The 72,089-nt window shown below is 46.5% G+C and overlaps 1 protein-coding gene across 7 annotated transcripts; it reads right to left on the bottom strand.

Moving 5' to 3' along the window:
- Nucleotides 1-12,868: 12,868 nt before the first annotated feature.
- LOC135385288 (chymotrypsinogen B-like) lies at nt 12,869-60,881 on the bottom strand. Of its 7 annotated transcripts, none has more exons than XM_064614512.1 (8): nt 60,820-60,881; nt 48,548-48,611; nt 47,815-47,903; nt 35,246-35,336; nt 29,013-29,082; nt 17,534-17,723; nt 16,332-16,444; nt 12,869-13,131 (listed from the first exon to the last, which is right to left on the bottom strand). In XM_064614512.1, the coding sequence occupies exons 3-8, from the start codon at nt 47,888-47,890 to the stop codon at nt 12,904-12,906; spliced, it is 768 nt and encodes a 255-aa protein (XP_064470582.1). In that variant the 5' UTR covers nt 47,891-47,903; nt 48,548-48,611; nt 60,820-60,881; the 3' UTR covers nt 12,869-12,903. The 7 variants fall into 7 exon arrangements, with proteins under 7 accessions (XP_064470582.1, XP_064470581.1, XP_064470579.1 ...); XM_064614511.1 differs by lacking the exon at nt 60,820-60,881 and adding an exon at nt 56,474-56,559; XM_064614509.1 differs by lacking the exon at nt 60,820-60,881 and adding an exon at nt 56,285-56,372.
- Between the last annotated feature and the right edge of the window lie 11,208 nt (nt 60,882-72,089).

Raw genomic sequence — 72,089 nt, 5'->3', positions numbered from 1 at the left:
AGAGGTGACACAGTGAGGTCGCCTTCTGTCCACTCTTGGGTATAGTTCCATTTTAAATCGATAAGGGTGGGAAATTGACAATTTTTAATTTCCATGAAAAAAATATATGTTAGATAGCATCTCGATTGATGTCAAATGCAACAATATCAAGCTCCATCCGATGAACCGTTTCCGATATGGAGAGGCGGAAGGTTGCGGCGGCGAATGTTGGTTCGAATTTTTTCCCAACTTTGACCTCATAGCAACGCGCTTCTTGTTTTACCACATCCTTCAAAGTTGGCTGATAAAAACTATGAGTTCAAGACAGCACGCGGAAAAGTCCCGTGACTCCTACTTTAAAGGGGCGCTACGAAACGATTTCCGAACACAGCACTTCCGGCAAAAAATGTACGATTTCGAACGTTTATTGTTCATGAGCGGGTACACGCATTCTCTTGAAGGTAGGTTCATTAGAACCGCTAACTCATTCTCTATCGAATGATATAGATATCATTTATATAGCTCCTGTGGTAGAGCGAGCAGACGGCTGTAAGTAGAAGCAACTCGCCAAATTGCTCCCCCCAATTGCCTCCTCCCAAAACGTCAGTTTATACATTGAATTTCCCTCTCCCCCTCCCCCACTACGCGCTCTGACAAAGAAACCGCCCCCCCCCCGAACCGAGCGTCTAGATCCGCCCCTACCACAGACTGATACGTGGTGATTGATAGTCTGGTACACGCCGAGCAGGCGTAACCGAAAATGTCTTTCTAAACTAAAAATTTTTTCCTAAAATATGAATGAAATTTCGGCCAGCGGACTGATAGGTTGGCCCTTTATATCCTCGTCAATCAGACGAAATTTATTGCACTTTGTGCCACGTCACGCTGTTATTTAAGCGTTGTTTAGCGAATACGTGCAGTATTAGTAATTTTTAGACATGGTTATAGGTCTAGTAGTGTTACTGCACGAATTTTGGCTCCCGGATTTGTCAAAAGATTCGATTAATCCGGATTTAAAAGGATTTGATTTAACGTGTCAAAATTAAATCCGGACTTGATTTGGATTTGATTTACTACCTTCAGAAAAAAGTGCGGATTTGATTTAAACCCGATTTGAGCGGCCAAATCCGCAACGCTGCTCTGAACATTGCAAAGTGTCGCATTTTGTCGTTTTCTCGAAGATGGGTCTCCTGTCTTCCTCCTTTCCCCTACATTCTAAGTGATATCGCATTAACCCGAGCAGATTCTTACAAATATCTTGGAATCCACCTTTCCTCCAACCTAACTTGAAACGAGCACTTCAACCACATAATAACAGGCAGGTTGCAAAGCATCGCAGCTATGACCACCAGTTCCGGACATCCTGTGACGTCAGCTGTGACGTCATCATGGCATGTCTGGGCAAGTTAGGACAGCTCTGAACATGCAAGGAGAAAAACACTCGTAATACAGAGGCTGGGAAAGCAAGAGTAAATATGCAAACCATCAATAGCTAACAAGAAAATAGAACTAGTTAAACAACAAATGATCCCACCACAACAGGAGCGCAGAACGATGCGACTGCTCTATCCGACAGCCAGGCAGAGAACGGACTCGTAATGGTTTTTTTTTTCTCCTGTATCAAGCCCCACAGCTGCACCCCCTGGCGGTTACTTTCTCAACTAATCTCACAACAAAATTATTAAGAATCACGCCAGCGCTACTCCCGCTCCCAAGGCAGAAGAAGATAGAAAATGGCGGGGATGCCCGGACAACAGCAACCAGCACCCGACGTGCACTGGCACGAAAATCGCAAACAAAGCGGGAACAAAGTTAGCGAAAGCATTAGTTACACAACAAATCAGCTCACCACAGCAGGAGCGCAGACCGATGCGACTGCTCTCCGCGACAGCCGGCGAGAAACTGACTGGGACGCCACTCCACGGCCGCTACGCATGCGCGCTCGTAGCGCCCTCTGGGGCGACCACCTCCGAGAGGCTAAGAGAGAAGAGCATTCCTGCGCCCCCAGCTGGCCGTTCTCATTGGTTGTGACGTCATCCTATTGTCTCTGGGCTACACTGTTTTTTTTATTTTTTACTAATGCTCCTTTGGACAAGGTCAATCTACAATGAAGCCATGGCATGACGTCATCATGCACCTGCGTGGCTCAAGGACGCGTGCGCTCCAGACAGGGGACCTATTATTTATTGAATCACTATCCCAAGATTATTTCCTTTATTCTTCTATAACGATTGAATAGGAAACTATTGCAGAAGAGCACCATGCATGAAAACTGATCGTAGGAATTCCAAAGTCTTACTAAATGAGATTTACAAAAGAACAAAATATCCTAACACGTAACTCCATCAACGGCTAATAAGAGGACTAGGCACTCAACAAATCAACACAGAGTACGGGTAACAAGGAGCGCAGAATGATGCGTCTACTCCGTCCGACAGCCAGGCACGGAACTGAGTCGTAATGCTTTTTCTCCTCTATAAAGTCATGCATCTATCCCTCTTGCGGTTGATTTCTGAACTAATTTAATCGCGAAATTATTAAGAATAGCACTATTCCCATTCAGGGCAGCGCTATCGTCAAGACAACAATGTTCCTTGTCAAAAAAGAAAAAATACAAAGCGTCAACAAAGGAAAGCATGCATATCGGGGCATGTCAGAACACGTCAGGACAAATCACACGACTGCTGGGCAACAGAGGAAAACAAAGAGACACTTGAGCAGAGTGAAAAAGACACTCACCATCATTTTTCACGTTCACAGCATTCCCTCATTGTAAATCCGCTCGTCACAAAATCCACCTGCATGGTCGAACACCATTCACCAGTGACGAACCACACATCCGCACCCCATCAGGGGCAGAAGAACCCCAGCGAAACTAAGCTCTTCCACTGACGGCCAACGCAATTGCCAGGAGCAGAATTAGCGTGCCCACACCCGTCAGTGTCCGAGAGAGAAGTGAATCCTTGCGCCCCCTGCAGGCCGTTGTCATTGGTCGTGACGTCATTCTATTATCTCACGGCTAAACTGTTTTTTTTCACTAATGCTCCTCTAGACAAGGTCAACCTGAAACAATAGTGTTGCGGTATGACGTCATCATGCAGGTGCGTGGCTCAAGGACGCTTACGCTGTAGACAAGGGACCTGTTATTTATTGGATCACTATCCCTAGATTATTTCCTTTATTCTACTATAATGATTGCATAGGGAACTATTGCAGAAAAACACCATAGATAAGAGGAGATTGTAGCATTTCATTCCCAAAGTCTTACTCTACAGGAAGAAACAAAATAATGATTCAGCAAGACATGTCCATCCCAGCCAAGAGCCATGCACCTAACTGAATAATGACGCTGTGTTCCTCCTGAATAAAGTCACACACCTGTCCCTCTCGCGGTTACTCTCTGAACTAAATGCATCGCAAAATTGTTAAGAATAGCTCTACTCCCATCCAAGGCAGCTTTATCGTCATCATCAAGAATATTCCTTGTACAAAAAGAAACAAACTACATGTAGAACTTGCTGCGATTACGCGATTATATTCGTGGCGATAGCTGCGAGGGAGGCTTTCGCTCGATTCTCAAGACGATACCCTTACGTCTGTTCACCGTCAGTGGGAAGATTGCAAAGGAAATGAAGCGTTTCGTAGATTACAAGCTCGAGCTGTTGGAAAAGTATAGACGAGGAGAGACAGTCGACCCGTGTCTCATCAACGCGGGTTTCAACCGACCTATCGTCCGTCGCTACTGGCTTCTCCACACATCCCTTGACATCACGGTGCAGACCGGCGACGACGAGCGTCGGGTCAGCACGTTGGAAGATCGTCTCGCAAGTGTGTAGTGTATGTCGTGAAAAAAATAAATAGACTATTTTACGAAACGAGTTCGCTCACGAGGAGACGTTTTATTGTTTCGTCATTCTCTTCGAGGTTACAAAAAACATGGATACACAATTTTTCAAGCTGTAGCGTTTCGACATGCGCGTGGCTACGTAGATACAAAAAAGCCCGCAGTAAGGCGAAAAAGGTGATTGAATACACTTGTCGTTATACTCGTCCACTGCAGGTAAAGTCCTTCGAAGGTTTGCTTCGATGGGGGGAAGTCCGTAGCTGTCGAAAAACACGGCAGACCCGTCGTAGTTTTTCAGGTAGAGCACCCAGTGCTGCCCGCGCTTTCTTGGCTCTTCCGTATTGATGATTAAATAGGCGGGCTTGCGTAAAACGAAGGCTTCGTCGGAAGCGCAAATGCCTCTCAGCATGGAGGAAGCGAGTGGGTTCAGGGACACGAGTTCCAAGATGTCGCTCTCATGCATCTTTTCTATGGGAAGGTGATCGTGCGGTCCTTGTCGACGCCCATGAGCTTGGGACACTCGGAAATCAAGAGGACGGTCACCGCGTGTGGAAGGGCGTTAGCGAAGCGCAATTGCAGGCGAACGTTTCCTTTTCGCTACTCGTTCAAATGCGAAGGAGAAGAACACCTGTCCACGTCCAAGTTGAAGTAGAGAAGGAACCCGTTCGTTTTAAATCGCTCGTAGCTATATTTGAAATGTTTCTCTCCCAGTTCTTGCAAGAAGTTAAAGTAGGGAATTTTGACGAGGTCGTTCTGAAAGTCGTACTTTCGGGGTAAACGTTTTCAAAGTGAGCATCCAAGCTTCCGGCACTCGAGCTCCGCACCTTGGTTTCTAATCCGCGTAACACGTAGATGGCTGGCGTGGTCTGAAGCCGACGCTTGTATTCCAAAAATAGGGAAGGTGCCAGCGTCACCTTTTTCAAGTGTAACGTCATTTCTTTAATGTCCACCTCGTAATTGTACGTTTTCTTGTCGTTAGGGACCGATATGAGTTTAAATTCGTCGTTCTTTAACAGGAAAACACGCGAATTTCGACGGCAGGTACCATCAGGCGCGGCTGTTGAAACAGGTCGGTATTGATCTGACCGACCAGGGTAAAGCATTTCCCACCCTTCGTCGCTTCGTAACGTTGTTTCGGACCGCGAGACGAGACGTCGTAATCGTTCTTTAAATGTTCGTCGTCCTCGACATACAGTCCAGCCGCGTGCACTGTTTCTTGAGCCATGGGCGTGGAATGAAGCACGACGTCCAAAATACTCCTGTAGGCGTATAACTCGTTGGAACTGACAAGCTTGTTGTTCGCATAAACGGTGCCGGTCCTGCGTTTCAAACGAACATCCTATCAATTACCAGAAACCTCGCATGTGGGACTGTGGATGTTGGGATCTGCTTGGGATGTCCCTACAAAGTTTCGTGTTGTCTGGGTAGCTTCGAGTTCGGAAAACATAAGAGGGTTCAACATTGGTGATCTCCATTTCCGCGATACAGCGCAGTTTTTCAACCTTTCCTTGTCGAACCTGGTGAAAACTTTGCTCGCTAGCGGCGGCGAGAGCGCGTTTCATTGTACCCGTCAAATGTATTGTGACCGTTTCCGGCGCCTCCTCAGGAAGGGCATTTACCTGTACACCTTCGTCGACAGTTTTGAAGCGTACAAATTGCCCGCACTACCGCCAAAGGAAGCTTTCAAAAGTGACCTGAACGACCAAGAGATCACGAACGAGGGCTATCAGTACGCCCTCGAGATTTTCGAATTGTTCGTATGTAAGAACCTCGGCGATTACACGCGTCTCTCCGTCACGCTCGACGCCTGTCAGCTCTGCGACGTCGTACTGTATTTCAGGGAGATTGCGCTAGAGACGGATGGGATGAATATCCTACGTGCCATGTCCCTCGCCAGTTACGCGTGAAGCAGCGCTCTGAAGCTCACCAAAGTCAAACTCAAGCTCATGAGCGATCGCGAGATGTACGAAACGATCGAGAAGGGAATCAGGGCAGGCATTTGTAACAGCTTCCACAGATACTGTCGGGCTAATCACGAGGGGTGTGACGATTACCATCCCCAGCAAGAAAATAATTTTATCCAGTACATCGACGTGAACAGTTTGTACCCGTACGCGATGACTTTCCATCTCCCAACAGGTGGTTTTGAGTGGATCGATCCTTCGAGGTGGAGCGAGATCGATTTTCTCAACATTCCTCATGATTCGGAAGTGGGTCACATGTAAGTGATAAACTTGTCATATCCCGAAGAACTGGATGCGCTCACCAGGGATTTTCCCCTAGCACCCGAACACAGGTGCGTGGAACGAACTGACCCCCTAACAGCAGCACTTGAAACACGCGTTGGCGCTAAACGCCTCTCCCACAAAGAAACTCTTGCTGACGTGCTACGACAAAGAGCGTTACCTCGGTCATTATGCATTGCTCGCTCTGTACGTGAGATTGGGCATGAAAATAAAACATGTTCAGAGCATCGTCTCGTTCCGCCAAGACAACTTTTTTGCGAACCTTCGTGCAGAGAAACGTCGCGTTGAGGAATGCCGCGACCACGAAATTCGAGAGACTTCTGCACAAAACCATGTCGAACAGCACGTTCTGTAAGTCAATACAAAATGTGAGACGCATGAATAGGTACGCTATAATTAATAATAATTAATAATAATGTATGGATTATTATTATTATTATAACGTAGAAGAAGCGCTATAGTGTAGTAGCGAAGTACACTATAGCGTAGCGCAAAGAAAGCGCGCTCCGAAAAGCTAGCTCCGTCGACAGTCAGCATTTTCACTTTCTGAGTGACAAGTGCATCTTGTACGAGATGAAACAGCGTCGCATCAAATGCACGCACCCCCTTTACGTGGGCTTTGCCATTTTAGGGATATCCAAAGTCCTAATGTACAGCTTGATCTCTGAGTCGCTCTTTTCTCGCTTGACGTGCCCAGTGCAATTGATCCATAGTGATACAGACAGCATAACTTTTGCTCTCACGTGTGCAAGCCTGGAAGAGCAGCTGATGAAAATTGAGGACAACTTAGATCTGTCCTCCTATCCAGCGGATTATCCACTTTTCAACGACGAGCACGCGAATCAGATGGAGTACTTCAAAGACGAGACGGGAGGTGGTGTTATCCAGGAAGTTGTAGCCATCCGAGCCAAAATGTACAACATTCTCTTGGCTGGGACACACAAACAGATCGCGCGAGAGCAAAAGGAGTTAAGAAAGACGTGGTGAGGAAACATTTATTGCACGAAGTGTACCGAGATTCTCTCTTCAATGAAAAGACAGTCTCTCAGAAGCAGTGCACCATCCACAGTATAAAGCAAACAATGTACACCATTTCGAGACTCAAGAAGAGCATGGTTCCCTACGACGACAAACCCTATCTTGTGGATGCCGCACACTCCTTCCCTTACGGAAGCTGTGAATACAGTAAGCTTTCCTAGTGTTTTGACGCGTATAGGATTACGATAGTATTCTCTATTTGTGGAGCGTCGCAAAACTGGGAGGAGAGCCCGAGAGCGTCGTCAGGCATCGAGTGACCCTGGAACAAAGAGCAAGTCCTTCGTGCACGCGCATATAATCGAGAACAAAAGTTCTAGTCGAGATATGCCTCTCTCCTCTCTCTCTTGCTCTCGCAGAATTTCTCTCTTTCTCTCACACGGGTCGTCGTGGCAGTGTGGTAGCGGGATGGGTGTATGAAAAGAATGACCATTCCGCCATCGTGTTGGTGCAGTGACCTGCGCAATGACGACGCTACGATGAAGATTCCCCGTTCTTTTTCTGGCACGTCTGGTCATCTCGTAATGTTCTGTTCGTGACATCAGACAAGTCAGGGAGGGCAATGGCACGAGCGAGAAGGTCCACGATGTCTGCAGCGATGTAGTTGAATTCTGCGTTGGCCGAGCACACAAATTCGCTCATCAGTCCCAGGGGTCCGTCGGAAATCGTTATACAGACGTTCTTGTAACAGGCATAGATCCGACGCACCATCTCCTGCAGCGGCCCCGGCAAGATCTCTCCTATATCGCCAAAACCTACCATGTGTATCACGTTGCGAAAAGCAGTGATGAAGAACTTGTTGTGGGGACTTTCGTTGTTGAAACATTCATTCTCCACTTCTTCCCAAGAAGCGTGGGTGCGAGAACAATTTTGTTACGAGTGGTAGCTGAACATTTTCACGTATTGATGACTCGAGCGCAGCTGCCTTTATACAAATAAACACTGGGCAAAGAAATGAACGCGAAAGTGAAACGGAGAAGCAACCCGCTGGTGCTAGGAGCGCGAGCACGCAGTCGAAGGAGAGAGAGCGAAATTCAAAACCATCCGCGAGGAGATGACCCCCTCCATGAGAGCCGAGCGGACGGACGCAGAGGGCGCTAGGAGCACGCGCATGCGTAGCGGTCGCGGCGCCCCAGTCACTCGCTCGCTGGATCTCGTGGACTGCAGACGTGTGGTCGGTCGCTCCGCAGTCCCCGCGGCGGCTCAGTTTGTGCCTGGCTGCCGTCGGGAGCGGCCGCACTGTCGCCACGGGGGAAAACGTGAATGATTTGCCAAAGTTTGCGCGTTGTTTGACTGTGCTCGTGTTAAGCCTTTTCTCGCATGTTTGCCGTAACTGATATTCGTCGATGTTTGCACGTTGTTTGACCACGCTCGTGTTAAGCCTTTTCTCGGATGTTTGCCGTAATGAATATTCCCTGTATGCGCTTGTTTAGACTTGTTTAGCGGTGACCCGTAGCCACCTTTTGTTCGTGTTGTCACATGTTTAGCGTTGTGTGCCTAGCGTTTTACGGTTCCCGCCTTGTGTTAGCTGCGTAGTGTTGTGCGGTGATGCTGTGGTTGGGCCTAACCAGTCGCCCCTAACCCTTTTCCCCGATGTGTACTGTTTTCTCCATGCTGTTTAGCAGTAGTGGTTAGACCTTTTATCTGGCATGCCTAGACTTGTTGAGCAGTGTTGCCATTTTTACCTGCCGCTAGTATCTTGTTGTTGGTTCTCTGTCTTTCTCGCATAGAACTATGATGGTGGTGCCATCTGGTGTGATGCCTTGCAACTAAGTGGCCACCTGTCGTCGATCTCTGCAACTACCCGTCGCCTACAAGCAACGTGGCGGGCGCTGGTCACTCAGGCGTTCCGGAGCTGTTTCTTCGCCACAGCACCGCTGATTTTTTTTCATTTTTTATAGACACGAGTTGTGCACAACGCTCAGCTGGTCTGGACACGAGTTAGATGCTTCCCAGTTACTGTGGTAACTCCCTGAAGGGTGCTGATTACTGTGGGGGGGTCCCAATCAGCTCTAATTTCTAATTAAACGTGTTCAGGACAGTTCAGCGTTGTGCACAGCTCGGGTCCAGTCATTACTACTGACACTGCAATTGGCTGGAACCCATTGGAGAACCAACCTGTGCCCTACTTCGTAGACAAGGTTGTAGGCCATTAACACATCCATCACCAGCAATGCCAGAATTTTCAATTGCTTGCAGCGCAGATGAAGTGTCAGTAAACACGACCCATTCCCGTGGGGTAAAATCAATGATGTGCTGCAGAAAGAAAAGTATGGCATAGAGTTCCGCTGTATGACATAGAGTTGTGGATGGGGTTTGATGCGAAAGACGACGTCCTTCCACTACGCCTTCGGATGGGATGACGAATGCCGAGACGCACTTGTCATTTCGAGATGCGCCATCGGCGTAGGCTGCGACACAGATAGAAAACTTCGCGTCTACCAAAGCATAACAATGGGCTCGAAGAACTAGAGGGGTAACCTGATCTCTTCGTTCCTGGAGGTCCGGAAGGCGTACGAAGGTGCGTGGCACTGGCAGTGACCATGGGTCGTTCGGCGGTGTGACGTCCTTATATCACTCTTAATCGTGTGACGCGTAATAAGGGGCACTTTTTTGCATTATTTTGACACTTAGAATACGTGATGTTTTGTGCCGCGCAGAGAGTTGGTCGAAGGGTGCCGCTTAGTCTAGAGCTACACTGTGCCAGCAACAGCACGTGGCACGTTGAACCGATTACGCCAGTGGTACAGGCGGACTGGCTGCAGCTCCGGCACTTCGTAGCACGCAGAATATACGGTAGTGTGTGCCGCCTCGTGGGCCTGGTAGCGCGTGCCACATAACATCGTCGACGGTGGCTTTACCATGCAAAATCAGGCGCACGGCAAAGTTGCACAACACTGTAACAAGAAGATGCATGACAACTTTACTTCTCGAAATGTGCACCGTACGCAATAAATGTAAGACACGCTGAGACAATCAAATATTGCACACAGTAAAACAACATTGGAGAAAAATACCACCCGGAAGCTGTGCAAACGGTTAAACTAAAGTAAGCTGGTCTGTAATGACCGGGAGTTGATACTTGTCAACAGTAAAATAATAACATTAGAGAAAAATACGACCAAGCAGCCGTGTTGAAAGTTAAAACAAAAATGTGTTAAAACAAAAGTGAGGTGCTCCATAATGACCAGCAGTTGATACCTGCCAACGTTAAAACAATAACACTGGAGAAAAATACGACCATGGAGTTAGGCTGTTAAACGAAAGTTAGCGGCTCCATAATGACCAACAGTTGATACTTGTCACCGTTAAAACAATAACACTGGAGAAAAATACGACCAACGAGCGTTGCTAGCAGTTAAACGAAAGTGAGCGGCTCCATAATGACTAGCAGTTGATACTTCTCAACTGGGCCAGTGTACGAAACACAAGAAATCTCCATATCACAGCAATGTCGAAGACAGGTAGGTATCATGGAGTACAGCGAAAACAATAGGTGGCAAACCCTTTGCCACATCCTGTGATGTTACACGCTGTGCGCCAACCCTTGCCAAGAATGATAGCGTTATCGCTTCTCATTCGAAGAGACAGCGAGGCGTACGCTTTTTTGTGTCAATTATCATATATCCTAACTGACACAAAAAGGCGCACGCCCAACGCCCGCTTTCGAATCAGAAGCGATAACCCTATCATTCGTGGCAATGGTTGGTGCAGGGCGTGCTATGCGGTGAAGTTTTGTTTTTAGAGTGTAGATAAATGGCAAGCCGAAAGTGTAAGGGGCAGACGTGCAGCGGCAGGAGTAGCACACCATGGAGGAGGGGTGATGGGGTTGTGTAAATTAAGAAAAAGAAAAGAAAGGATTGGACTCTGCTCCTGGATTTGACAATGAAAAGATGGCTGTGAAGCAAGCGAGCTGGTGAAGTTGATGCACAATGTAAAACCCCGAGACTAGGGAACACGAAGGGACAGACACAACACCAAGTCTCAAAAGAGAAAGACTTCGTGTTGTGTCAGTCCCTTCGTGTTCCCTATACTCTCGGGACTTTGCATTATGCACCCTGGATTTATCTGTGTACACGAGATATTGACATCTACTCTTCCAGAGTATCTGTCTCTTAGTTAAAGAAACAGTGAAATGTAGCTCCACATTTTGTTGTTCTTGGCTTCGGTGTGCTGCGGTACAAGTTGCATGAGCTCCTGGAGAGGAACGACGAGCGAAGCTGGCCTGTAGCGCGCGTGAGAGGCCTCTAATCTGGCACATTCTCTAGAAACCTTCACTCCTTCCAGGAGTCCTTTCGTGAACAAGGGAAGTCTATGTAATTTCGTGACGTGCGTGGCAAATATCACAACATGTAACAAAGTAATGGAGAAGGTTGTCGACCATGCCAGTCAAACTGTGTTTTTATTGACTCTTCATGTGAGCCATGGGGACTTGTCAACCGAGTTCATGTCATTTATGGGGAGCTGCACCTGCACCCCTCGTTGGAACGTCCCCGAATGGGTCAGTCTAACCTGATACCCAAAACAAAGTCTTCCGAGAGGCGCATCTGGTCACTGTTTCTGGTGCCTCTGTGTCTCCCTTCTTTTTGTAAATAAAATAGTCCTCTCATTTCAACCCTACGAAGTGATCGTGTGTTTTCTGGTCTCCCCCCCCCCCCCGACGTTATTTTTACGGACTTCCACGTGTGGGGGACTCTGGAGTGGTGGCTGCTACGACGACAGCTGCAGCGGATATGTACGGAAAAGAGAATTACTAGCACCGGCTAGGACGGGCCAGTGTTTTCGGCAGGCTCAGCTCGCGGAAGGAGCATAGGGCTCGTGCAAGGTTCTCCTACTGGGAGCACGTCAGTTTGGGAAGAGATGCAGCTAAAGACCGCTACTTGCTACCTGAACAATGAGGATATGGTCACTGCTACAACGGACATCATCCATCACTTTGCCATCAGTACGCTGGGCCCCCGCTGACGCCACCAACTGGGACTATATATTGCCACTCCATTCTGAACAAGACGCCGTTTAGAATCAAAGGTGCGTTAGAAATGCTTACCCGTGGCTGTTCCTCCTGGCTTCCTACCGCGTCCTCTACACTACAGAGAAATGGACTTCACCACATAGCACGCTCCTAGCCAACCATAATCTCGAATGATATTGTTATCTGTCCCGATTTGTTGAAAATGGGAGGCGTACGCCTTTTTTGTGACAATTATGAACAGCATAAGTGCCACAAAATGGCGTACGCCCCCCATTTTCAACAAATCGGGGCAGATAACGATATTATCATTGGAAATGATGGTTGGCTAGGAGCGTGCTATGCGGTGAAGTTCATTTCTAAGAGTGTAGCCTACACACGGAAGGATACCAATCCATCTCATAACGGGGGGTTCGCAAACCAATACACAACAACGTTCGAAGCACTATGGGAAGGCCAATCCGATTACTCGTGAAACAGTCCAACGACCCCGAGGTGCCGTAGTAGTAGTAGAAGGAGCTGAAGGATCTTCAATGGCCAATGAGAGCTTACGACTGGTTGCAGGTCTGTTGACGCCACCCGATTAGATGCTGACGGCTGCTTTCCCTCGGCGTTTTTGTAAACGTGATTGCACAGTGACGACGCACCGCACAACGAAAATATTGTGCATGGTGGCCGCTGGTAGACTAGCCTAATGAATAAAGCAGGGTTTGGAGCCACGGTGAATGTCACATGATTGACCCGTTAAGTTGCCCACCTTATTGATGAGAATCGTCCTATTTCAAGGGAAACATGTTATATAATCGGAAGCGTTTTATTTACGGTTTCTTTCACCCCCAAATCGCTTTATCGATCACCGCCCAGACGGCTTCGGTGCTGGCTTTCGAAAACTGTCCTTGTCTCAGATTTTTCGTATGACGTAAAATCCAGTCAAGGTAGAACGTAACCTTCATGAATGTACTAGGAGTTTCTCCACATATTTCGCTGCCAAAAGCGACGATTCCAACAACAACTGCTTGCCCGTCTTCATACTGGACGACGGCGCTTCCAGAGTCGCCCTGAAACGGTGCAAAAATATACTACATGATCATACACTCTTAAAAATGAACTTCACCACATAGCACGCCCCCTAGCCAACCATCATCCCGAATGACAACGCACTCCCCTGATTTGTTGAAAACGGGAGGCGGAGCCTATTCTGTGCCGTGCATAATGAGCACAAAATAGGCCCCGCCTCCCGTTTTCAACAAATCCAGGGCGAGAACGTTGTCATTCGGGATGATGGTTGGCGAGGAGCGTGCTATGTGGTGAAGTTCATTTTTATTATGTAATGTTCATAATTATGTAATGTGTGAATGTTCATGTTTATAATGTAATGTATTATGTAATGTAATTATGTATTATGTTCATTTTTATTATGGTATGCAAGTATCAAAACGCACTTAACGCGGTTATGGCATTTTGATCATTATAGTTTATCACGTGACGCACGTATTGTACTTCGCCCCAAGGTACTAATGAAATTAGAATAATTATTTTACGTGTCCTGCTTGGTGAGGTTCAAGCCCTCGAACAAACTGCGGTGTCCAGCGTTCCTATTCGTACTCGATAGCTCGTGACCCCCCCTGCGCCCACCTCGCTTTCGGAGACGCCTACTGTGATATCTCGCAGTAGGATAGGTTTCGGTATTTTGCCATGCCGATTTTCTTTGCGTGTATTGCCTGTATTGTCTCTATACTTTGCTGCGAAACTTGAACTGCACCGTCTCTTGCACTTATCCGACATAACACGGGGAAAAGCATCGCTACTCCTTTAAATAAACGTGGAATTACATTTAGAGCCGTGAAACAAATTGGCAAAACAACAGATGACCACAGAACGCAACACATCACATGACACACAACACATGGGACAACACTTTTTTTTTACCGGCCTCAGTGGCTCAGTCGGTAGTGTGTGCGCCTTCTGCTTTACGTGATCACGGGTTCGAACTCTGCCGAGGACGCCAGCAGCTTGGTGGCAAGGTACAAGTTGCTTACACACGCCGTCTTCCGCGAGGGACGTTAAATACGGGGTGCCGTGTGATGAGCTTTCATCGCACGTTAAAGAACCCTCAGGTGGGCAAAAGCAATCCACAGACCGACCACTGTGGCGTCGCTCATGATCTCAGTTGTCTCGCGACATAAACACCCAATTATTAAAAAAAAATTAGTAACACATTTTTTGCTTGAGGGCGTCACAGTTTGTACCGCGTTTACTACATTCGGGAATCATACCGTTCTGTAAAACCAGTCATTGTCCATGTGAGTGGCTCACAAAAGCGAATAAAAAGAAGCAAGATAGCGGCGACGCCGCGCAGGGAGGAGAGGGAGGGGGCACCCATGCGCCGATCACACAAACAAACAAAACGCTTGGCGCGTGGTCCACTGGAGTCAGAGACGAACCCCGACTTGAGGCTACTCACGCAAGCCGCAACAATGAGGAAGTGTAGTGTAGTCTCGTAACGGGATTAAATTATAGGTTTCGGCTGTGACATCGTGTTCATGACTGGAGTAAAGTTAGTGAGTAAGACTTATTACATTCAAAATGGCTGAATAGCAGGAAGAACCGGAGACGCTTCCTTGGCCTATGTTTCGGGGAAACATTTGATCTGGTTGCTAGTGATGGTAGCAATATGAAAGTTCGATACAGGACATGCAATAGAACTTACTGTCCAAGCAAGACATCCACGTCGAACTTGAAGAAACACCTTCAGGTAACTGACTTTAATTCTTAAACTACGTTGGTCATGCAGTCAAAGTTAAGGGGCTGTCGCTGCACAATCATTCATGAAGCGCGTAGATACATCTGTTTCTTTTTTTTTTTTTTTGTTCACTATCATTTGGAATTTAAAACGTATTTGAGCAACAGGTAAGCAACATCTCTTTCCTTTTTTTGTCAACACCAACATCATGATGTCTTTTCCCTCTTGTTTTCTGTGACTATACTCGTTCATAATCTAGCTTGTGATGTCTGCAAGTAATACAGTATATATAAGTAATTTTCGTTCAACTTGAGTCTCCCTCCTTAGTGATTTGGAAAGTAACTGTGAAGTAACTGGGTTACTCGAACAGTAACTTAACTAGTTACTATTCCTGAAGGGTAACTGTAACTAAGTTACTTTTTTGTGCATTAACTACAGATGTAGCTTAGTTACATTTTTGAGTAACTATTCCCAAGACTACTTTCGACACTCTTCCCAGTTGGCGGGACTTCAACTCCAGTCGTTGCAATAGATAATAAGAGCTTCAGTAAAAAATTGATGCGGGCTCAATCGTTTCCAAGCCGTAGTTTTTTACATGAAAACGTCACGACCTCCCATTCCTTTGCTCCTTTGCGGGACTTTAGAAGGAATACAGGTCTCTATTGATTTGTTCATTCTATTCATTAGTAATTTATTTTTATAGGGTAAGGGCTCGTTGTGCGCACCGGCAGTCGAATTTTCCTCCGTCGCTAATCTTCGTCGACGCTGCCGTACTTCTCTCGATCGCTGGATGCTGGACTTTGGGGACTCTTTGGGTTCCTCTCGCGCCCTTTTTTCTGATTGCCGTTCCCTTTGATTCTGATGATATTTTAGTTTCATATATGCCGACAATCTAGCAAAGCTTTCATAGTTCAATTTTTCAAATTTATAAAAGTTCGGTTATTGTTGTTGAAGCCGATATCGCTTAAGGTCCAGGTAGAACCTCTCAAGTGCTTTCCAACGACATCTCGGTCGACGTCCTAGCTTCACGCGTTCGCCAGGTGCACTGCCCGCTAGGTACGCATACCCCTATATTTTCGTTGTCTCTCCCACGTACCCGCCGCGCCCAGAGATTGCGTCAGCCGCCGCAATGACCTTGCCAGCTATCTTACACCTGTAAGCTATCTCGATTTAGCCGGTTGGTTGATATCGGTTTATTACGAACCGAGTTATAGCGTCATCAAATTCGGCATAATTTCGTTGCATCGTAAATTTTGACCTGGATACCAATCCGAACTTAAAGGCGTTTTCATATCAACATCACATCTAACTAATATCGAAACACTGCACCGCGCTCAAAAAGCCTGAAATGGCACATCTGAGCCGCAAAAAGTCAAGCAACTCCGATGCTCGCAAAGGAAGTCAAATATACTGATATACCGAGCAGAACACAGCTGCCATCCTTCAGGACTGAAACACCCAAAGGATAAGCATTCATTAGATATATAGGATAAGCATGTGGTTTGAGCAACATACACTGCACGTTGTGAGCTCTACTTCGCCGGCACAGAATGCTCGTCTGTCTGGACATAAGTAGTAATCTAGCACAGGAAGCACCACGACTTGCAGCGCCTGAGCCTCGTCGTTCACTGTAACAAACGAAGAACGTTATGCATGTAGTATTGATCTCGGAAAGACAATAATAATAATAATAATAATAATAATAATAATAATAATAACAATAACAATAATTTCATAATAATTGCACAGTAATTTGTTCGATCGACACTTCCAGCCGCAACGACCTATCGCTTTGCCATCTGCCGACTGCCTGGTTGCATGCCTGGCTCACGAGGCCATTATATCCTAAACACGATTACAGCCAACGCATCCGCGCACATTTCTCCAAACACTTCGCACGGTCTGTATGTTGTACTCTTATCCTAAATCTGCCCTACAGTGCCCGGCGACTATGGGCACTTAAGGTGAGAGAACCAATATTTGTGTGGTGGCGTGCTGCATGTGACACAGGGTAGGACTGCGCAGTGGCGTAGCGTGAGGGGCCCTGTAGGGGCGGTCGCCCTGGGCGCAATATATTTTGGGGCACAAATTATAGACTGAGAGAGAGAGAAAAAAAGCTGGAAATAAAAACAGTGGAACTGTTATCACTTGGAAAAACTCAATTTGTAACACTGGGCGCTCCTGGAACGATCTTCTGGCCGCCTCAAAGACGGAGGCGATTGAAGCGAGGTTCAATATAGCACGCCGGTGTAAAATTGCATCCTGTGTGCTTCGGCGGTACACTGTGTGCGTTGAGACAGCAGCGTATACTCTCAAGCTGAAGCAACCGAAGCGCAAAGTCCATGAAGCGCTTCCTACTGGATGGGGGGGGGGGGGGGGGATTCTGATGCATTCCTGTTTTGTGTTTTGTTTGGGGCGCGAAGCAATAGTGGTTTCGCCCCGGCCGCTGGGGGGGGGGGTAATTTCGACCAGCTGGGGTTCTATAACGCGCACCGGAAATCACTGAGACACGGTGCTGGAAGCAATATTTGTCTTCCCCACACTGCGTCCACGATACTGATACATCCATTTCGATGCATAGCAAGGTGGGTGTGTTAATTCACGTCATGCTCCAGTTACTTATGAGACTTTCTTTGTGGTTTCGGGAGGGTAAAGCATTTAAATATACACAATTCTCCAACAGATAACTCAAGAAGATAACAAGTCGATTGGCTTACTTGGGGACACCACTCCCCATCCAGTCACCAAGACGAGGTCCTGTACTTCTGTGTTTATGGACGGCAGCGTGATCGTTCCTATTGTACCCCCGCTGCCTTTTATGTTGAAAGGTCTTCGTAATTTCACCAAGGCTACATCATTGTAGGGTTCTCCATCCAGGTACTCCTCGTGATATACTATCGCGGCGACCTACCAAAACAAAAAGCAAGAATGGCTGTCGATGTATTACAATATACAGGGTGTCTCAGTTAAATCCCCTGGCTAAATAATTCGTGAACGGGTGCTCCAGTTGAAGAACTTCGTTTTGATACAAGTATCTGTCCGATACCACCTACAGGCTACGCACCGTGTGAATGAGCGGGAGGCGCTCATTACTTAAATAAAAATTCAAATGAGTTTCTTGAAAAACATGACTTCTGAAGCAGGGCTCTGTCGGCATTAAAATGAGTACTACCCTTTTTGGGACCTTCAGTGGACACCATTTAGAGAAAAATCTGCCACCGAAGCGGGTCGTTTGTTACAGTAATTAATTGGTTTCGGTTTACATATTTTCGTCGCGGCTGGTCGCGGTGAAGCACAAAAGGGGGAGGGGGTCGAGGTAGCTTGCCGTTGTTGGCCGCACTCAAGTGGGCATCGTCATGACTATAGCCAACAAAAAGAGGGAGAGGGGAGTTGAAGATTTCAAAGTGAGGCATAGGCAGGATGACTGATGGGACGGAGGCACACTGTAGATGCGAGAGGTGCGCTAGAGTAGTCTTTCCGCGAGGCCGGTTTCTTGAAGAAAGCGCACGAGGCCACGAGTTTTTGAAAGTCGTTCTGCATAAGAACCTTCGGGGAAGAGGACGTCCGTCAGTATGCCAGGCCTGGCGTAGGGAAGATGAGTTTCCCGCATAGTTTGGTATACACGGCATTCTGTCAGGATATGTGCGATAGTCTCCGGATGATTACAGTGACCGCAACTGGAGTCCTCCATGGAGCCGATCTTGAACAGCTGCGATTGCGAGTTCGTGAACGCAGATCCCGTGCGTACCCGATGGAGCGTTGTCAGCATAACACGGGGAAGATCTTTCGTGGGAAGAGAGGGTCGATGATTCTTCATGATGTCCTGTATGCCAGGATGACGCACATAAAACTAGCTGTTTGACGACCATGTGCCTGTCCGTGTCGGCCCGAACTGGTAAGGATGGGTTGCAGACAAGAGTCAAATCGATGGCATTTAAGTAGCGCGGCTAACGCATATAAGTAGGAGAGCCGGTGTTGAGCACTACAAGGTCGCCGGAGGAGAAGTAATTAACAATGGAATTACCACGTCTGCAGTTTCGTCCACCACCCCAGAGACTGTGGCTCGCATTGAAATATCCGCACAATATTAGAGGACCTGGACAAGCAAGCCGCAATGCCTTGAGAGATTCGACGTTGGGCGGAGCATGACCCCACTCGTATACAGATATGACGGTGACTGACTTGGAGCCGGCCTTCAGTAGGCACCCTACATATTCCTGAGTTGAAGAGCAAAGGTGGGATAGGTCAATTTCAGCCTGAGCAATGGACCGTTTGACAAATAGCGATGCCCGCGGGAGGCCGTCCCCATGATGGCCCTTGGCGCTGTAGGAGACAAACGGTGATATCTTGAACGATGGTTGGGTAAGGCTCTCTTGTATCGCTAACACGTCAAAGTCCATCTTCCGTAAAAGGAGCTCGAGATCGGCTTGTTTATCAATCAAGCTTCTAGCATTCCATTGAAGGATGCGGGGAAGGAACGCTCTCTTGTTTCTATGTTCGGTCATAATTGTCCGCCGGTCGATGTACGAAAGCTGGTGCTGTTAACGCCTGCTGCCGGGGAGAAGCAAGGGTGCTATCACGGCTTCGAGTTTGAGGATCGATTGGGTTTCTGATAGAGCTGTACACTCAGGAACTGTCGAAACGATAGCCTTCAGTGCAGCAAAGATCGAGAAGCTGGGTGATGACCATGGACAGATCTGCGCTTGGCACAACACAACACGATCTAACGCACAAGTAGACCTAACACAACAAGATCTGCGGTCTAACACCTTACGGTAGGCTGGCTGGGATGGGAGTGGGGAAGAGGGGTCGCTCTTCTTTCCATGGGGTTGTGGCGGAGATGCATCCTTTTCCTCTGGACGGTCTACAGGGCCTAGAGCGGGAAACTCAGTTTCCGCCCAAACGATCTGTTGTTGCGGTACCTGGAGGCTCTTAGGAGCGGATTGTACACCCCTGTGTGAAAGTTCCTCCTGAGACTTTCGTGTACCCAGTGCCTTAGGTTGATTGCGACGCTTTGTTAGACGGACTTTAGCCTTTGCTTCTCGGTAGCTGCTATTGGAGCGAGAGCTTTCCCTGGCGATATGCCGTTGCAACTTTATGGATGGGCAGTCCCTTGAGGTGGCGACATGATGCCCTTTGCAGTTCATGCAAGTAGGTTCGGGTTCAGGGTACATCGGGCTCTCGTGGGGGGACCCGCACTTAGGGCATGTTTTCCGTCGGCTACAGCATGCAGCTACATGACCGTAGCGAAGGCAGTTGTTGCACTCAACTATGCGCAGTAGGTACTTGCGGACTTGCATGGTCAGGAGGTGAAAGCTGACACACTTGGGAGGTTTTGGCCCAAGGAACGTGATCCTCACCGCACCAGCGTCCCGTCTTATTCTTCTGGCTGCTAGGAGAGGAGGGTCGGACTTAATGGCCTCCATGATTTGGCTGTCGGAGATGGACGTGTCAACTCCCAAAAGGACACCATAGCGTGAGTTGCACGGGCGGGGCTCATACGCACGGACAGGTAATGAACATATACGATTCAGCTGCAGGAGGGCTAACCTCGCACAGGAGGGCTAATTTCGCAGCAGGGGCAACAGCATCCATCGCTATAATGTTCTTAGCGTATAGTTCGGCCGCATCTCCGTAATTCTCCCAGGGAGCTCAGAAGTGAGGAATTGCGAGAGCTTTAAGTGGAGCTTCGCTAGGTTCGATTCCCGCTCCAGTGGCGCAAAGATGACTGGTTCCCTCGAGCGAGGTGATGCGTTCGATGTTGCGCTTACTCGCCTTTCGAGCCCGTTTGACTACATCTTTGAAAGGTTGATCCTCATCGGACAACTCGGGAGCGGAGTGGTTGCTTGAAGAGGCGCCTCTCTTGGCATTGACCACAGTGTGGCTGCTCTCAGGAGAGCCAGGTTCGGAGCTGTTCGCCTCTTCAGTAGATGAACACATGACTTCAAGGCAAGGGGCCCGCCGGGGAGCGGATAGCTCGCACGAGTCCAATGCACAGCGTTGGCTTGCAATATAGAGGATACCCGAAATAATCCCCTGACAATAACTATTAATAATTCGCAGGAATCAGGAGCAACAAAATCGTACACTCTTAAAAATGAACTTCATCGTATAGCACGCTCCTAGCCAACCATTATCTCGAATGATATCGTTATCTGGCCTGATTTGTTGAAAACGGGGGGCGTACGCCTTTTCTGTGACAATTATGAACAGCATAAGTGTCACAGAAATGGCGTACGCCTCCCGTTTTCAACAAATCAGGGCAGATAGCGATATCATTCAAGATGATGGTTGGCTAGGAGCGTGCTATGCGGTGAAGTTCATTTTTAAGTGTGTACGTCCGGCTTCGTCGTCGTCTCTCCACAAAAGGACGCCCTTCCACTCCCTTATCAACCAGTGAACTGCATGTTCTTGAGCTCACTTCGCAATGGGGAGTGCTGAAGAAAAAATGGAAAGCATCTGATATCGAGATACTATGTGATTAACTGTGTTTCTTCCGTGCGATCATAACAGGGAAAGGGCGCATATCAGTCAGATAAGCAGGGTGGGAACTGGCGTAGCTCACGCTGTTACTTTTGCTCCAGCACTCCCCGTTGCGAAGTAAGCTCAGGAACACGTAATTCGTTGTTGGATAAAGGTGTGGTAGAGCGTCCTTTTGCGCTTCGCCACGACCAGCCGCGACAAAAATATGCAAACCGAAACCAATTAATTGCTGACAAAAAAAAAAAATGACGCGCTTCGGTGGCAGATTTTTCTCTGTAAGGTGTCCACTGAAGGTCCCAAAGGGGGTAGTACCCATTTTAATGCACCCTGCTTTAAAAGTTATGTTTTCCACGAAACTCATTTGAATTTGTATTTAAATAATGAGCGCTTCCCACTCATACACACGGTGCGCAGCCTCTAGGTGGCATCTGACAGATACTTGTAAAAAGAAAGTTCTTCTATTAGTGCACCCGTTCGAGAATTATTTAGCCCGGGGATTTAACTGAGACACCCGGTATATTTACACACAGGTATCATTAGCTTGTAGTGTTGTCTTCGGAACATCCTGCTGAAACGTGCCCCTATATACGGCCGTCGAATATTTGAAGACGTTAAGAAGACATGTTTTTAACTTCACAGTGAGCAGTATAGTCAAGTTTGGAGCATTCAAGTTGCCTAAGGTTGACAACACAACACTGCCAATTTCTAAGCCTTCACTGAGAAATTGAAACTGTTGGCAACATCTATAGTTTCAATGGCAAGCTTTCGGGTGGAATTTGCAGTTGAAGAGATGGAAAAAGAAAGAAAAATGGCCACCCATTGGAATATACAGGGTGTTCACTTTTATTCGTTACAGATTATTTTATTAACAAAACTATGAAAGCTGCACAGATGTCCATTTTGCAAGTTGGTTATGTGACCAGGTGGACCGGGTGGCCTTGTCAGAAAACGCATGTAACTACTGGACGACTAATAACTTTACTGGACAAATTTTCACAAGAATTATGTAATGAACAAAAATAACACCCTCTATAGAAAACAAGCACGAAAGAGCGAATGGAGGAACGAACAACAATATAATGTAAACGACACGTTGCAAACTATAAAAATAGGAAAAACGGCAATGCAGGGAGAATGGGGAGGAGAGATCCTATAGGTAATGAAATCGGGTTTCAATTGTTTAAATCTACTATAAAGCAGCAAGCAAGCTGTTAATATTGGCAGCGGCATTCGAAAGCTTATGCCGAAAGAAACCAACATTGCAAATTTCATGTGGGACAAAAAGCTATAAATATTTTTTTTTAATTACGACTAAAATTGCGGTGAAAAGACGCCGGGCGACGCCTGGTAGGAAGCAATCGCCTATTCGTCGAGCAGTGAGTGTCAGTGTGAGCAGAGAAAGTGTTGCATGACCCCAACCCTCTATCAGCTAAGTCATAGGCTAAGTAGCCGGCTTCATGAACTTCCTTTGAAAAATGTGTTCAAACCAGATAGTTACTGACACATATTCTCTCACAATGGAAGAACTTCGGTACATCGTGGAAGTGAGAAACAAACCGTCAGCAGAATCACCATGAGAATCATGTATGCAAAAATGTCCCACGTCCGGCAAGCCGTCGCGGTGATGGTAGCCCTCTACAGATGTCGCTGTACGCTCCCATTGTTATTGGCATGTTTATGTTCGCCGCCCTACATGGCAGGAACTGCGGAGCTCATGTCGGGTCTCGCTGGTTGCCGGTAATATTAAATCTGAATAATCTTCTTCCTTAAGATTATATAGAAAACTAGGAGGTGCACCTGAATGAAATTTCTGGTGTTTGTATACCGAGTACCCAGGCTGTCAAATCAACGAGCAGTATAAAATTGCATGCCTGCTTCTTTACAGTACCTTTAAATGCATAAACAGGAGCATGGAAAGCACTTGGAACATATATTTTTTACCGCTTGAGATGAACATACTACCTTCAAAAACTGCAACACAAAATACTTCCTTTGGGGAGTGCGGAGGAAATTCCCGGAAGAAACTAGTTTAGAAGATGCGCTCGGCGGCAGCCCAAGCCGCTTCTCGCATGTGTGTCAGGTAGCCGAGCACCTTTCATTGGCTGCCAGAAGCGTCCGCAGCCCGCCATCATCGTCTGCTAGCTTCGGAATCGTGGCGACTTCCCAACTGTTCTGCGTTAGACGCTGCTGCTATTTATTTGCGTTTGGCGTTGACTTGTGTCTTTATGATTTGTCGCATACGTTCCGCATGAAACAAGTCTGCGAGCAGTGTGAAAGGTGTGCCTTGGACTTTAGGTGTTGCCGAGACGGCTGTGAAGTTGGGGTGGAGCGTACGCGGTTGTGCTGCAAGTTCCGATTACGCTTAGGTGTCGTGACTTAGTGAACAGTACTGTACCTGTGCGTTCACTATGTGTAACTGGAATTTCAACGTAAGATCTATAACCACACACTGAATCGAACGGACGATGCCATGCGCGGTTCCGGGCTGCGTAAACCAAGGAAGTAGAGCCACAAACTGAAGGTGCCTCATGCACAGGACATTTAACAACGAACCAGCAAGAAGCACATGACTCAAACTAATTGACCGGCCAGATATTTCTCCTGGCGTTGGATCAAACTTTGTCACCTCCATCCACATAAGCCTTGCGGGCTCGTTAGGGGTGAAATTCGACGCTGTCTTGAAACGTGACGCTATAATCGCTGAATCTACTAGGCACAAGTTAGCCCAGCAAACAGCCGAGAAACAACAACGCTTCCTGCTCGGTCAGCTTGGTAGCGCCGCGACGCCGAACAAACCGGAAAAAAGAAAGAGAAATGACGACTAACGTAAGTAATGCGACGGAAATGCGTTAGCATTCAGCCGACCCACCCACTACCACTATCCACCCCTAACTATCACTAACTGTTCTTAACTACAGAGCCACAACAACGGCGTGAGCCTTCTTCCAGGCCGGCGGCGTATTTTGAAACGCTGCTTCCGCTCTTCCTCTGTGTTAATCGCCCGCTTTCGGCGCCGAGCAGCGACATCCTCGTTGATCCTCGGTTTCGACAGCTCGTCGCCTTCGCTCGGAATCGGTCTTGTTTTGGCGCGTACTTGACCCGGCACTCGTACTCGGTTCACACTCCTTTGCGTACTTAAATGCAGCCCATACTCGCCTTGCACGCCCGCAAATAGACCTTTTGAGAAAAGCCAGCGCCATTTGCGGCTTGCGAGGTATCATGGGAAGTTGGAGCGCCAGTTTCCTGTTTGCTGCTGCCGGCGCATGCGAAGACGCTATGGAGGACAGAACAAAGACGTCTAGATGCGACGAGATCAGCTACGGAACTGATCGTGATTTTAATTCGGCCGCGAGCCTTGGGCTCACTTCCTCTTTCTCTCCACAATAGCCCCCCCCCCCCCCCCCCCTTAGAAGGGACGGAGTCGCGCGTAGTCTTCAAATGTGAAACTGGAGGCTGAGACGTTGGCTGCGGTAAAGTCAGGTTTGAGTCGCTCGATAGATACGGTGTCTGGTCTCCCGTTGAAGTCGATGGTGAAGTGCTTGGGCCCGTGCTTCAGGACGGTGTAAGGGCCCGAATATGGAGGTTGGAGAGACTTGCGGACCGCATCCGTGCGAACGAAAACTTTCGAAGCAGAGCGCAGGTGCGGGGACACGAAAGTTGTTCTGGGTTGCTGAGCACGTGTTGGAGTCGGCCGCATCCTGGAGAACTGCTCACGGAGGCGGGACAAGTACACCGAAGGGTCGACTGGAGCCGGCGATGGGCTGTCGAAAAACTGGGCCGGAAGGCGATGAGTCGTACCGTAAGCGAGCTCAGCAGCTGCGCACCCGAGGTCTTCTTTCCAAGCGGACCGGATCCCGAGAAGGATGAGGGGAAGGGAGTCGTGCCACCGGGATGGGTCTTCTCGTGCCATGATCGCTGCTTTGAGGTGCCGATGGAAACGTTCTACAGGCCCGTTAGCTGCCGGGTGATACACGGTCGTACGGCAGCGGTTGGTACCCAGGAACTTCGTCAAGGCCGCTAAAAGGCGAGATTCGAACTGTTTTCCGCTGTCGGTTATTATTTGGGAAGGGGTACCAAAACGGGCGATCCATGTTGAGAGAAAAGTGCGGGCAACAGTTTCGGCGGTAATGTCCTGCATCGGGGCGGCCTCAGGCCAGCGCGTGTTACTGTCGATGCATGTCAAAAGGTAACGGTGGTTGTTCGAAGGAGCAAGCGACCCGACTATATCGATATGGACCTGGTCGAAACGCGTAGTTCGCAATGGGTATGTGGATAAGGGGGGGGGGGGGGGACAGTGTGTCTGCGCACCTTGGCTCACTGACAAGACGCGCAGGACCTTGTCCACACGCGAATGTCAGTGTTCATGGACGGCCAGACGTAACGGGCGCTCACGAGGCGCTGCGTAGCCTTGATACCCGGATGGGAAAGCCCGTGGAGGGCTGCGAAGATTGGGCGCCGGAGGCTCCTAGGAACGAATGGTCGCTCCAAACCCGTAGATGTATCACAGAAAATAAGCTCCGAAATTACGTGATAGCGTACTGGTTGTAGGGTGAGGGAAGAACGACCAGAGAGAAGGTGCTTCAGCTCCTGATCGTCGTGCTGACGTTGTGCGATCTCTACGAGCCTAATTGGGTTGTGGTGAATGGAGGATATGCGGCTAAGGGTATCGGCGGGGATGTTGTCAGCGCCCTTGACATGCTCGAACGTTGCGTTGAACTCTGCCAAGAAAGCGAGCTGACGGATTTCTCGAGGGGAGTAGCGGCTACTGCCGGATTGATAGGCCAGTGGCTTGTGATCTGTGTAAACGATGAATTGCTTGTCTTCCAAGAAATATCGGCCGCGAGCCTTGAGCTCACTTCCTCTTTCTCGACACAACGCTATGCAGATTGCAGACGCTCTGGTTGCATGTCTCTGTGAAAGTGACCGTTCGATTGCGTTTTGTTTTAGAATGTGCTGAATGTAACGACGCGAAAGAGGTAGTGATTGTCCTCAAGAGCAGGCCATGCGCTCTCTGTATGCGTTCAACACTCAAAGTAGGTCAACAGCACGCGACATTCATTGCTCACATAGCAAAAGCGTCGCTAAACGTCCCACGTGGTCTCGCAGGAAAAAGCAGACGACAGAGCAGTGTCTCTCAAACACCCCAAGACGCCTTCCGCCGCTCACTTGGAGACGCGGGCGCTTTTCTCGGAAGGTCTATTCAGACTCGCCCGCGTATCTGGCGCTCCGCCAAGGCCGCTTGCGGTCCGTGACCTACTTTCCTTTACTCTCAACTCTCAGTGCCCTCCTCCTTTCTGGCGCGGCGCACTACCCTCTCCATTTTCGAGTATTTTCGAGTATTTTACAAGCATGCCCATGCGATTGATGAGGGCGAGTTTTTGTCACAGGTGCTTGATGTGTTCCATGAGCACGGTGGTGGTCTTAGCTTTACATATGAGCTCCCAAAAGATAACGTCCTACAGTACCTTGAACTGAAGCTGGAAAGCACTATCCATCACGTTTGTTGGACCTGTTTCCCCAGATCAGTAAAGCAACTGCTTCCATATGATTCATCCCACTCGAAAGTGGTCAAAAGGGCTACCGGAACGGCCGCAATTAGATCAGCACTCCAGCGTTCATGTAACCACACAGTTAGAGCAGCCTTAGAGGGTCAGTACCTACGGTTAGTTGACGCGGGGTATCCTGATCATATCATCACGAGCATTGCTGAGAGACTGATGGCTTCGGTACTGTCAAAACGGGATACGGTGCGGCAAAGGCCACCTGGTAGACCGGTGATTTTGCCATATGTCCATCGACTATCCCACAATATCAAGAAGGTAGCCAATAGGTACCAGGTCCCTACGGTCCTTTCGGCTTCTCACAATGTAGGTGGCCTCTGTGGCATGGTCAAAAAAGTTGAACGGGGGGATATGTGTGATATTGCTCATTCCCAGCAATTCGTGCCCCTTTCTTCTGGTGTTACATACAAAATTCCTCTCTCGTGTAATAGAGTTTACATTGGCCAGACGGCCAGGTGCCTAAATACTAGACCACGTCAGCACTCCTGCAGCCTCAAAAGTGTGCCTTCGGGCAATCTGGCATACCATTGCGATAGATGTGGTTGTGTTCCGGATTTTCGGGGCACCACTGTCCTAGGGAGGGCCAAACCTCAAATTACCCGGGAGATAATAGAAGCGCATCACATACTTTCGGCGGGGGAAGGCAAGTATGTCAGTCAACCATCTCTAACACTTTCTGATAAAGAACTTTTGACCCTTATAACTCGGCACGTGTCGCCTACCGATTGTGTTTTAAAAGCATTCTTTTCCTGCAATACATATTAGTTGCGAGTGACGCTTGTGTTTGTGTGCTTCCTTCTGTCTGTGTCTTCCGCGTCCCAACAGACTTCGCGCGTTCCGCTATTGGGCAAGTCACATGACCTTAGAGACTGGCAGCCCAGACAAGCAACATTTTCGAAAGGCGAGATTCAAAGCTCTGTCGCGCACCAGGGTTGTGCCAGAGCTTTGAATCTCTGCTAGCTTTAAGGACACGTGTGCGTTGACGGTTGCTATGACGTGTCACCAGTACCAGAATGCATTGTCTTCGCCCAGCACGCTTGCGTATAAGGAGCAATGCATTGGAGGGCACCCCTGTGGTCCCCACAGCTCTTGCAGAATCTGTATCAAAATGTGTATCACTGCGCACGGAGAAATCTTGGGCTTTCCATTGCTCAGACACCCCAGACGTGTTCCGATTGGTCGTCGGAATTGAAAACAGCACTCCGTTTTCCTGTGGATGCCGGTGTAGTGAAAGCGCAGCGTCGTCTTGCCGTGGGAGCACGTTGAAAACTGTTTACCGGCAAAGCCAGAGAGAAAGAAAGCGCACGTGCTGTGTGCTTCCTCTGTGGTATTGCTTTCCTCCTTTCTGGCTTGTGCTGACTGCTAAAGCGCTGGGTGTGAGTGTGACTGGAAAGCGGTGTATATCCGCAGCGCCATTTGCCGTCGTTAGCCGGATGTTTTTTTCCGTACGCAAGCATGTGTGGCCTACACTCTGACAAATCCCTGAATTCTGGCTCGAGGAACATGTTCGAGCGCCGTCAGATTTGCAGTACGGTGACAAGAAAATAGGATTCATGAATAAAATACATGATTGGCCTAGTTTGTACGGAATCATAGCTGGTTTTTCTTCGTGAACTGTGCGGTCGTGTCTTCGGTTCTGAGCGGATGTATGACTAGCTTTTGTTGTAGGTTTTCGAAATAAAATTTCAGTTGGGAGTCAGCGCTCGTCCTCGTCGGTTCTGTGTCCTCGTGTTGTTTGTGCGCTGATTACAGTTAGGATTCGTGAAGCAGAACCATTCTCCGTTCAAAAGGAAAGGACATGCTCATCACGAGACCGTGCCCAAGCATGTTACACTTGTTCGTTATTGGCAATAAACTGTGTCTGTACGCGCACTTTGCAAGGTTTAAGCCACCACCGTAAGCTAAGCAGAAAGAAATAAAGTGGACAGGCGGGGGAGCTGCCGACGTCTGATTGAAAAATGATCGCAAAATTGGAAGTCCAGCGGTTCACTGAAGGCAGATGGAAGTAAAATACTCAAGGACGGGAGCAGTAGATATTTCGAACAGAGAGTGTCTTGCGCGGCATAGAAGAAGAGTCTCAGTTCGAAACATGGGCGACTCCCGCTCGGAGCATTTTGCTTGCGTCTGATGAGTAAGGTGAAAGGCGTAGTACATGTCTGACTTGAGTGACACTGGAAGGATTGACCATTCCGCCAAAGACTTTAGTGGCCTTCATACCGGACCTGCATAAATGAAAAAAGAATGGCAGATGTACATCAGTTACCCGTCAGACCTGGGGCCCTATTCCCGTCAAAGTAATCGACCTCGATTACTTTGTGTCTCTCCTGTCATTGCTCGTTACGTGATGAAGGCGCGAAGAACTGAGGTGAATACCACGCGCTCTCAACCAATATTCGAGCACTTGATCATGCACTCTTCATGTTCTATCAACTTTATCTCGAAGATTGCAGGATCAAGAGCTCGACTACCTGCTGAAGGCCCGTAACATAGGGCATTTCTGTTCTTCATTGGCGTTTCCTTCTTTGTGTCCCGTCAACCACCAATGCACTGGACCATATACAGTGACTCAAAAACCGCCCTCCAAGCTCTGCTGTGCACCATGGGCTCGAGCTCCCTCGCTCCACTGGTGGCTGACGTCCTCAGGGAGTATTCGTATCACACAAACACATAACATCACCTTGCAGTGGATCCCAGGTCATTGTGGTGTCCCTGGGAATGAAACCTCCGACCTACTTGCGAGACGGGCTCATGTGGCACGTGGCGTACCGACGCACCCTACGTATTTCACCCAAGCGGACGCGAAGCAAGCAATTGGTACCCTTACGAGACGTCTGTGCTGTGAACACTGGTGAAGACTTGTCCGTTCTACGTCGTTCCTGTGCAAGGTAGACACAGATCTCCGTTTTTATATGCCGTCAGCGCTTCCTCGACCCATCACGTCGCTCATCTACAGACTTCGCCTCAACGTGCCATACAATGGACGACTTTTGTTTAAGCTAGGCATGGTCCTGTCCCCCAACTGCGGTCTGCGTGATGTAGTTGAGGACGTGGATCATATACTCCAAGACTGTCCGAGGTACAGTTCACACCGTTATACCCTTGTGTCATCGCTGACCCGCCCAGATAATCGGCCACACTCCACCTCGGCCCGCAAATCAGCTCATACCTGCCATGTGCGTCCTTGTGCAATTTCTCGTCTCGACGGACCTCTTCGACATTTTGTGACGCTCTTTGTTTTTTGTGCATTGAGATTTCGCACGTGGGCTCTCCTATACACTGTTGCTTTTTGTGCTAAGTTTTGTGGTGATGTTTTCATTCATTCCGTTTCAAAGTGTATGCGCTATCCGCTACGCAGATTGCAGCGATTTGTGTGCAGGGATTTGTGTAGTTGCCCTTTCTTTTATGAATAACGCGTCCCAAGTGGCTCGAGACTAACATCTCCATTTTTCTGTTACAGATCAATCAATCAATCTGTTTTTCACACCTTCTTCGCGTAACGACCAATGACAGGCAACACACAAGAAAGATAATTAAGGTCGAATACTTTGACTAGAATAGGGCCCCTGAAGGTACTGGAGTTCACAGCCAACGATCCACACAGGACGAATCTAAGAAAGCTGTCCATAGGGGAGAAGGGGATCTATTTATTTTGACAGGTAAAGTTAGCTAGAAAGGACGGCCATAGGCCAATTCATAAGGAATGTTACGAAAGGCATGTTTGTGTTAAACCGTCGAAAACGACAGTTGAGCCGAAGCGATATCAATGCCTGTTTTAAGGTGAGGTATCAGAAAGGGAATTATGGTGATGATAGCCTCCACAACGCAAGGGGCCGGCTGCTGCAAACCTTGTTGTTTGCTAACCTTGCTTCAAACACAATTATTCAAATGGACGGTCATTGTACTGCTGTACAGTTGTAATGTTGTACTGCTGTGTATAGACCTTCGACTTCGATATAGGTGGCTTCGGTACAGAATGTGTCTGTATCTGGATTGCACTTGTTCGATTTTTTTGTTTTTTTTCTGAAGCGCATGTTGAAGCTGGAGGGCTGGGCTCTAACTCCCTTTCTTAATGCGATAGCATTCTTGCGGCAGCGCCTCAGGAATTTCTGTGGTCTGCGCCGAAAACTGAAATCAGACGATGTCGCCACGAGAACAGTGGGCAAAGAAGCGTTTACTCAACGTGACTCCGTCCCTCCAGCTGCGACCATTGGAATGCTACGTAGCACGCTATGTGCGCTCTACATAACATCTTGAGCACGAGACTGCATAGGTGGGAGAGCGACGTCTTGCTTCATCGTGGCGTCGGACTGCCTACATGAACACAAGGATATTCCCAGGATTTTCATCTTCGGGGAGGGGGGTGGGTTGACCTCTATATCTGCTGGGCGATTCCACGCGAAATGATCCAGCGGGCCTGCTTGGCCCTCACAAAACTATCGCGAATTTTTACGAAAATTTTTTAGCAGTCCCTAATAGTGCAAAACGACACACCACGAAACATTTCTTCCCAAATCTCAATGTGGCGGGTTCTACACATGAGCAAAGTTCGCAGCGCTGGCGAAAACCGTGCCTGCGTGATCGGCAACTGCGGCTCATAGAAAGCACCTAGAAGTGCGCGGTTTTCTTTTGTGTATAGAGGAAACCATGCTTTACACAGCGTTCAAATCCCGGTTGTTGTGCATTAATTGGTGCTTGTATACAAAGGCCGAAAGTTTCGCAATTTTCCTCCTACTTTGCGATTTTTTTATTTTTTTTTGCGGAAAATCAAATCATTAAATTTTAATGAATATTTTTCTCTGACAAGGCCTCGTGGAATACTTCAACAGGAAAAATCGCAAGACACGTAATTCTTGTAGTCATTGCAAGAAAAAAAGAGGAAGTGTGCGATTTTTCCAGAATTCGCTACAATGGAGCGTAAAACACGTGTGAGAATTAATTAGATGCAGACGCATCGCTATTGTCGACTGGTGCCCTGTAGCCCGCGGCGCGAGATTCGCTCGCTTTGGCTGATCAGCATCCCTGGCGATCTGACCTATCGAATAAAGCTCTCACACACGCAATGAAGAGGTCGGAAGAGACGCCTGAAACCAACGCAGTTTTACAGAACGAGCCTTCCTCTACCACATGTTAAAAAATCTCGAAGGTGTTTTTTAGTACACGCGAGAAAATAATTTTTTTGTAGTAGAGGGTATTACGGCCACACTGACCCACGTTGCATGTATCCGGCGGGGTGCTATATTTGTTTCTTGGGCTCCCGTTTTAATTCTTCGTATTTCCGATTCTTTTTTCTTTTTTTTTCTGGTTGGTTTTCAATATGACAGCCACCCGGACCAAAGGAACATGGCTCCAGTTGAGCGCTGTGGAGTTCCAATTCACCAGTATGAATATTATAGGCGCGTAGATGCAGGTTCAGTTGATGAAAGTTTCCTTTAACTGTCACATTTAAATGCTGAACAATTCAGCAAAAATATTAACCACGAAAAGTCTAACAAATTATAACGCTAGAGGAAAAGACGAACGTGCAAAAAAGTCATTTACATGGTAGTACTGGAAACGACGGAATCTCGTGGTGGTGGTTCATCGTCCATGCTATCCTAGGTGCCAGAGAGGCGCTCACAGCTATATAAAGCCTTGTACCACTCGCGTATGGAAGCAGATATCCGCAAGAAACATCTGGGTTCGTATGAAATATGGACGCTTGTTGTGATCTGCGGATCGGACGTGAATGGCATCGGATCAGGAGCGGGTCAGACTCGGATAAACCGCGAGATTGCGCCATCAGTTTGCTTCACACTAGGATAGAGTACAAGGCGTACGAAAGCCGCTCGCGCATCTGAGAGAGATCTCTGGCTTTGACGTCTCGAGTCGAGGTGCGCGTTCGGCGCCGATCTTGCGTTTCACTTGCAATAATCTCTACTTATCCCGTTTGGTGCAAAATGTCTTGCTGTGCTTGGTGCCGTATAAGCTATCGTGGAAGCTAAATCTGTACTTGCTGTCGTGTATCTTTTGGTAGCATCATGGACGCTCAGGTCCTGTCCTCGCTACAAAAGCTATGCCGCTCCGGGGTGTTCACTGTCGGAACGAGAGAGAGGAAGTCGCCCGTGTGGATGAAGTTTGGTGACAGCTTTTCTTGTTGGCATTTCTTTTATTTTTTTGCTGTTTTGGGCTGACGGCAAGTAACGTTTATTTCCTGGAAAATTGGCCTGATATATCGAGCATAGAAACTGAACTATTGCTGCGTGCCATGGGAGACGCGAATTTTTCGGATAGGATGCGGATGTGAAAAAGCTCATCCGCGCAGGGCTTTAGATCACACGACAAAAAGTATTACTTAGACCTGCCCATCACCGGTAATCCCCAATCTCAGTTGCCGGCACCGTGCACACCGGATTGCAATACGCGTGTTGTGCTACAGAAGCAAAGGCTATGATAACCTTGCAGAAGCCTGTGCCACAGCATATTGCTTGCTCATTAAAACCCAACCAGGCCACAGAAAAATTGAAAATAAGTGGAATTAAAACGTGAGCCCAAGAAACAAATACAGCACCCCACTGGCCACATGGAACGTGGGTCGCTGTGGTCGTAATACCCTCTACTACACACACACACAAAAAAAATCTCCTGTATACGAGAAAACACCCTCGAGATTTTTTTAATATGTAGTAGCGGAAGGCTCGTTCTATAAAACTGCGTTGGTTTCAGGCGCCTTTTCCGACTTCTTCATTGCGTTTTTTATGCTCGATTGTAGCGAATGTTTGAAAAATAGCGTACTTCCTCTTTTTTTTTCCTGCAACGACTATGAAAGACACGTGTCTGGCGATTCATTGAAGTATTCATTGGGGCCTTTGCAGGAAAAAATATTCATTAAAATTTAATGGTTTGATTTTAAATTTAATGGTTTGATTTTAAATTTAATGGTTTAATTTTCCACAAAAAAATCGCGAAGTAGGAGGAAAATTGCGAAACTTCCGACCTTTGTATACGTGCACCGATTATAGCACGACAACCACGATTTGGATGCTCTGTAGAGCATAGTTTCCTCTATACGCAAAAGAAAACCGCACAGTTCTAGGTGCTTTCTGTGAGCCGTAGTTGCCGTTCACGCCAGGCACGGTTTTCGCTAGCGCTGCGAACTTTGCTCGTGTATAGCACCCGCAAAATTGATATTTGGGAAGAAATGTTTCGTGGTGTGTCGTTTTGCACTATTAGGGACTGCTAAAAAAATTTTCGTAAAAATTCGCGATAATTTTGTGAGGAACGAGCAGGTCCGCTGGAGACATTTCGCGTGGAATCGCCCTGCTGCTTTTGTGGCGTTTTTCGCCTTTCTCGCCCGTATTCTAGAGGCGTTGCAAGATTTTTGTGAGGGCAATAAGGGGTGCGCTTGGTGCTGGGAAAAATTCCTGCATGGTTGTTCTCGGGCTTCCCATATTGGTGGCAGTTGTCTACGCGTTGCAGTGAATCCAGTTAGACTAGTCGACATCCCCACAGGTCACATGAGAATTCTTCAGATCGTGAGAATCGATGGCTCTCAAATATACTTCGACGGCAAAAAGAAAAGAAAAGTGTGATTTGCGCGTCACTCACTTGCCTACCACGAGCAACGGCACGAAAAAAAAAGATATCCTCTAATGCGGGTCAGAGAATCTTAAATTTCTTCACGCCAAACTCCACAGCGCGTTATCCTCCTAAGCATTACATCATAACTCATTGCAGTTCTGCTCTTACATTTGACCCATATCTGCAAACCATAGCGCGCAATTTAAAATTATCCCTGCAATTCTCTTAGCAGTTGAACGAATACTGTCGCTTTACTGATCTTTGCATCAGCAGGGAAACCGATAACTTTTCTCTCTCTCTCTCTCTCTCTCTGTCTACTGTAATCTCAGATGTGCTCGACGAGCATGGTGCAACATTATTAAGTAATGAAATTAAATACGACGTCTGCTTTTACGGTAACATTGTACGCCGGCTGATTCACATTTGTCTGCTGTACGTACATGCCTGTCATGGCTACAACCACCACCCCCTACGACGGGAGAGCCTGTGTCTTCTTCTTTTGCATTACAAGTAGAGAGGGCGTCCCCTACTAACTGTTCGTTTCCTGAAAACTATTAAATACCTTATAAATTTAATTTCATCGACCACATTCGTTGCTTCAACACACGTGGCCTGTGGTGCTAATATATCACACCACCGGACACCAGCACCTCCGCCGTAGGTGCTGAGCCGAGTCCGAGGAGAAGTTCGTTCACCGTACAAGGTATGTCAATGTAGCATTCCGAGGCACTTGTTATTTGGCTAAGCTCATCACTGATTTTCGTACCTTGAGCAATTGCTTTTCGACACTGCAAAGAAAAAGTGGTACTAATTTCAGAAAAGTCTTACTCATTCAAGTCCACGACGCAGTGAGCGGCTGTGAGAACGACGTCAGCAGCAATGAGACTTCCTCCGCAAACGTAGTCAGGAAATGCAAACTCTATCTGGAAATAACCACTGAACATGAGCCAGAACTGAATCTTAACGAAGCTGAACCTGAAATGCCATGGGGAAGCACGGGCGACTTGAGCCATTTGCAGTAGAATTATACCATGAAACAAAAAGACATTAACTTGCAAGTACTATACTAAAGGAATATGGCGATTCAAATGTGAGTCGTGCGGTAAGTGTGTCCATTGCAGTGGGGCACGACGAAAAGTGATTTCTCTCTGTATAACCCTAGACTCCTGTGTTTTTTGTCTATCCTTTTCTGTCCGTGTCTCCCGGTTCCCATCGTTGAACTATGTACCAGCTAGCCTGCGCCCTTGCCCTTCTGTCGATTGACTCTAACGTTGTTGTGGGTGAGGCAATTCCGCAACTACGTACAATCATTCAACCAAACCCTCTCCCCGCTCTGTCGCAGCACTATCTAATAGATAGACATTGCACGGTTTTAACAGGAAAAATGTTGTTCTTCAGTTATCTATAATTCTCTTGGCCCTCTTTCACCCGGGACATGCTGTCCTACGCCCCCCACTAAGTAAGGTGCCCGGAGCGCCCCCCCCCCCTCCCCCCGCTTTAGTAAATGCTCTGCTGCTGAATATCAGCTAGAGGGCCGGGCTGTTCAAATTTCACGGGTGGTTTTCCTTCGTTACAAACGCCCTCTGCATCGTTTCCTATTTTCCACAATTGCTGGGTAGAAGGCTATTCGCTGAGAGATCGACCTATAGGGGGCGACACTATCACCTTTCTAGTGTGGATAACACGCGGGCCGATGTTCGGAGTAGGTGGTTCTTTTCCGTAATTCTTATGCAAATTCACCGGTAGATCACTTGTGCCGCGATGGTACGATACTGTTCTATTTCCCAATGCTCCACCTACTGCACTGAACTCTGAGTAAACGTGTAAAATCAGACGACGCGTCCACACTACGGTAGTTCTCCATCCTGCGCAGCGCGCCGACACCGTTCGATCTCGGAGCGAATTCCTTGGAAACTGTAGGGACGTTTTCCGCAAAACACTGCTTGTGTACGTGCGTGTCTATGAAAATCGCAACGCACAATGTCATCGCCTGGCAACAAGAAAATCATACCAAAAAGAAAATAAAAACATGCACTGTAAGGAGCAAAATGAGGAGTAGAGAGAGAGAGATACATGATGACGATGATATGGGGATAATGAGGAGTATTTGCAGCTTCTACTCTACATTTTAGTTCCTTGATCCCGAACTTTATTTCCCAGGAGGAGGGTGTCGAACCGAACCCGTACCGTTATTTCAACCGAACACGAACCGAAATTTTCATGACACTGTTGAACCCGAACCGGAATAGTACCGGCAAAAATAGCCGTAACCAGTTCCCAACGAAACGATTCGGACATAAACGAAGTAAGCATAAGAGTTCAAGTGCCTCTCAATTTCCGAACGAGAACACACTGGTCTCCATATCATAGCAGTCAAACGAGGACGAATAGTGAGCGTGCTATCAGCTTTTTTTTTAACACATTGAAGCGCAGTTGTCCATGTGAGCCCCGCGGCTAGCAGCCCAAGCACACACTGCGGTGTCTGCTCTTCAGTGAGGAGGCGCCACGCTGACGCTTGTCAAACGCTGGGTTTCCAAGAACACGATGCGACCGTTCTCTGCTAGCAACTGCTGTGTTTTGTGAAAGGTTATTGGCCTGCCATCTGCACTGAATGAAGCAGGAATGGAGTAGGACAGTTGTGTGGCTCTATAGCACAAATACGTGACTAAGCCAACGCCCAACATTTCCCTTTACACGTGAACAGTAAAAATTAAACAAGCCAGAAACATGAGAAGTGGAGAAGGAGCATAGAGAGAACGGTACCTGTATGAATGGTGGTTGTTTGAAAAATAAATGTAGTCCTGCTTACTGGTAGTGCAATTGTGTTGTGACATATTGCCTTTGTCTTGTAGATCCACTGGTACGCTGCCGTGAGCTCGGACACAGCAAGGCTAGCAGACTTATTTTCGGCATACTTCAGTACAGTTTCAGATCAATTCACACTACGAATGCAGCGTGCCGGCTGGCGAGCACCTACTGCAGTGCCGTACTCGTCCGCATGTGCCGGCTCAGTGCCAAGTGTATGTAAAATTCTGTCTATCTTATTTGGCTTCCTTCAAGTGTATCTTGCTGGCACTGTGCCTGTGAAAAACGCTATTTGGGAACAGACAGTAGCAGGACTACACCGTTTCATCAGCGTGGACGCTATTTGCAAGTGTTCATCCATTTCTACTTGCTGTCGCTAAATGGAGTACCTGGCCACTAAAAACGTCAATTCAGACAACAGCAGTAAGCTGTTAGACACGCATTTCCTAATAAAAGCACTTTAGGGGAAACGGAAGCGTTGAACCGGTTCACGAAACGGTTCGAGGCTGCGAACCGGTTTGCGAATCGGTCGATATTTGGCGCGGCCGAACCGGAACTGGAACAATGAATCTGAGCAATGCGAGCCCGGACCCGAACCCAGAACCGAACCTGTATTTTATGCGGTGCCACACCCTGCCCGGGGGTGGGGGGGGGGGAGGATATGTTTAATGCAAAGAAAAAAAAAGGAAAGGGAAAGGTTAGCCATGATGTATGTTTGCTGTTCCCAAAAGCTAACAAACGAACAAAAGGAGATAAAAGCAGCAGAGACACAAACTTATGGGAAAATACAGAAAAAAAACAGCTCCTTCACTAATCGTTGTGCAGAAAGTCATATAGGACGTATCAGAGAGTGCCCAGGAGTTTAGGTTCCCGAAGGAATCGTGTCAGCGCAGACGTCATTTCAGCATTCTGAGTAGGGCCAAGTAGGACCGCGAGGGTAAGGCCTCGGTAGCCTAGATGAGCAAGGCGGCGCCGGAGACTCGACCGGTGATCTTCGTACCGCTGGCAAGCAAGGAGTACCTATGGCACGTCAGCTTCTACGTGACACGTGGGGCAAAGAAGTGATGGATGCTGGCTCATCTTAAAGAGGAGGAGTGGAGCTCGTGCCACATTCAGCTGCAGCCGATGAAGCAACGATTGCTCGATGCGCGGGATGCGGCCAGGCACAGCATATGTCATTAGTGCGTCAATGGATTTAAGGAAGGCATTGGTTCGTATAGCTCCTTGCTGAGAGAACTGCGTCTGGTTGGCAATAAAGCGGCGAATTTTCAGCTGGCACATAGAGAGTGCAAGGGGAAGGACAGTGGGTTGATCAGTGTCGTGAGCTTGCCGAGCGAGAGAAAGTCCGACATGGCTCGGGATTCCATTGGAACACCACGCCTTGTCCCAGCAATACAAGTTCGGAGTGGAGGGCGATGATCGTGGTGTAGGTGAAGGTGTCACTGATGACTGCAGCAAAGTAAGAGGCCAGCGCCTCCAGAGCCACTTTACTGTCGGTGATGGTAGTCCAGGCCCTGGGCGCCAACGAGGAGACGTGTCTCGAAGCGACCAGTAGTGCGAACGCCTCGGCCTCGGCAGATTACATAAGAGGGAGCTTGAAGCGGTGCTCAATTCCATCATCTGGGATGCAAAAGGCAGCTGACGACCCAACTACAGAAACTGAAGCACCAATGTACACTTGGGTTCGATGCCGGTGGTGACTGTGGATGTGGTGAAAGGTCAGTTGGCAGGCCACAACTGTTCACACAGACTTCTTTTTCCTAAGACCCGGAATGGACGTTTGTACAGTGGGATAGTGAAGTGTTCACATGGGTGGCGCCCAGGAGGTCCGGGCCCAGGCTGAAGGGATGTTGCCTCGTAAATGAAGAATAGCTTGAGTGAATGGACATGCGGGATAACGTTGCACAATGTAGTAGACGTAATGGGCCGGATGGCGGGCAAGATAGCGTGTGTGCGCGTGTAAAGGGCAACCTCCATGGAGCGAATGTACAGCGAAAAAGCTGCGAACTTCGCTCAGCGTCGGACGCCCTGCGCGAGGCGACAAAAATGTGAGCGTCCGCCGCCGATCTGCCCATGCCAGATATTTTCGCCCAGCGTCCGCGATTCCGGAAGCGTCAACTGCAGATGAACCAATCAAAGTGCTCTTCCGCTACGAATCTACGCCAGATCGCCTGCACGTGGTCGTCTGCTCTCGTGAATCATCGTCGTCGTCCTCTTCTTGCAACTGGATGCTGTCGTCTGCTCGCTGTTTCGCCAATTTCATCGTTAGAACGTGAGACATTCTCTGCTAAGAAACACGTTTTCTTTTCGCAGTAGTGAATATGCTTTTCAGTACGTTACTGGGCGCATCTTTTCAGACATTTGCTGGATTTAGTTGCAAAATTTGTGACATTAAATGCACTTTTTCGAGCAATTGATTTCACTCAGCTTTCACCTTATACCCTGGCAACAGTGACATCACAGCATGACTTCCCGACGCCGTCCGCTGGTTTTTCGCTCCATGGAGCTGGTGCCGGCGAACAACTGGCGGCGGAACGCGCGTGGCAGTCTGCCGCGCGAACTTCGTTGCAAAAATTCGCTCCACGGAGGTTGCCCTTAATACGACGCTATCGCGAAGAATAAGCACCGCTAAGCTTCTGGTTTGAATATTGAGCAGCTCCCGATCGTGAGTGTTGGAGTTTCCAGAGAGGACAGGCAGGCTATAGCGCATAATGCCAAGCAACAGGGAGCAATGCACAGGATGGAGGTCAGCACAGGACGGGCCCCACGTGTATCCACAGAGGTGCCGGAGCACATTACTGTAGATGCGGGCGCTAGTAGAGAGAGGGTTGATCTGCTGCGACCATGTCAGTCCCGTATCAATGATTATGCCTAGGTACCGATAATGCGAGACGTAGTTCAGTCTAGAGCCAGCTAGCAGTAGGGGGTATGTGGTGAAGGAGCGGCGCGTGAATGTCATAGCTACTGTCTTAGCCGGCGAGAGAGACAACGCACGGTCAGCAAGATACGCCACAATAAGGTCTAAGGCATGCTGCAGACGACGCGATCACGGCGCGCTGCAGAGGCCCACATGCAAATGACATCAGCATAGATCGTAGCGCAGAAGCGAAGGGAGGTGTGCAAGGATGACGTTAAACAGGAGCGGGCTGAGGACGCTTCTCTGTGGAACTCCACGAAGCACAGAGTAGTTGGCACTGTCACCCTCTACTGTACGTACGAACAGAGACCAGTCAGAGAGGAAGACTTGCAACCAGGCAAGGGTACAGCCGCCCACATCAGCTTCTTGAAGCTATGCAACAGCGACATTATGGAGAACACTGTAATATGCTTTCGCCACATCGAGGACGAGAGCGGCCGTTAGGAGCCCATCAGACTTCGCTTGCTGGATACGAGAGACGAGATCGATGACATTGTCAATTGCAGACCGCGCTTGCCGGAAGCCAGACATGGCCTCAGGAAAGAATCGGGTGTTCTCAAAATACCAATTCAGTCGTGCGAGTATCATCTGTTCCATAATCTTCCCGACATAGCTGGTGAGGGCAATTGGGCGGAAGGCGCGCGGAGACTTGCATGGCTTGAGGAGCGGCACTATCATTGCATTCTTCCATTCTGATGGGAAAACACCATCTCGCCAGCAAACATTGTAGAGCCTGAGGAGGGCGTGTCGGCATGGAAGGGTAGATTTTGTATGTAATACAGTCATGCCCCGGAGAGGTGTGAGGGGGTGATTTTCTTAGGGCAGCCTCTAGCTCCATGAAGCAGAACATCCATGCCATGAACCCAGCCCATGCCATGAACATCCAGATGTTGCTTCTGCGAGGATTCCAGGACGACCGGGATGGCTGACTGGGGAGCTGACGATCCCTGTGACATCGAAGCTGTCGTTAGACGGGCACAGTATTGTTTGCAACGTCAATTTCCGAACGTGCTAGCGCGAGTGCTTGAAAAGGGCGCCGTTGAGCAACAGCTGCGGAGAGTGCCCTGAGTATGCTTCATATTCGGGAAAGTGGCGTCCGCGGGGCCAAACAGCTCGCAAAGCGCCGCCAACGGTTTCTTGCAAGGTTGGCCAGGTGTCTCTGTATGGCCTTCTGAATGTGTCGCGCTTCAGCGATGTGACACGGGAGACCAGAACGACGAGCTGTCCGTTCATGAGAAAATACTCCAAAAGCTGTCCGTTCAGCCCGACGACGAATAGCACGCAACCGTTCATACTCTGCATCAATAGCTGAGAAGGCGATAGGGACACGGTGCACCGTTGTGGAGCGAGTCATCGCATCTGTTACGACTTCAGCAAAGGAGGAAGAAATCGGATGCTCCAGCTGCTGGTCTCTGAAGGTCGACTCAAGGGTGCACCGATAGACGTTCCAGTGGAGCTCTTGATGCATCGTGTAAGTACGTGTAACTGGCGAGCGCTGCGCACCACGAATCAGCATAGCATCAGGGAGGTGATCGCTGCCAAGGAGTTCTACGCCAGCTTGCCACGAGAAGCGCCGCGCTATAGATGAAGACAATAAGGAGTGCCCAGGAGTAGAAATAGTCACTGAACTTCGCAAATGGTCTGGTCTGCAAATGGTTAAATGCTGGTCTACGTAAATATGTGCTCTTCGTGTAGTTGATGTAATAAGGCTATATAATGTAGCTAACTCAGCAATTTTCCACCCACACAGAGTATACGAAATCGTTAGCCGTTTTATTCTTGGGAAATTGTGCCCTGTGCATGTCGCAGATTTTATGTCCCTCGACATATCACGGTTGGCGTTTTAATTCGAAGTACTTTCATTCATGCACATAAATTATGTACCTAGTACAGTTAGAACTGAGCGTGAAATATAGTCACTACTCTGTAGCATTCATTTAGTCCCACGCACTTAGTCCAGAAAATGACTAACTTTTGTGGCGACGTCTTCAGTCCCCAAAGTGACTAAATTTACTGTTTTTTAGAGTGCAGCACCCGTTGTTAAAGTCAAACCGAGCTGGAGCCAACGAGCTACTCAGAACACAAATCAAAAGAATGCAGTTCAGGACATTTATCTCTGCACCTTCACTGCGTGCTTCAACATCAGGGAGAACAGAACGGTCTTGCATGGAGTATGGTGAGCTGGAAGGACTGGTGTGTTGAACGGCGGTTGCGAACGGGTCGCGCCGACGGGCCTGCCGTCAGGTGGCTACGAAGGGCTCGGCTCGCTGTCGGGGCGCGCGCCTTCGTGGTCACGTGGCCCCATGTGCAAAGAACACCGCGGAGAACCCGGGAGTACCTGCGATAGGCGAAATTGAAGCAGTACGCCGCAAATTCGAGGGAAAGAATGATGTGCGCGTGCTGGTGCATCACGCTGCGCACACATCATAAACTTTATAAACCGATAAACTTGATAAACCCTCAACATAGCTTTCTCAGAATGGCACTGGAAAGACGTGTGATTTGTCGCTTTTGTGCACGTATGCCAGAAGCGTAAAAAATAAAGTTGATGATTTCTGTGCGATTTTGTCTACGATAAATCCTGATATAATTATGGGATGTGAACCCTGGCTTGATGATTACGTGAGTGATTCCGAAGTGTTTTCCCACGAACTATACGGCATTTCGAAAGGACAGAAATAGTCATGGTGGTGGAGTATTCATTTATGTACGCAGTTCTGTGCACGCTGAGGAAATTCAGATTAATTTTGACAACTGTGAGTCTGTATGGTGTCGTCCCTTGTCGAAAGGGAAATCTATTGCATTGTGTTCTTTTTACCGTCCGCCAGGCGCAGGCGAAGAATGTTTGAGCAATTTGTGCGATCAAACATCTTTTATCTCTGATGATATTGTGTTAATATTTGGCGATTTTAACTTGCCGGATTTCAAGTGGTGCACTACCGGATATGAGAGATTGAATAATTCACCTGCTTACCGAGTTTTTGATGAGATGTTAGTTATGCATTCTTTGCACAAATTTGTTCATCGTGCGACACTGGGCTCCGACATTTTAGATTTACTGCTGTGTAACTGTGAGGAAATTATTAGTGATGTTTCTGTTTTCCGGACCTCTCGGATCACGAATGTGTGACTGCTAGTGTTAAGATCCACTCGAAGGTCAGGTGTAGTATCTAAGGATAAGGTGTAGTATCAAATCAGCATCAGAGAAAAATATTATTGTATAGCAGGGCTGATTTTGAGGCTATTTCTATGAATCTGGTAGCTAATTACCCTGATTTCGAAACATTAAGCCAATCCTCATGTGTTGACGTTCTGTGGAAGCATTTTCGAGATATGCTAACTAGCCTTGTTCAGAGATATGTGCCTGCAGGGAAAATTAAGCACAAACGCAAATGCGATAAACCTTATTTTACCAAGGATATAAAAACGATGATCAGGCGGAAATCCGCGTTCAAAAAGGACGGCAGTGCTTTGAACTATAATAAGATAAAAACGTTATCTAAATGTATTCGTAACGCAATTCGCAAAGAAAAACGGTCATATTTTCCAAGACTTGCGTTGAATTTGGGGGCAATTCAAAGCTATTGTGGAAGTACATAAAATCTATGAAGAAGGTGCCCATGGGCATTCCTTCAATTAAAACCTTATTGATAACGATATCGTTAAGGCTTGCACCTTAAGTGACCATTTTCAGTCTGTGTTTTGCTCCCCTCGTGTAGCTTCATATCATGAGTACAACGTACACATTGCGGAGCCCATGCCACCTGTAACCCTGTCGAAAAACGACATTGTTAGCCAACTTTGCGTATTGAACGTTAAGAAGAGTAGCGGGCCCGACGGCATTTCCCCGATTGTCTTTAAAAAATGCTCTTATGCTATTGTTGAATATTTATTCATTCTTTTCTCACTCTCGCTTGAATCTGGTAGGATTCCATCTGCCTGGAAATTCGCCAATGTTGTGTCAATTTTCAAATCTGGTGACAAAACAGTCAGTTGACAATTACCGTCCAGTCTCTTAGCTGAGTATTTCTGGCAAGATATTGGAGCATATTACGAGGGGCGATCAAGTCAAACCGGGACTTTGTCTCCTGAGTGTACAAATGGCTCCCGCTACTTCTCTTTCATCATTTTCACACGCGACAGGCCTCCGCGTTCACCACGTAATGGTAGCCCGCCATAGTACTGGTCCAGAGTTTGTGCAAAACAGAAGACACGTGCTACACAAGATGGCCGACAACGAGGTGAGCGCGCACATCGAACAGCGAATTGTCATGAAGTTTCTCGTGAATGAAGGCGCAGAGTCATCTGAAATTCACAGAAGACTTCCGGCTCAGTATGGCCGCGATACACTTAGCCGCAGCGTAGCGTTTGAGTGGTGCAAACGGTTCCGAGACGGCCGTACATCGGTGCAGGACGATCCCGGCCGGGGCGGCTCAGAGCCCAGTGTCAGAGTTCCTGAGAGCATCCATCTTGTGGAGCGCCTGATCCTTAAGGACCGACGGATAACATGTCTCGAACTGGCTCGAAAGGCGGATCTTTCTGCGGGAACGTTGAACACTATCATTCATGAACACCTCCAGTTTTGAAAAGCCGGGCCTCATCACAAAAGGAGTCCTCCTCCTACAGGACAATGCACGCCTGCATACCGCGCATCTCACGACACGCACCTTACAGGAACTTGGCTGGGAGTTGCTGCCACATCCCCCAGCGATTTCCATCTCTTCGGGCCACTGAAGGCGTTCCGTGGGGGCTGCCACTTCAGCTGCGACGACGAGGTCAAGAATGCGGTCCGATCATGGCTGCTACGCGCCGGTAAGGATTTCTACGCTGCTGGCATCCAACCCCTCGTGAAACGGTGGGACAAGTGCATTAGTGCAGCTGGAGATTACGTTGAAAAATAAAACTAATTTCTCGCCTGTAAGTTCATTTTACTTTTGCGAAAAATGAAAAGTCACGGTTTGACTTGAACGCCCCTCGTATATATTCAAATATCATGAGCCATTTGTCTCACAATTACTTTCTTTCACCGGCCTAGCATGGTTTTCGTAGTTAGTATTCATGCACTTCCCAGCTAATCTGCTTTATCACGACATGACTTGTAACTTTGACAAACAAATTCGCACTTATTGACTTTAGGAAAGCGTTCGACACAGTAGATAATAATTTATTGCTGTTTAAACTGTCTTCTTTAATCTTAGACCCAAAAGTTTTCAACTGGCTTACCGATTATTTTAAATGCCGGAGACAATGTGTTTAGTTATTAACGGAGTCAATTCGCCTTCGACTGTTGTTACGTCGGGTGTTCCGCAAGGATCCGCGCTAGGTCCCTTTTATTTTTGATTTTTATAAACGATCTTGTCAGTGTTGTTGGTTCTTCCATTAGGTTATTTGCAGATGACTGTGTAATTTATCGGGCCATAGACACGGTTCATGATGTTAATATTTTTCAACGTGATTTAAGTAAAGTAGAACTATGGTGTAAAGACTGAATGCGGGCAAATGTAAGGCTATGACGTTTTCTAGTAGCATCAACGTTTCAAACTATACATTGTGAAATTTTATCCTCGAAACGGTTGACGAATATAAATACCTAGGTGTCAAAATGCACAGAACTCTGAAATGGGAAAAACACATTGACATGATCGTTGAAAAAGCTAGCAGCACTCACGGCTTTTTTAGAAGAAATTTTAAAGGGGCTCTCAGGGACATTAAGGAGATAGTCTATAAATCGTATGTTCGACCTATTTTGTAATACTCTAGCACGGTTTGGGATCCGCACGAGATCGGTTGTAAACAAAAACTTGAAAAATTCAAAGCCAAGCTTCAAGGTTTGTGACAAATTCGTATTCACCTTATGTACGAGTACGATCTGCGCATTTAAAATCCATGCTGGGATGGGTGTCTTTGGAGTCTCGGAGAACGCAAGCTCGGTTGAAATTTCTCCGTGATATTTATTTCGACCTTTCTGATATTCCTTCTGGTAATACTTGTTCCCTCCTAGTTTTATTTCTAAACGCCTAGATCACGAACATAAGATTGAGCCTTACCGTTTTAGATCAACAATTTTTCAAAACACTTTTTTTGTTAAAACGATCCCCGAGTGGAACAGCCTCCCTCGTGACTTAGTTCATTCTGCCTCCAGGGACATTTTCTTGAAAAGAGTGCACAAATTTATGTTGCGTTAAATGTTATTGTAGTCTTGTACCTTGAAATGATGTTCATTTGTATGTACTGTTATGTTCTCCTCTCCCCTACGTAGCGCCACTCACGTGGAACTGTAGGGTACTTGAAATAAATAAATAAACTGCTGACAACGAAGCGAGCTTGAAACAAATGCTTCTTCCAAGTACCCGCACCATACAATAAGGATCAAGCCCCCCCCCCTCCCCCTTTACAGCCGCCAAATATATTGCGACACTCGCACCCTTTGTTTCCTGCCCACCTAGGGGGGTTGTTATTGCAAGTGTAGCTTAGACGTGTGGCAGCCGCGCTGCCTGCGCCACTACTCTAAGACACGCAATGAAACAACAACAACTTTATGCTTAAGATGAGCAATGCAGAGTTTCACTAGGCATTGGAAGCTGTCATGATGCGTTTTTATTCATAATGTTACGTTACAAACATCATGCAAAAAGCATCAAACAGCGAAAGCAAACGAAAACGAAGTTAAACTGCGCGAGAGGTGCTGCCGCGATAGGCTATCCACCGACACTGTTTGATTTCTTAGTCGGCACGGTGCAAGGTTCTGCGTTTCACGGGAAGGCACGCGACTCGAAGCAGAAGAGCTTCTCGGAGCCCCACAAAAATCGTTCCGCAAGGCGCGCAGCGAGCGTTAGCGCATCCATGTAAACAATCTTACGTCACCGGGTGCCATTTCCGTGGCCAAGCGTTCCCATACATTGGATAGACCGGTAAGCACACCAGTCCTTCTAGCCCACCAAACATGGAGTACGCGACTGTGATCTGCAATGATCCCGTCACGTAAAGGGGTGCTGTTCTCACCTATAACACCATACTTTACAAATAACGGAGCTAGCACTTTTGCGATAAATTCAGTTCCAAAACGTTCGAAGCAACGTGACTTATGGTGGCTTCGACTGGTCGTCCCGATGCTCCGAGCTAGAGCGGGTCAGACCGTATCTCACTCCGTCTCCGCGCCGGAGGAATCGTAAAGAAGCCGAACGCGGCAGGTTCGAGCAGAGGAGCGGAGATGGAATGTTTACTCACGTGACTTGCTGTGGTACCCTGGTAGTGAAAACGGCGACGCAAAAATGCAGAAGCATGGCGCAGGCGCATGGCGCAACAGAGACGCTACTCAGTTGAAGCCGGCGCAGTCACGTAACCGGAACCCAACCACGTTTCGGAACCGCTCCGACGGCGTTGGTGAGAGCACTCTAGAGCGCTCCGAGTTGGAAAGAGCTCCAAATGAAGCAGTCGAATGCGGTGAGAGTGCTCAGTTACGACTAGTCGAACATGAAACGTCACTCCAGAGCACTCTAAAGCGATCGGAAGCTACCAGTCGAAGACACCGTATATTCTTTTCAGACTTTTCATGGGGTAGGATGATTTCTTCCTGGTTACCCTATCCCTTATACACTAACAAATGTACGGTTTCGGAGGCCAGACCCCCCCCCCCCCCGTCCCCTGGTAATGACACTGTTGCAAGGAGACTTACGTGCCAAGGGAACTGTCCAGGAAGCGCATCTTCGCCGCCTATTATCCTCCCAGTGATGTTGCTGGTTGATCTCCATCCGTCATTTGCGCCTGGTACATAGAGAAGATACGAAGTTGAATTCGGACGCGTTCCATTTTCATTTCGTGATTGTGAATCAATTTCATTAAGTTTTATGTTCGCTGCTCTATCAGGCCGACCAGGATGTCGTCACTTTCCTCTTTCCTTTTTCCTTTTTTTTTTTCAGCCTGGATCTTATTCGAGGACCTCCTCATATGTTGTGGTATATTTCAGGGACGTCCCTGTTTATGTCTTTATTGTAAGTACCGCAGATCAACCACTTTGCATCACAGATTAATTTCCATTATTGCAAAAGTTAACTTTGTATCTCCTACAAACTTTGACATAATATATTATCACTGATAATACATAAACGTCTGGTTAATAAGTAATTAATCTTGAAAGGACAAATGAGGAAGTGGTCGCTTTTGCCTTATTACCTTTGTGTCTGCCTTTGCCTTCTTAAAATGTTTTTTTTTTTACATGGGAATTTCCATTTTCCTAATGTTCGAGTAATTAAACGAGACATACACACATACATTGGATGATGATGAGGTGGGCGAATTGAACGAGAAACGCATACAGGTATTGGCTTTATTCGCTTAGGCTGCCTGGTAGCCATTAGTACCACTAGCATCATCGTGAAGGAGTGCACGAGCAGAAAGAGGATGCTCACACTATTCCTTATAGGGGCTGATAGGGGCTGATAGGGGCGCTTGACGGCCACTTCTGGATGACCACTGCAAAGGAAGAAAAATGGGTCCTGGGCCCGTTTGTGCAAAAATTGTGCTAGGAATCTAACACAAACAAAACCCTTCGGTTCTATAGTGTATTTTTGCACGAAGGGTGTTTTAGAACTCCAGAAGGTCTATCCTCTCTTTGTGTGAATGATACATAAACATTTTCAGAAGACATGTAGTCACACTTCGCCTCATTGTGCCTAAAGCCTAGTTCCACCTCTTACATCATCTCCACATCTTCAATCTCCAAAGCAGTACAAGGCTAAAGTAATCAGCTACTACATAAGAAAAAAGAGGGGGAGGAAAATAAAAGCTGGCGCATCTAAAATTCGAAGAAACCCTGGTGCTTTCACGCGGCTACTCATGGCTCAGTCCTGGATCAGATCCCGATGGAAAACAGCTTTTCTGAGCATCAGTGATAGATTCACTTGATTACCCTGACTGTGAGGCACAACTCATTGGCTTGGTGGCAAGTGGGCTTGAATCTGGTAGTGCGGTTTGGAATGAAGGGAGCAGGGAACATCTCTCTACGGTCTACGGTCACGCAACGATTAAAAACAGAGCGTAAACGTTTTGCCGCCTATCCGGGTGGCACCATCAGTACAACAATGGCCAAAGATGAGCACATCAGACTATCTAAGAGGGCATCATACGCATCCGATAGGGGGCCACGGTTTGTATTACTGGCTGAGGCGTCACGCCTGATAGAGCAGGACTCTAAGAACTTTCTAGGGCCTCATCGCTATTCATTTGCAAAGGTTACTGCACCACCAAAATTAAATATATGTCCCTTATGCCAGCAGTGGTAGACTAATTTGGCCCTGGTTCGAGTAGCATTAGTAGCCTTGGCAACGTCCCTTGTGTGCTCTTTTAGTCTTGTCCCACGTCTTTTGTCTATCACGACAATGTAGGTTGCGTCACATTCTATCCACTCAAGTTGATATGCACAGTCAAAGTGCCTGATGGGCACAGTGCCCTCCAAAAAGGAGATGTCAGCCAGGCAAGTGCCGGCTTGTCACCTGGATAGCCAACGAGGCGTTTACTCTCTTTGTTCTTAATTGTTGTGTTAAGCCGGTGTTCTCAGTAAAGGATTTTACATTATGAACTTTGTCGGAATAATGATTAATGACGAGCTTCATACCCTGGGCCACTACTCTAACAATTGCTTGTGGTAGTGTGGCGAAATGGAATAACGAGCCTTGTAAACAATTTATTTGCAATATATTTATTTATCTGTCATAGGTTGAAGAACCCAGTGTGATGTTACATAACGGAGGGGCATGTAATTATACAAGACCGATCTCCAAAAGGCCTTGCTTTTGTCTAGCTTAAGTGACGCGATTATAACATGACAAATGCTGCATAATGGCGATATGATAGGTTCTCCTCACGAGTTGGTGCCACAGTTGCGGGTAGTTGAGAAACTGCATATCCAGTTAATGGTAGCAGGACCAAATTTTAATTGGGCTAGTTTGGCCTACACGGGAGCATAAAGCACAGTGTCAAAAGCCCTTGCAAAATAAAAAAAAATACTGCATCTACGTGGACCCAGAAGTCAAGACAGTTTAAAATGCTGTGAACGAATTCCACTACGTTAGTTTTGCCTGAATACCCCTTTCTAAAGCCATGCTGGAAATTAAAAAAAACTGATAGACTCAACATGGTTGACAACGTGCTAGTATATGGTGTGCCCCATTAGTTTACAGGAAAACCCTAAAAAGAGGATCTGGTCAGTACATAGAAGGAGCACAGTTGTCACCTCTTTTGAAGACAGGAATTAGCTTGAGACCTATGTCCTCGACTCAGACACATACAAAGCATCTTTCACACAGATTAACGCACTCTCTTTCTAACTCTTTCACCTTCAAATGTTCATCGCTGTTGAGTGGTCTGTCATTCTTGTAATACAGAATGGAATTGAAATACAGGTGCATAAGGGATTCTCTGAAAGAAAAGTGTTTGGTTTTAGTCCTCTTAATGTCTCCGAAAACGAAAACAAACTTTACAGTGACTATTCTTCTGAAATGAGCAATTCCAGAATGAAAGCAAAAAATATATCTCGCCATATCATTGTATCCAACTGAGACCTGGCACTTCAATTGTATAATGCCAGTTGAAGATGATACTGATGATTCAGTTTAATGGCACATAAGCAACTCGGGCTATAGTGTGCCAAAACCATGGTAAAACTGTGACTAGTTAAAAATCAGACTATTATAGTAAAATAATATACTTGGTTGGTTGGTAAATTGAGATATAGACAAAAACATGATATGATAAAAATAAGCAGTTGAAGAAAAGGCAGAAAGAATTGTTGGCGTTGTGTGACTGATGTCGAGTTTGCCACACTAGGTGGTGAATAATAATGTACGCTGATATGCTGTAGCATATAAAGTACAATGATACACACACTCAATATGTTGTGGATACGTGAAACCAATATACACATACTTACATCTCAAACTGTCTTGAAAAGGCAGGCCAAGTCTGTCGGATTTGTCAGACTCGATACAAAGCCAGTAAGCACAGTGTGGAATGACTGTTTCATCTTTCGAAAGCAGAGGTGCAGCCACCACGACGCTTCGTCATCTCAATGCTTCAGAGCGACATAGCCTAGTAAGAAGACACCAGAAGGACCACATAAAGATAATTGGGTTGAAAAGCGGAGGGTTCTGTGGGATGCGTTAAGAAAGCATACGTGTCACACAACAGCTACGAGAATGATCGGCTGCACTTGCATGCTTTTCAGTGCATAGACTTGGAATTGAAAAATAGATGTGCTAACCTTGTTGAAACTACTTTTCCGTCAGGACCACACGAGAGCATACTTGGTTTCTTTAGATGAAGGTTTAGGTGAAGGGATCATCAGGTCCTTTTGAGACCAGGTTCCCCAGGCTCTTTTGAGATGCAGCAGACAGTATTTCGCTGAGGCGAGTGACTGCCGTTGCGGTTCGTTGCTTCGCAGCAGATCAAGGACAGTACACCGCAACGATAGGTGAAACTTTTAGAATATGGCGAACAACTCCAACACCAACCCAATGACCCGAAAAAAGCAGGATGAGCCGGGAGTCACAAAAGTTCGCAGTTCGCAAGGTCGTCGTCACGCTCGTCGTCATACGGCATCCATTACAGCTGACCGGATACGGAAGCATATGGAACGCGTGCACAGAAAAACGTAGAACCTATTGCAGGTGATAAATGCAGGGCATACTTTCTTTTTGAGGCTCTGTAACAATAACATTAACATATAAATGCCATTTCAAGGAAATTGACACGTATTGCGTGACCACGTGACGCGTTTGAGCCAATAGTGGGTTTTGGCAGTGGCCCTTGTGTTGCCGTCATCTTGATGGTGAGCCGGGGTGGATATTCTATATAAACGTATGTTTTCTCGGTCTGACGCTAGGCGTACTGCACTCGGATGAAATCGAATGTTTAAAATTCGAGTTTAAAGAAACCGTGGGGTTTCAATGCATGAATTTTCGCATAGAGTGTCCTCGTTGGGCGCTTTATCGACTGAAAGTACGAAAGAGCTCCCATAGTTTCTGGTCAGAGTCCCTTTAAACATGCGCCCGAGTACTGTAGGCGATGGGAGTTGGCCACAGTGTGCTTTACAACTGTGTTCTTGGACAATGTCACGTCGAGACTGGGAAGTACCCAGGTTCGAAACCCGGTGCCGGCTCTGCTGTCTGGGGTTTACCTCAGACGCTTTCAGACATATGTCGGCACAGTTCCCTTAGAAGCCGGCCCAGGGCGCACATTCCTCCAGGGCGTTAGTCGTGACGTTGCCCACCTCTGTGAGGCCGACAACGGCGAGCCCTTTCAACAGCACAACCACCACCACCACCACCTTGGACAATGAATTCGGCCGCAAGTGTAGTGGACTGAGTGTAGTCGACTTAGGCATCAGCTGGAGGCCCGCTCTCTCACATCTCTGCCCATCAGCTGTTGCACAGCAGCTGATCCAGCTCATCGTACCAGAGTAAAACGCTCCTTCCGCACGAACCCTCACGTAGTGTGCTTATTTCCTAGCTACAGCATCACGGCTGTTACAACAACCATGACGTGTGCGATCGTTTGTGGTTCCAGAAGTACTTGAAGGCCGTGATCGCTCCTATGGCCCGATTCTTGGAGAGTGCGATACCTGGCGAATACACGGCTATATTGATGCTCCGCCGCAAGTGCTCAGACGCATGCAGACACAAGTGGGTGCCCTCGCTGAGCAGGAGGAATGGGTAAAGGTACCCGTCATACCCCACCCATCTGCCCGAATTGAGCCCAACCGAGGAGCGCCTGGTGTCCCCGAGGTGTTATACATACAGATACGCCGACTGCGACGCGCAGGCCAATACGAAATCGTTGGCCAGGTTATAAACTCTCCCGCCAACGATAACAATATGGTGCAGACCCGGCCGCATCAGTGGGAGGACAACAATACCATAAATGTGACCAGCAAGGGGTCATCGTGCACGAGACATCGTTCGTGAGCGGCTCCATACGGAAATCTACAGTGGAGTGGTGGCTTCAACACTGGTAGATAAGCCGCTGTATCGAGAGACGAATGTCACGGTCCACTGGGCGACGTTGGTGCGCGATTTGGGCCGGCCAGTCGCAGGTACGAGCAGAGCGAACGAGTGCGCACAGCATCAAGGAGACGCGCGTTTCACGGAAATCAATGCGGTGGCGTCTCTGATACCACCTACCGCTTTATATTTTTTATTTGTATGTGCAGTGGCGAAGTCATGCCCGAATGTGATTATGAATTTAGGTTAGGCTTCAAGAGTTTCCTTTTCACTAACTTATCATCCTCAAAACTATTAGCTGTATACTTGGCGTGCTGCTGTATGTTTTGTTATGCAAAAGAAAAGGGGCATCGTCATTCAGCTCCTATAACCTACTGTTAGTGATATTAACACCTGAAATGAGACTGGATTTGAAACTGACTGCAATCAAGCCCAGCATTTCTTCTCCGGATACCGCACGATTCGGATAAGTGAAATCTGGATGAAACGGAGCCCACTGTGTGTGGTAGATATGAAATAATAAGGAATGATGTAATGGTATCATTCGTTTCCGCTAGGGATGGGCAGTACTTAATTATTTAAAGTATTAAAAATTAAGTATTAAAATTAAGTATTAAATTAAGTAAAATTAAGTACTGTAGAAGTGGTTTTTTCCGCGTGGAAAATATTTTCGCGTTTTCGAGCAGAGCTGCTTTGAGGATTGATTCGCGAGAACTTAAATTCGCGACACAGGTTTCCGGGAGTGCTTTGCTCTTGCATATCGTGCCGCCGTCAATACTCGGGCATATTTCGGCACGTACTAAGACATCCGTTGTTCACGTGGATTGCGGCATTCTAGGTCTAGTCCTTTCTTCTCCTCACAGAGATAGGAGGAAAGGTCCTGTCAAATGGCCTTTAGGGACCCTGTAGGAGGCCATAGTACTGGCCGTGTGCAAGTTAGCCAGTTTATTTTAGCAGTTCTTATTAATTATCACTCGGGGCACTGACCAGTTCGGTTGAGATGTGGTACTATCATTCAAGCTGGTTTTGAGAATGCGGGGAAATGCATGTTCTGGCTTCGTGGTATAGTGGTATATTGCATGTATAGTGCAAAGCGTTTATAGGAGTAGCAAAAGCATGACGAATTTTCATTTCTTTTCATCTTGCCTGATGGGATAAAACAATCTTCTGCGCTTGCTTAAACTGCCTATGCTGCATGGAGTAGAAAGGGTCAGGTAGTCGCGGTATAGCGTCGAACGCCGAACGATTTTCGCCCTCACATGGCCAGAGTTATTCGCGGGAACTTAAATTCGCGATTTTGGAGGTGTGCGCGAAAAACGCGAAAAATAATTCCGCGCGAAAAAAACCACTTCTACAGTATTTAAAATATAAATACATGTGTTTATATTTTGTATTTAAATACACTCGAAAAATGTATTTATAATTATATTTAAATATGAAGGCAGAAAAATAGGCGATGTCAGGTTGCCGGTGGTGAGCAAATCAAAGAGTGATAATAGCCGGTAACCGGTAATGGTAATGGTAACCTGAAGAAGTGCAGTCTCGTGCACGAAAGTCTCGTTACCATGTGTAAGTAAATAAGTTGCTCCTACCGTTTATTATCACTCTTCGATATATTTAAACACCAATTTCTGGGACTTTAATTTTGTAAATACATTATAAATACTCCTAAATACGTAAGATATTGACTCATATCTTAAAGTTACCCTGCATTTGACCTTTGTGTAAGAAGTGCAAAGCAGAGTTTGGAGAGCCGCGCAGCTATGCCGTGTTTTCGCAACCATGTACAAATGACAAACCATTTTAGATGAGCTTTTCACTCCTGTTGCGGACCACGGTCAGGACTACCCGACTACATTGTTGTACGAAACATCTTCGTCAAATTTAATACAAGTCTTTCTTCATCGGCACTTCTGGAAAAGACACCTAGAAGATGCAGACCTAGAGAGACTTCTAATATGAAAATCGTCGTGATAATATAACAAATATATGCTGTTGTTCCTTTAGATTTGTTGTTAAGATCTTCATTATTTCTGTAATTCCAGATGACATCGTCTCTTTAAATACTGTACTAAGTATTTAAATACTTGCATTGAAAATTATTTATGCAAAGTATTTAAATACTTCTTTCAACAAAATATTTTGTATTTATACAGGGTGTTTCACCTAGAGAGATGATAAAAAAAATTCTAACTGGCGACGTACTCGCCGGAGAATTGTGGGACTTTCAACAATTACCTTCTGGAAACTTTTGCCGCCATTTAGAAATGCCTTGGACAATTGGACAATTTTTAATGGACAGCAATTTATTTTTTACAATTTAACTTCGAAAATTGCCAAACGTACTCACTTTTTTTCCTCAGAAATTTGAAGTCCCCCACAGATAACCTACAAAACTATGCACAGTATCGCAAATGAAATAATCTTCAAAAATTAGAAAAATTCCGCTTTAGTCCCGCCTGCTTGATTGTTGGAAAGAAGAGCGCACAGAAGGTGCGGGGAGAGGAGGAAGCGTTCCCGCCTCTAGTTCTACCTTTCTTTCCCCCGCTTTCACCTTCATGCTGCTGAAAAACGTCTAATCCCAAAGAAGGCGAAACAAATGAAGGGGGGCACTTCCTCCGTACATTTCGCGCACGCATCTTTGCGAAAATCAAGCAGGCGGTGCTAAAGCGTTACTTTCACTAATTTTTTTTCGACTATTTCTGTCGCGATAATGTGCAGTTTTGTTGGGTCTGTGGTTATCCGTGGATAACTCCATATTTCTGTAAAAAAAGTGAGGTTCGTTTGGCAATTTGCAAAGCTCGATTGAAAAAATAAATTTCTCGGAATTAAAAATTGTCCAACGCCTTCCTCAATGGTGGCAAAAGTTTCCAGAAGGTAGTTGCAGAAAGTCCCACAATCATCGGACGAGTACGTCACCAGTCTGAATTTTTTATCATTTTAGGTGAAACACCCTGTTTTTAGGTACTCAAAGAAAAATATTTATGCCCATCCCTCGTTTACAGAAGTTCTACAGCTACACACAACTGAGACTATTGCGTTTGGCATGCTTCGTTAGTTATCAGCCCTATCTTGTGCATGAGCGGAAACCAACTCGTATAACTCATCACAACCGGCACTACTGTCAAGAAGGTCAATTGACCTACTCACCTAATTTCCCACCCAGAACGCAAGTGAGAAAATGTAGAAACAAAAGACTGAACACTAACATTCTGAAAATAATGATGCTCACACGAAACTTTGTGGACAACTACAAGAGAACTCTCTGCCATCCCTCAATATATACATACCCTGCTTACATAGAGTGCCTGATATAAACAAGAGAAAGTGTTTACATACGTATTGAGTCAGGAACACATAAAGAAGGAAACATATGAGACGAGCTGTGTAGGGGTACACGACATAGTTATAGGAGCGTGAAACCACAACGATGTAGTGTCAGCTTTTGCTCCCCGTTTGGTTCTTGATGAATCGCGGAGAACGAAAGATCAGCAGCTGATCTCCCTTCGGACCATTTCACAAATCATTCGGCGATGCAAGTGCTGTATTGTCAGCATTACATGCTTATGCGTAGTACGATAACTTATCTGTCTGTCGGCGCTGACATACTTAGCTTGAAGGCTCCAAGGCCTCTTACTACAGGGTACTTACTCCAGACCTGTCGAGACTGCTGCACTTTTCATTTCATTTCATTTATTTCACCTTAAATGCCCTTGCGGGCTTTACATAATTGAGTGGAGTAAATTGACAAAATAATTTGAACATTTACAAACATGACGCAAACTATGTGTCGCAACCTGAGATAACGCGTGACCGGGGGGAAGAGCAATTATTGACAGATGTGTATTGACGTCTGTTTGAAAGGAAATCGCGAATCCGAGCAACGACAAGCGGGTTTATACGTAGGTGGACTAACTTGTAAAGTAATCGTTCATGAGGCACACGATCAAAGGCCTTGGAAAAGTCTATAAAAATGGCGTCATTTAGGTAGTTATGATCCATGTTGGAAAGTAGGTCATTTGAAAAGCTAGATAATTGGGTCTCACACGAGTAATTCTTGCGGAATCCGGTTGGAAAGGTGAAAGAAGGTTATTAGTTCCGAAGTTATGTTTGAAAATAGGACGTGTTCCATTATTTTCTAACAGACATTAGTAAGGCAAATGGGACGATGGTTCGTCAACTGGTTACGTTCTCCGGATTTAAAGACCGGGATGACGTTGCCGACCTTCCAGTCGCTTGGCACGGTTCCAGTTAGTAATGATTGGGAGAAAATGAGGGACAGGAAGCTTCTGCAGGGGTATTTAATGTTATTCAGTACTTTTGCGTTAATGTCATCAATACCTGCGGCAGAGGGTTTTAATCTGTCAGTGATGCTCACTATCCCATCAGCATTAATCACGACGTGTGGCATCATCTCATGAGTAAGAGGAGGCAGAGACGGCACAGAGGACATGTCCTCATGCGTAAATACAGAACTCATTAAATGCAAAAGCGCACTGGGAATCATCTAGCTGATTACCTCAAGCATCAGGTAGTGAAGAACTTGTGTGTTCACGTGGGGAAATAACTTTCCAGAATTTATTAGGGTTGGATGACAAACGAGATAAAAGATCCTGGGAGTGGAATTTTGTCTTTGACGTCTTCACTGCTCTCCTCTACTGACGTTCGCAGGAAGTGTATTTCAACCAGCCACAAGGCTGATTTGAGGCCTTAGCCATGCGGTAGAATCGCTTCTTCTTACTCCGCATAGAACTTAGACTTGTTGAACCACGGGAAATTTTTATCCGTACGGAAAGAGATTGTGGGAATATGCGTGTTGATGAGCTCCTTTAATTTGTTACTAAAAATCGACCAGCTTTGATCAACTGTGCGGGAAGAGAAATAGAACGAGTAATCATGAAAAAATTATATCAGTGAGTCACGCATGGCCATAAAATTGCCATTTTTGTAATCCCAAATCGTCTTACGCATTGGGGATTTCCTAGTTGGAGATACGGATAAATGAATGACAACATGATCACTGACGCCATCGAGATAGAGAATACCATCGGTATAATCTGGACCATTGGTTAATACAGGGTACAGTATATTTGAACACTGAGTAATTATCCTAGTAGGACGAGATAACACCTATGTGAGGTTAAATGTGAGGCAGAGATCTAGGAAGCGTCTGTGAACTAGTGTGCTACCACTCATAACAGAGAGGGATGACCATTGGATTTGGGGAACGTTGAAATCACCAAAAAGGTAGATATTAGATTAGGGAAAGTCTGAATTTATTTTGTTTAGATGGTTGACAAAGATCGTATTATCAGGTGGGCGATAACCAGGGATGGGCAGTATTTAAATACATTGTAATTAAAATACTATTTAAAATATAAATACATGTATTTATATTTTGTATTTAAATACAGACTCGAAAAATGTATTTACAATTATATTTAAATACAAATTTTCGGGTATTTCTTCTTGTAAATACTTTATAAATACTCCTAAATACAGTGTATACTGACTCGTATCTTAAAGTTCCGTTGCATTTGACCTTTCGGGAATAAGACTGAGTTTGGGGCGCAGTTATGCCGTGTTTGCACTAGAATGCGCATGCGACAAACCATTTTAGATGGCAAGTTTCTCACTTTGCGGACAACGGTCGCGACTACCCAATTACCCTGTTGTACAAAGCATCTTCGTCAAATTTAATACAAGCATTTGTACATAATATATTATAATATATAATATATAACATTCAATACAAGAATTTGTAAGCAATTTAATAAAAGCATCGGCACCTGTGGAGACGCTGTTCTCCTTTGCGAATCCGATTGTACGGCTGAACAGAAGATGCCTAAAAGATGCAGTCTTCGAGAAACTTCTAATATTAATTTCGCCATGGTAATCTAACAAATAAATGTTATTGTTCGTTGCAGATTTGTTATTACGATCATCGTTATTTCTGTAGTTCCAGATGACATTTTCCTTACAGTATTTATGGTTGTAGTTGCGGTATTTAAATACTGTATTTATATTTTGTATTTAAATACTCATATTGAAAAGTATTTATGAAGAGTATTTAAATACCCGTTTCAATAAAGTATTTTGTATTTATATTTAAATATTCAAAAAATGTATTTATGCCCATCCCTGGCGATAACAGACACCAAATATTATATTTCCAATATCTGAACTAATGCACACCCAGGCTGATTCCATCAAGGATGACACATCCAAACAACGTGAAGGAAAGATGCATGTATAGCGGTAAGCACTCCACCACCTGTCCTGTCACGGCGATCGCATCTGTAGACATTATAATTGTGACACCATGGCATTGCTTCAAGGTTGCTGATATCCGCACTTAACCAAGTTTCAGTGAGGATAATGGTAAGGGCACCAGTTGTCCGAAGTAAAGATTGTATGTCTTCGCGTTTGGGGAGCAAACTGAGAATGTTTGTGAACAGAATGGGCACGTGGAGGGCTGATACGGCACGCGCATGATAAGGCACATATTGCTATGTTTGTTTAATTGGGGGTTTACGTCGCGAGACAACTGAGGTCATGAGCGACGCCACAGCGGTCGGTCTGTGGATTGCTCTTGCCCACCTGAGGGTTCTTTAACGTGCGATGAAAGCTCACCACACGGCATCCCGTATTAGCGTCCCTCGCGGAAGACGGCGTGTCTAAGCAACTTGTACCCTGCCACCAAGTTGCTGGCGTCCTCGGCCGGGTGCGAACCCGCGATCTCGGGATCAGAAGGCGTACACGCTACCGGCTGAGCCACCGAGGCCGGTACATATTGCTATGAAGAACGAGATATCTGCTTGACACTGCAATCCGTGTTATCATATACATATTGTTTTCCCTCAATGAACAATTTATAGAAAGGAAGATTCAACTTCTTGTCTTGCTGCCTAGCGAAATCCAGAAGTTTTCTTCTCGCAACACGCACGGAGCGGGAAAAATCCTCACCAATGCTAAAGACTGTGCCTTTCAATTTAAGCCCACTTGACAAAATATATTCTTTCACTTTAAGATGCTTAAACTTGACATTATTAGTTGGCCTATAGGCCGACTTGGTATGTAACGTCCGATGCGATGAGCATGTTCAATGGACGCGGATTGGATTTCTACTCCTAGACTGCTGTTAAAGAAATCTATGACGATATCCTCGGATTGTTTCCAGGTCTCGCCATCAATGTCGGGTAAGCCATAGAACAAGAGGTTTGAGCGGTGCAACCAATTTTCAGAGTCATCACACCTTGAACGAAGGTCATGAATATCAGTTCGCAATTGGGATGTGGTACTTTCCACATGGGGGCTGCTCTTCTGTTCCTTGATAATAGAAAGGTCGGATTCAATCGATGTTACTCTAGTTGCTAATGTAGACAGCGCATTGTCCGTTGCCAACTTCTTTGCCTGAATTGATGAAATAGCCTCCATTATTGAGCTCAAAGCTAGTTCCATCCTTGCGACTAACATCAAGTGTCTGGGCTTGTTTGCCAGAAAGAGGACCGGGATTGGACTCAACGTCGCCAGCTATGAGCAACAAGCTACGAATGGCACATGTCAAGGTAAACAGCAACGCAAAACAATCAAGCGGCACAGATTGCAGGCGTGGGTGCGACAGCTCCAGGAGAAGCACGTCGTTTGATCTGTAACATTTGGCATCATACTGACCAACGACTAACCTGTATAATGACAAAAGGAGGCATGGTAAACGCCCGTTCAACGGAGCCACGGCCCCCACTGACGATCGCCGGATCAGGGACGTCTTTTAACGGTCGAGGAAACTGCGCTGTGGTCGATGACGTAGGAAGCAAGTAGATTGACTCAGGGCGCTGAAGATGAAGGTCAGAAGCACGGTTATCAGGTGTGTTGTGCGCACAGCTCTCGGCAGAGACAAGAACAGGGCTGACGAGTAGTGGCGCAAAGATCTGTATAATGACAAAAGGAGGCGGGTAAATGCCCGTTCAACGGAGCCACAGCACCCACTCTTGTACTGACCACCGCTTGTACTGATTTTTCAATCGCTTTATTTAATAAATTTGTGACACTGCTAACTTTGCAAATAGGAAGTTTGCAAAGACACAAAACTCACACAGAGAAGAAATCGGCCATGAGCACACTCACTATCTAGATGCACCAGCCCGGAGCTGCCAAAGGAACCTAATGTGATTGACTTCTTTAATTCAGATTCAGATACCGTCATCGACGAGACGACGACAACGTCCTGAACGCCCGCTCGCGCAGAGCTGCGACAACAGCGGCCATCACGCACAGGACCGCGACGGCGACCCCACCTTTCTATCGAAGGTACAAGCGTGCTCCGAGCGAAAGCTCTGAAGCAGTTTAATTTCGGTTTTGAAGGCCCTCTCCGGAGTAATATCGCTTTGGCGCGTTTTAAACAATTTTGTCATTTAGACATTTTAGTCATCTGACAACGTTAGCAGCCACAACGCCATGCATGGAAAAGTTGTGGAAGCACGGTTCCAGGAAAAAACTATGGCGGCAACGACAAGCATAGGGGCGACACAAGGGTCCGATTTTGTACACGACCTCAAGGAGTCGCGTGTTGGAAAATTGCCATCTTGTCCTGGCCCCACGTCACGGGAACCGTCATCTTGATATCATGTGACCTTGTTTATGTTCGGTCCTCACACTGGCCCACATTTCCTTGCGAGCATAAAATGATCAGATGAACGTATTTTCCGGGTGTAAGTTGCACGGTGTTACACTGTAAGTTGCAGAAATCACGGAAATAAATTAGTACGTGCATGCACGCACTAGTTTATTTCCGTGATTTCTGAGTGCGTCACATCGGCTGTGTGAGCCCTAGCACCAGCGTCGTTTTCACATTGTTGTAAATGGCCAGCAGTATGAGGCCATGTGCGCAAGCAGACCCGCTTAACTGCAAGCATATTGGACAGTAATTATGGAATAGATCAGACGATATATTAAAACGACACACATAAACGACAGCCGCTTTGTTTGCCGACGTAACGGTCGCTGGTAACGGATGCAGCCATCTTGATGGTCACATGTATGACGACGTTTGCGCTAACATCAGGCCAGGACATGTACAGAATGCATTGCATTCCGCCGGCACGCTATTATTTGTGGATAGGTATGTGGTAGGGCGCCCCTGTGACGGTTAGTGGTAAGTCAACTTTGTGGGCTTTTTGCATACATACGATGCAGTGTCTGGGTTAAATAAAATTATATCAGTGTTGAGAAACATGTGCAGATTGTTGCGGTGTAAATATTTGCCGGAAGGAACTGCTGTGTATATCAGGACAAGGACACACGTTGATGTCCACGTTTGCGTACAAAGCGTGTCGGCAGCACTAAGGTTCTGATTTTCTTATCGTAGATTACAGGAGCACCCCTTGCTAGTCGTTCTACAAGAAAGAAAGGAACACGATAAGTTTAATTCAGGAGCACAGGAGCTCAAGCTATCAAACGCAAATGTTTCCGATTTAGAAGATGGCAGCGATGAAGACGACGACATCGAAACCCCAAAGAGAAACCAAATCTCAGACTTCACTCCTCCGGATGTTTTCGACGAAGACACAATCGTCTACGGCACCGTGGCAGACGCCCCTGTTACCCATGAGCCACTAATCATTTCTAATATCAAGTGGAACAAGGAGCGGTATCATCCTGGAGCAGGGGCGGATCAAGGATGTTTCTGAGGGGCGTCCTGCCTTGGACAGCATGCTGTTACACTACAAAGGTCACTTGAAATTCTATGTAACGACAGAACCTGAGGGGTAGATACAGAACAAGGGGCAAACCCCTGGTTTGCCAATTCCGAACGAGCGCAGCTACCCAGAGCTGACCAGCCGCAAACACAGCGAAAGACGTGTCCTCTGGTGCTGTCGCATCGTTCCATGAGTATCCGTTTCTCTGCGTGCAGCCATAGAAGGCATCTTAATCTGTAATTCTGAATTTCAGACACGTCTAGTGTCATGTACTTGTTTCTTTAATGGCCTTTTTTTTCCTCCTTATATTTCACTGGCTTGCACTGTGGCATTGAGTAGTGCTTAGTCACCGTCCCAGGTGTATATCGCTCGCTGAGTGACCTCTGGTTTGCCAATCTCGAACGATGCGCAGCTACCCAGAGCTGACGAGCCGTAAACACGGCGAAACACGTGTTCTCTGCTGCTGTCGCATCGTTTTATGAGTATCTGTTTCACTACGTGCAGCCATAGAAGACATCTTAATATGTAATTTTGAAACAAACACATCTAGTGTCATCTACTTGTTTATTTAATGGCTTTTTTTTCCTGCATTGTATATATACACACACACATATATATATATATATATATATATAGGGTGGGGTAAAAGGATTATCAAACGGCCACGAAGTTTTACAGAAGTTCAAAAAAAGACGCGGAAACAGACTTTAGGGAAGTTACATACAGTAGTTTATTACATGGGGAGACGTTAAAAAGTAAAATGGGCAAGGGGTCGACGTTTCGACAGTGGCACTGTCTTCGTCAGGACAAATGATGCATAGCTGATTACACATTCCTTAAATAGGTTTGCTACATGACGTCATAATCGGTATGGGCACTCCACAGGCGTTTGTCAGTGAGTCAGATTCGGGAATATTCCAGAAGGTCAAGTCCGGGTGGTGATGTCATTCGCCGTAGGTCACTGTCTTTCAGACGCATACGTCGGGCAAAATTATCTAAATCGAGATGGAGTTGGTATTCTCCATCTCGATTTAGATAATTTTGCCCGACGTAATGGTCTGAAAGAGTATTTTCATGATAAGCCTGATACAACACCCAAACCTTTCAAGCCACCGTGTGAATTTACGCCAGAGCCCAATCGCGAAAAAGCTCTTGATATATATATAAAAGCAGTTCAAAAAGATATAATTACTTCATATAATCCCTCTTCCCGCAAAACCAAACCAAAATTGAGTCAAGCCGAGCAAAGTAGTCTGTCGCATCTTAAAAAATCGAAAAACCTAATAATCAAAAGGGCAGATAAAGGTGGAGCAATTGTCGTAATGAATATGCAGGATTATATCGATGAGGGACTGCGACAATTGGCTTGTGCCACGTTTTACAAAACTTTAGACACTGATCCCACGGAACAGATTGTTTCAGATATCACAAAACAACTAAAGGCATTAAAGGCCGCAAAGAAGATCGATTCGGCGGTATATGAATACCTTCTTCCCCGTAACTCAAAGCCAGGTAGATTCTACATGCTCCCAAAGATTCATAAACCGGGGAACCCCGGACGTCCAATCGTCTCCTGCAATGGGACAGCCACTGAAAAACCGTCTAGTTTCGTAGATCATCTTCTTAAGGACATACCCCCGCGACTACCATCGTACATCAAGGACACCAATCACTTCCTGCAAATACTATATCAATGTCAGCCACCCCCATCTAGTCTCCTAGTTACGTTAGATGTTTCTTCCCTGTATACTAATATTCCCCACGATAATGGCATAGCTGCAGCCGAGGCGGCTTTTTCGAAGTACTCTGATTCTTCTTGTGATCCATCTGTCGTGCCTACTCTACTAGAACTGATCCTAAAGAACAACAACTTTGAATTTAACGATGGCCACTATTTACAAGTCAACGGCACCGCAATGGGCACTAAAATGGCACCAAACTATGCAAATCTATTCATGGGTTCACTAGAAGAAGCATTCTTGAGCACGCGTGAGGACAAACCCACTTTATACAAGCGCTACCTTGATGACATATTTATGATCTGGCCACATTCGGAAGACAGCCTATTGGAATTTATACGCGATTTCAATGAGTTCCATAGTTCTATTAACTTCACTCACACCTACTCTGCCGTCACTGTTAGCTTTCTTGATGTTCAAATTAAGCTAACCAATGGAGTTTTAACGTCTGATCTGTTCCGTAAACCCACAGACTCTCAGCAGTACTTGTCATTCCATAGTTGTCATCCTCGCCACACTAAACTGGCCATTCCCTATAGTCAAGCCCTTCGGTATAGGAGAATCTGCTCGAATGACGACGATCTGGACAGAAATTTAGAAGAGCTGCAACAAACCTTTGTCGGTCGTCAGTATCCACCCGATCTAGTTCAAGATGCTCTCAACAGAGCTCGCAAGGCAAACCGTCGAAGCTTACTGGAGAAAAGACAAAACAAATCAGAAAGTAATGCCGTGAACTTAACTGTAACATTCGCCGGAAATATCCCAAACATTAACAACATACTTAGCCGCCACCACAGTATCCTTCTCCAGTCAGAACGCACGAAAAACATATTTCCTAATCCACCACGTGTCGCTTACAGACGTACACGTAACTTACAAGATAGCTTGGTCCGCTCTAAAGTAGGAGAACACACTAGCCATCCGGCGGGCTGTCATCCATGTAATGGCAGGAGATGCCAGATTTGCAAGTTAATGCAGACCGCACAAACGGTCAGAAGTACGAATTCCAACTTTACCGTCAAGATCAACGCAGACGTAGACTGTAACTCATGCAACGTTATCTATCTAATCCAATGCAACACATGCCGGGCCCAATACGTGGGTCAGACAAAAACTTCTTTCCGAATTAGATTCAACAATCACCGATCGGATGTTACCAAGAAACCTAATCTTCCAGTCTCACGCCATTTCAAACAACCAGAACATTCAATCAACGAAGCCTCAGTTTTTATCCTCGAGTCGAACTTTACCTCCGACCGCTCCCGGGAACAACGGGAATCTTACCTAATTTACAAATTCCGATCGGCCATTAACGAGGACCCTGGCATGCTGTCAACAATAAGAAGTCTAACAACCTAGATAAGACCCTGTTGCCTTTTCTCGTTTCAGCCAGATCAAAATCCCCACTGACCCACAAGGACGATGACCCCACTCCTGGACCTGACACGAAAACGCTCTGGAATTTCCCCAATTGGCAACCGCCAGGTGGCGGGAATTTTCCCCAACCGACCACGTCATTCTCAAGCCCCTTATCAGCCTCGTGGCCACATTTAGCTCTTTTGTCCCGAAGAAGGCGGAGCTTCCGCCGTAACGTAGACATCCTCCCTAACTTTTATGATTTGTAAGTTTTAATAACCCCCTTTTTTGTTACTTCCCCTACTTTCGTCTTCTGTCTCCCATTTATTTCAACTATATATATATATACTGGTAAGTGCGAAGCCAGTAACGTATTAAGTGAGAAAAAAAAGATAGCATAAGCTCTTTGGCTGCACGTTGAACATATGTTTATAAGTCCCAAACGTCGCCACACCAGCATTGGACAGCTGTTTCGGCCTTCATCAGCATTGCGTAGGTGGGCGACGTTTGAGCGAGTGGCGTAGGAAGGTCACGTGGAACGTGATGTCCTCCCGTCAGGGTGAGAAACTCACCTCTGAAAGCCCAGTGCGAAGCCAGTAACGTATTAAGGGGGAAAAAAAATAGCACCTTCCGACGCCACTCGCTCAAACCTCGCCCAGCTACGCATTGCTGATGAAGGCCCAAGAAGGCCGAAACAGCTGTCCAATGCTGGTGTGGCGACGTTTGGGACTTATAAACATATGTTCAACGTGCAGCCAAAGAGCTTATGCTATTTTTTTTTCACTTAATACGTTACTGGCTTCGCACTGGGCTTTCAGAGGTGAGTTTCTCACCCTGACGGGAGGACATCACGTTCCACGTGACCTTCCGACGCCACTCGCTCAAACGTCACCCACCTACGCATTGCTGATGAAGGCCCAGGCCCAATAAGGCCGAAACAGCTGTCCAATGCTGGTGTGGCGACGTTTGGGACTTATAAACATAGGTTCAACGTGCAGCCAAAGAGCTTATGCTATTTTTTTTCTCACTTTTATATATATATATGAGGGGGGAAAAGCCATTAAAAAAATAAATAAATGATGCTAGACGTGTTTGAAATTCAAACTTACAGATTAAAATGGCTTCTATGGCTGCACGTAGAGAAACAGATACTCATTGAACGATGCGACAGCAGCAGAGGACACGTGTTTCGCCGTGTTTGCGGCTCGTCGGACCTGGGTAGCTGCGCATCGTTCGGGATTGGCAAACCAGGGGTCACTCAGCGAGCGATATACACCTGGGAGGGTGACTGAGCACTCCTCAATGCCGCAGTGCAAGCCAGTGAAATATAAAGAGTCTAGCATCATTTATTTATTTTTTTAATGACTTTTCCCCCCTCTTTATATTTCACTGGCTTGCACTGCGGCATTGAGGAGTGCTCAGTCACCCTCCCAGGTGTATATCGCTCGCTGAGTGACCCCTGGTTTGCAAATCCCGAACGATGCGCAGCTACCCAGGGCCGACGAGCCGCAAACACGGCGAAACACGTGTCCTCTGGTGCTGTCACATCGTTCAGTGAGTATCTATATATATACCTACATATACAGATTAGGCGAAACATAATATAACATATTCAGGAAGAGGAACGTAACAAGAAGATTTTCACACTGATACATACAGTAGAGACTTAGAGATATACAGTACATAGTACTAAAAAGGGGGGGGGGGACCTGTACAACTTCATGTGTTACTGAGTGAACGCAAGAGGAGAGTTTTAAAAACGTTTCAATGGGAGGTAAAGATATCAACAGAGGGGTGAATTGCGTTTGTCATTTGTTGAATGCGTATGATCAGATTTGCAGGCATGTGGTGGTATAAGTACAATATATTCGTGTGTCGAGTTACATTGACAGGTACGGCGATATGAAGCTGATGTAATAAAGATTTTGTATCGAGAAAACTATGTAAGATCTTATAACATAGCATAATATCATAAAAACGTCGTCGCGTTGAGAGTGGTTGGAGGTTAAGAAATGCCATTATCTCTCTGTACACATACATTCTAAAGTGAGGGCTTTTTCTTACAAATACGCTATGTACAATGTGTAGAAATTTCTTGGGGACAGATTCGATCCGTGACGAGTCGGTGCAGGAAAGAGAGTTCCACACTGGAGACGCGTATTCCAGTCGCGGTAAAATTAAGGAACGATACAGGTGAAGAAATACAGGGTGTGTGGAAAAGATTTTGCATGTATATGTGAGCAAGCCAAGAATTTTGTGAGCTGAAGAGCGTACGTAAGAGCAGGGTGTCGAACCGAAAGGTTTTTCGTTTCGGTTTTCCTTCCGGTTCTATCATAAACGGTCCGGTACCGGTTCTGCTCCGGAGCACAAAAATTACGGTTCATACCAGTTTTAACCGGTTCCGCTTCTGGTGGGCATATGCATTCCCAGAAAAAAAATCAATGTTGCAAAATGTAAACCCGTTTATTCCGCATCCATAGTATTTATAGGCAGCTGAGAAATTGGTAGCTCCTGGTTCCTATAGGTGACTGTCTGTTCAAATAGGCTTTTCCTTTCTTGAAGCGCATCATACAGACGGATTTGTTTGTTGTGATGTCATACGTAAAGTACTTTCTTGCTGGATTGGTGCGATCGCGTCCCATCCGAATGTCTGTGGCTGCTTACTAGTCAGCACATACCAACGCACGAGTACGACGCAAATCGACGAACACCTTCACTCACAAACACGCACGACGGCTCCGTCTTCTTTTCTTCGTGTCCTATCTCTGTCCTGTCCACAAAACAGGCGCCCCTTCGCATGCGCTTGCCTTAGCGGATACGACGTTGGCAGCGCACCTCGGGGTAAATGTGCTCAACTTCGCTGCTCTCAAACAAGGGACGCTTTGCGCGACATTACGCAGCCCCCTTGGGTCGCTGTGTCGTTGAGTGTGGAGTGTTTGGGCGGATGAAAATAAAACGAACACTACGGCACATTGGTAGAGAGTCACAACCGGTCACATGTACCTCTAAGTCTAAGTGCGCGAATAATGGAACGTTATAAAGGGAGCCTAAGGGTCATAGTATATCGATATACATTCCACCGTAACCGTAACCCTCGTAAAGCATCCATGACATGACTTCAGAACACGCGACGTCAGTTTCATTCGCCTATTCGTAGCTCACAGCGGCGAAGTTTTTCTTGGACCGAAAACCGTTAAATAAATTCCCTGCAATTTCCCTCTAGAGCGAAAAAAAAACGTATACGGTTTCGATTCCGTTCCGGTTCGCACCAAAATAGCGATTTTTTCCGGTTATCGGTTCTGGTTTTCGGTTCGCTCCGACACCCTGCGTAAGAGACATGATCATGAAAACGCAACTGGGAGTCGAAAACGACCCCCAAATCCTTCAGTACATCGACACACGTGATGGCATCGGAACACATGTATGTATTGCATATTATGCTAGTTTTTCTTGAGTAAGTCACATGTTTCGTCTTCAATGGATTAATAGTCATCCCATTTTTAGAGCACCATTCAACCACAGAGGAAACGTCAGTTTGTAGCTTATGAACGTCATTTGGGTCGTGGATAACTTTAAATATCTTCACGTCATCGGCGTACTGAAGAACATGAGAATGACGAATATGCCCAGCTAAGTCATTAATAAAGACATTGAAAAGGAGCGGCCCAAAAATTGAGCCTTGAGAAACATCTGAAGGGGGAAAGTAAGGAGAAGAAAAGGCACCGTGCACCTTTACGACACAGCATCTGTTACTCAGAAACGAAAGGAAGAAAGCAATGAGAGCGTTTCTGAGACCAGTCATATGAAGTTTGTGAAGTAAAATAGTATGGTCCATCATGTCAAACGCTTTTGAAATGTCGAAATAAATTGAATCTACTTGTCCTCGTGCTGAGACACAAGGAGCCACAACGGACATAAACGATACAAGATTGGTGACAGTGGATCTGCCTGGCATAAAGCCATGTTGTTGCTCACATATCTGCGACTTGAGAAAAGAAAACGTTCGATCATAGATTACCTGCTCAAACACCTTAGAAAACGCGCATAGTAGACTGACAGGACGATAGTTTGACACATTTAAAGGATCGCCGGACTTGTGGACTGGTACGACAACCGAAGTTTCCCAGCAGGTGGGGAACACAGAGTCACGTAGAGACAGGTTGAATACATGAAGGAGGACGGGTGCAAGGAGGTCACCGTAGCCTTTAACGAATACTGCAGGAATTTTGTCGACCCCTGGGGTCAAAGTGGGTTTTAGCTTCCGAATAGCTGCGATGATCTCCTCGTGAGACACTGCTATACAAGGAAGGTGATAAGATGCGTTTGACACGGAGCTCGAATTGGCAATTGGCTGTGCATTACCGCGTTTATATATTGAAGAAAAGTGTGTAGCGAAGAGCTGAGACATCGAGGTTGGGTTAGAAGATACCCCAACGTTAGTGTTCAAAGCGCATAGATTGTTTTCGTTTTTAGAAAGACGCACGTGTTTCCAAAATTGTTTAGGATTACCCTTGAGATCCATTTCCGATTAGCATAGTCACGTGATTGTACCTGCTTAAAGAGTGTCCGGTAGTGAGCAAATAGTATGTAGTGTGTTATAGAGTTATGCTTTTTGAATTGCCGGTGGTGGAATTTTACTTCTTTAGGTAATACCTGGTCTCCTTCGAGAACCAAGTAGGGTATCTATGAACTTTATGCACGTTCCGAGTGGGGACAAAGGAACGTATACCTGAATGAACAATATCCGTAAATAAAACAGCAGCACTGTTCGCATAAGTGTCATTGAATACGGGTTCAAAATTAGCAGCTGCGAGATGATGATATAGACCAACGTAATCACCTCGACGAAGGTCGAAAGTATCGTATTCTACATGATGATTACGGAAAGAAGTAGGCACGGACACTGCAAAAGGGGGGTGATATTTGTCTGGCGGAATCAACGGGGAAGCAGGCCTAACAGACGTAAAGTTGGCCGAGCGGATGAAACAAAGATCAAGGAATTGTCCCCTATGGTTTGGGACAGTGTTATCTTGGGAGAGCGACATGAAATCGGCAAAGTCACGAAGACAGCTTACACCGTTTAAACCGGAAGACGGTTCAGGGACGGCAGGGAAAAGTTGTTGAGCTTCGAAATGAGGTAGATTGAAATCAAATAATAATAATAATGATAAAAATTAATTTTAATTGTAATTTTTTCTATTGCAATATATTGACTATACACATAATACAGGCCCGCCTAAACCGATAGGCTTGTGGGCAGAGCCCCGCGGTCAAGTGGCAAAACACTATGCGACTAGCTGGACAAAACAAACAAATACACTGAAAACACTGAAAAAGCACAGACTGAAATAGTTCCAATCAGCAACGCAGTAACGGTCTAGATATTATTAGATTGGTTCATAACATCCCTATACTTCAAAGAATGTAGTGCTTGTTTAACATCACTGATAGTATTAAAGTTTAAAGCATCCTGAGGTAACAAGTTGAATATGGTCGGAACATAATAACGACGATAACACTTTCCGTAATTTGTATAGATTCTGGGAACATAATATAAATCTGAAGATCTAGTGGCGTAGCAACTTGAGCGATAATTCCTAAATTCCTGTGACCAATAATGCCTCAGTATAACAGTTCTGGTGAAAAGGTCCTTCAAATGTGACATGCCATGTAGCTTGAAGAGGTCAACCGTTCCTAAACATGGCCCGAGTAACCGCCCGTAAGACAAACTTCTAAGCGATGCACGGAGAATACTGTCAATTCTATCACTCCATAATCTAGAACAGTTAAAATATAAGGCGATACCGTAATGTAAATGAGAATAACCAAGAGATTGTAAGAGTAACCGTCGTACAGGGTAAGGCATGAATGTTCAAACACTATACAGAAGACAAGCGACAGATCGTAATTTCCTTGCAACGTTCGAAAGAAGAGTATTCCACTTCATGTCCGAATCGAAATAAATGCCTAGATGCTTAATAGAAGAGACATACGGCAACGAAACGCAATTACAATCATAGCATTCGACCCGTGCAAATATACAGGCAAATTACAAGATATTTGCTTCAAAGAGCTATGGAAGCAAATAAGCTTTGACTTAGAGGGATTGACACACATGGAATTGCCATTAAACCAATCCATTAACAAACGAATGTTGGCTTG

Source organism: Ornithodoros turicata, chromosome 2 (genome assembly GCF_037126465.1).
Source record: "Ornithodoros turicata isolate Travis chromosome 2, ASM3712646v1, whole genome shotgun sequence".
NCBI classification, from domain to species: domain Eukaryota; kingdom Metazoa; phylum Arthropoda; class Arachnida; order Ixodida; family Argasidae; genus Ornithodoros; species Ornithodoros turicata.
Note: the sequence above shows the minus strand (reverse complement) of the source record. Positions and strands in the feature narration are given on the sequence as shown.

Excerpts from the sequence above, each read along its gene's own strand:
- LOC135385288 (XM_064614507.1), bottom strand. The coding sequence starts at position 56,345 with ATGTTAGTGTTCAGTCTTTTGTTTCTACATTTTCTCACTTGCGTTCTG. Across the intron at positions 35,341-47,814 it reads CTGGACAGTTCCCTTGGCAC|ATAGAGTTTGCATTTCCTGA; the intron begins GTAAGTCTCCTT and ends GGTTATTTCCAG. Across the intron at positions 17,724-29,012 it reads GTGTCACTCAAGTCAGACAT|GTCGCCGCGATAGTATATCA; the intron begins GTACTACGCCTT and ends TTGTTTTGGTAG.